This window comes from Martes martes (genome assembly GCF_963455335.1).
Source record: "Martes martes genome assembly, chromosome: 8".
NCBI classification, from domain to species: domain Eukaryota; kingdom Metazoa; phylum Chordata; class Mammalia; order Carnivora; family Mustelidae; genus Martes; species Martes martes.
This window is the reverse complement of record NC_137895.1, coordinates 9,142,508-9,194,929: the sequence shown is the minus strand read 5'-3', so window position 1 is coordinate 9,194,929 and position 52,422 is coordinate 9,142,508. Positions and strand designations below refer to the sequence as shown.

General features: G+C 58.7%; 1 protein-coding gene across 1 annotated transcript; it reads left to right on the top strand.

The window, feature by feature from the left end:
- Positions 1-21,616: 21,616 nt before the first annotated feature.
- Positions 21,617-50,040, top strand: MGAT3 (beta-1,4-mannosyl-glycoprotein 4-beta-N-acetylglucosaminyltransferase; the record flags this gene model as incomplete). The annotated part of the gene is made up of 3 exons (XM_080812451.1): positions 21,617-21,731; positions 47,467-47,557; positions 48,438-50,040. 3 exons carry the CDS (start codon positions 21,617-21,619, stop codon positions 50,038-50,040), a joined length of 1,809 nt encoding a protein of 602 aa, XP_080668577.1.
- Between the last annotated feature and the right edge of the window lie 2,382 nt (positions 50,041-52,422).

The following is a 52,422-nucleotide window of genomic DNA, read 5'->3' as shown; positions in this document are numbered from 1 at the left end:
GAGAAGAAGGAAACCCAGACCCGGGACAAGCAAGCTGCCCGGGATCACACAGAGGGGAGATTTGAACTCAGGACTTTTTCTCTCGGCACCACGATGCTTCCTCCTGACTTTCAAACCCCTTGCCGGGGTTGAACGGGGATGTCTCTGTGCCGGTTTAACCCGACGGAACGTGCTGACGCCCCCCAGCGCAGGAGGGAAGCTCTCACGCCGAGGACCCTCTGAGATCTGAGATGGTGCTGGGATTTTGTTACCTGGTCTGACTCATCCCTTGGGTCTGGGGCCAAGGGAGGTACCAAGCCTTTCCCAAGCCTTACCCCTCTGCTGCGGACCCAGCAGGAATCAGCCACGGCCTGTCCTGAGGAGCTCACACCCCGGGGGTATCCCTGACCAAGACTTGGGGGCTCCCGGCAGGTTGCCTGGAAGAAGTGGGCGTGCATCTTGAAGGAAGGACAGGAGTCGCCGGATAAGGACAGAGGAGAAGCAGCCTCTGATGACAATGAGAAAGGCCAGGAGAGAGCAGAGCCTGGGGGGTGGAGGGCCGATGCGTGGCAGGGCCATGGGGTTCAGGCCGAGGGGAGGCAGTGCACTTTAGTGAGGGAATGTCAGGCTGTTGACCTGGCAGGTGGGAGGGGCCTGGGAGGGGAGTCAGGCGGTGGAGATGGCCGAGGTGGGTTTCCAGTCCCTTCGGAGAGAACCAACCCCTCGGGTGGACCCCCAGCAGGACCCGGGAGCTGATGCGCACAGCAGAAGCTTCCATGACTTTGAGGAAGGAACGTGAAGATGACGGGCATTTCGGGCACCGGGACGGAGCGTTTTCAGACTGTGCAGTGGTTCCACCATGAGGTCCTCTGGCCCTGGCCCGCCAACTCCCACCCTGCACCCTCCTGGGCCAGATCAGGTCTCCCCACCCTCCTGGGACTGCGCCAGACCCCTTCGTGCATCTCTATGCCGATGCTTTCCCTGCTGCCCGGGAGGCCGTTTCCCCAGGGTGAGAACTATTCATTCTTCAGGACCCGACTAGGATCAGCTCCCTCTCCAGGCATGTCTTCCCTGGCTCACCCTCTGCCCGGCATCCCTGCCCTGGGGCCACGGTGAACCTGGGGCTGAGGTAGGGACCCACGGACTCTGGTCTCGGGGTCCCAGCCATCTGGGCAGGGCTGTTTGTGGCACTGAAGGGAGCTGGACCCAGCTGTCCCGAGGGAAGAAGCAGGACCCCACTCAGAGCAGCCAGGAGCTCAAGTAGGTGGGTGACCCCGGGCTGGGGCAAAGACACATTGTGACGTCAGTGGGTCTCTTCTCCTCCCCCAAAGTATTAGATATTGTACATTACAACTGCAGTGGTATCAAGACGAATGGATTATTATATAGCAAAACATTTTCTTAGAACCAAAAGTTAAGTTTTGGGGTGCCTGGGTGGCTCAGTCCCCGCCTCACCCCAGTCTCTATCTCCTTCCCTGTGTGTCCTTCCCTTTCTTCTCCAGCAACAAAGTGGGCTGGGCAGCGGCCGTGGGCACCGTGCGGGGGCTGTGGCGGGGAGACAGACGGAAGGCGACCAGAAGTGTCACAGCTGACACTCCTGCCTCAGAGGGGTTCACGGTCTCTGGGCACGGCCAGCCAGCCCTGAGCTCCGGCCAGAGTGAGTCCTGAGACCCGGGCTGAGGGGGGGACCCTCCTGGAACTGGCTTCCCAGAAGGTTCCCCACAGTGGGGGGGCTGGAATCTTGCTAAAGGACTCCGGCTTCTTGGGACTGGCAGGCTGGTCTTGGCCTGACAGCTTGGCTGAGGATGGCAGACTGAACGCACACACCAAATGTCCCCCCTCCCCAAGTCCCAGGAAGACTACAGAGAGGGCATCCTTTTCCTTTCGTTCTGAGGTAGAGACGCAAGGGTTGGGCAAGCTGGACGGAGACCGAACCGTGCAGCCCTGAAGCTGGGGGGTTAAGTGAGGGTAGAGGCGGCTGAGTTAGGGGCTCAGAAGAGCCGCGTCCCAAGCCAGCTGGGGCGGGGGCGTGCTGAGCCCCAGTGTGAGGAACCCCACACAGCCAGCAAGGGCTCAGCCCCAGCTGGCAGCGCCAGGTGGGGATCTTGGGTGGGGGCAAAATAAGGAGCAGGCAGACTCCTGAACCCCCTTTCAGGATGTGAGAGCTCGGTGGTCACCCACCCACCCCAGCCCCAGCAGAAAACTGGAGTTAGGTTTGCTGATGGAAAACCAGCTGTCCCTGGCCTGGGGATGGGGCATCGTGCTGAAAACAGGGAGCCAAGTGCCGGGGAATTCCGAGTGCTGGGGACCCTGTCCGCTGTCCCCTTGCCCTACTCCCAGCAACAGCCAGGCCTTTACCCACCAGGCAGAACACTGCGGGTCCTCTCCAGAGTCAGGTCCTCCCAAGGATAAAGTCCTAAAAATACTGACATTCTGGGGCACCTGGGTGGCTCAGTCGGTTGAGTATCTGACTCTTGATTTCGGCCGGGGTCATGATCTCAGGGTCCTGGGATTGAGCCCCACGTGGGGTCCCGCTCGCAGCAGGGCATCTGCTTATCCCTCGCCCTCTGCTCCTCCCCGCCCCTGCCCCTCTCAAATAAATGAATAAAATCTTAAAAAAATACTGACATGGGGGTCACCAAAAAGTGCGGCCCCCCCATTAAGCTCCCTTCAGTGGTGCTCAGGTGTCTATCCTAGCACACCCTGAGGACCCAGGTGACTCTGTAACAATGAGTGTCCAGAGCTCTGAGACATAAGTAAGAAGAATGTTAAAAAAAAAAACCACAAAAAGCAGCAGCCACGTGACCTGGAAATTCCAGCCCCAGGAAGCGAAAACATAACAACCACACAGAAAGCATACACACACGTGCATCACTCAAAGGACGGAGACGACCCCACTGTCCATCCGCGGGGTTGGCAAGCGGTGGGGTACCCACACAACAGGGTCGTCTCCAACCATAAGACCAATGAGGCTCTGACACCTGCCACGACCAGGATGAGCCTTGGGGACATTGTGCTCAGTGAGAGAAGGCAGACATCAAAGGTCACATATTGTATTATTCCTTTGAAATGAAATGTCTGGGATAGGCAAATCTATAGAGACAGGAAGCAGATCGGTGGGTGCCAGGGGGAGGGGGCATGTCGACTGATTGCTTAATGGGTGCATTTTTCTAGGGCGATGAGAATCTCGGAATCTAGAAGGAGGTGATGGGTGCACAGCACTGTGAAGGCGCGCAGTGCCCCTTGAAACTGTACATTCGGAAATAGGTTATTGTGTGTTATGTGAACTTCACCTCAATTAAAAATAAATAAGAGAACAGCCAAGTCTTCCGAGCTCTAGGCGCCTCCTCTAGGCTTGGAAAACACCTAGATTAACCTGCTAGGTTTAGCATCCCAACACAAAGACAATGAGAGCCTGAAACGCCGTGTAAAATTCTCCAGCAGTCCCATTTTAAAAAGGAAAAAGGAACAAGTGAATTTAATTTTAATGTATTGTTTCTTGAACCCGGTATAGATGAAACGGTATCATTTTGACATGTAATCAACATAAATACTACTAACAAGATCTCTCCTTCATATGAGGTCTTTGAAATACAGGTGTATTTCCCCGAGCACAGGACATCAGAACGCAGCCAGCCCCGTTCCGGGGCTCCTGGCTCGAGCTCGCCTCATTGGAAGGAACAGCTCTAGGGTGTCTCACACTGGAGTCTCAGGACAGAAGCTGCAGAGTATGAGGGTTTAAAATTCTGTGGGTGGGGGCGCCTGGGTGGCTCAGTGGGTTAAGGCCTCTGCCTTCGGCTCAGGTCGTGATCCCAGGGTCCTGGGATCGAGCCCCGCGTCGGGCTCTCTGCTCCATGGAGAGCCTGCTTTCTCCTCTCTCTGTGCCTGCCTCTCTGCCTACTTGGGATCTCTGTCTGTCAAATAAATAAATAAAAATCTTTAAATTAAAAAAATAAAAATAAAAATAAAAAAATAAATAAAATTCTGTGGGTGTCGGGGCACCTGGGTGGCTCGGTCGGTGAAGCATCTACTTTGGGCTCAGGTCATGATCCCGGGGTCCTGGGACCAAGTCCCGCATCGGGCTCCCTGCTCAATGGAGAATCTGCTTCTCCCTCTCCCCCTCTGCTGCTCTCCCTGCTTGTGTTCTCTTTCTCGCTCTGTCAAATAAATAAATAAAATCTTTAAAATATAAAGGAAAAATTCGTGGGCGTTGAATCTATGAATTTAAAAATAAAGAGGCTATAAGCCTACTGGGGGTCATCCGAACAATCGCATTAGAAATAAGTCCTCAATCAAACATAGAATTACAGTGTGATTCAGCAATTGCATATCTGGGTATAACAGGCGAAGTAAGAACAGGAACTCGAAGAGATACTCATACACTAATGCTCACAGCAGCATCATTCACGATGGCCAAAAGATACGAGCAACCACTCTCTGATGCCCCCGAGGAACGAATGAATAGAAAAGCCAAATGTGGTGTATACACACAATAGGGTATTATTCAGCCTTAAAAAGGAAGGAAATATTCAGGGGCACCGGGCCGGCTCCGTGGGTGGAGCGTGCGACTCTTGATCTTGGAGCTGTGGTGGACTTGAGCACCACGTTAGGAGTAGAGTTCACCAAAACGTAAAATAAAAATTAAAGGCAGGAAGCTAAATTAAAGGCAGGAAGCTCTGACGTTGCTCCAACACGCAAACCTGGAGGGCACTAGAGTAAGTGCAATAAGCCCATGGCAAAAGGACAAATAGTGTGTGGTTCCCTCCTAGGCAGAAGGTGGAGGACTCAAGTTCACGGAGACCGGAAGTAGAATGGTGGTCGCCCCCAGCGTTGGGGGCGGGGCCTGGGGAGGGACAGTTTCAGCAGGGGAAGAGGAACAAGTTCTGGAGGTGGCTAGGTGGCTAGCGGTGCGGGTTGCACAGTGCTGCCCGGTACTTGATGCCTCTCAGATATACCCACAGAAATGGTTAAAGTGGTAAATTTTATCTTGTGTATATTCTACCCCAGTGAAGACAAATACATCCTGCCACCCGCCCAGTGTGTTTGGGTTCCTGTTGCCCGGAGCGGTTGAGACTACAGTCACTGGTGGGGGGACCGCGCAGGTGGTGATGAAGCTGGGGCCCCGCAGGATGGGGACAGGGAGGTGACCAGAGGAGGCTCAGGGAGGAGGGAGGACCGCCTCCCTCTCTCCCACTTAAGAATCAGACTCGTCTATGCTGAGAGCCAGCAGGATCCTTCCCTGTTGTGAGTTTGAACTTGTGTTGCTTCTGCTGCTCGTCACATTCGGTTCTGTAACTCTCCTTCGGTTTTCACGTTGGAGGCCAGCGCGAGCAGGGGAGGCTTACTCCTGGCTCTGAGTCTGTGCATAATTAAGAAACACTGTAATAGGGACGCCTGGCTGGCTCCGTGGGTTAAGCCTCTGCCTTCTGCTCAGGTCATGGTCTCGAGGTCCTGGGATCGAGCCCTGCATCGGGCTCCCTGCTCAGTGGGGAGCCTGCTTCCCCCTTTCTCTCTGTCTGCCTCTCTGCCTACTTGTGATCTCGGTCAAATAAATAAATAAAATCTTTAAAAACAAAACAAAACACTGTAATAAAAGTGGCTGAAGACAACCCCAGGATCCATGAGAAATACTTTCTTTAAAAAAGCTCTCATGCATTGCCTAGTTTTGAGCAATGCTGTGACTTGGCTTCTAGGTTTGTGTCCCCCGGCCTTTTAAAAAAGATTTTATTTGTTTATTTGATAGAGAGAGCAAGAGAGGGAACACAAGCAGGGGGAATGGGTGAGGGAGAAGCAGGCTTCCCGCTGAGCAGGGAGCCCACTGTGGGGCTCGATCCCAGGACCCTGCGATCAGGACCCAAGCCAAAGGCAGACGCTTAACAACTAACGACGGAGCCACCCAGGGGCCCCTAGGGTTTTGTGGTTTTTTAAAAAATATTTTATTTATTCATTTGACAGTGAGAGAGAGAGATCACAAGTAGGCAGAGCAGCAGAGAGAGAGGGGGAAGCAGGCTCCCCGTTGAGCAGAGAGCCCGATGCGGGGCTCAATCCCAGGACCCCGAGATCACGACCTGAGCAGAAAGCAGAGGCTTAACCCCCTGAGCCACCCAGGTGCCCCGCCCCTAGGTTTTTGTCCCTTGAGACACAGTCATCTCTGCATCCCCAAGGGGCCAGCACCCGGGGCCAATCTCAGAACCATTTCCTGAGTGAGGAAGTAAGTGCATGCAAGCATGGAAGGAGGCGGAATTTGTGGGCAGGAGAATCAAGCAAGGATTCCAGGAGCAGGGGGAAGAGGGAATGCAGGTTGAGGAGTGGGAGATGGGGCAGGGTGGAAATAGCTTGGGGCTAAGCACCAGCCCTGGCCCAGAGGATATTGAGGGCGATGAGACAAGGCCCTGCCCAGCTTCGATGTCACACCTGGGACCCAGCTGAGTCCCGCGGTCCTGGTTGGTGGGCCAAGGGGACCGCCTTCCCCATCAAACACCCCACCAGGGAGTTGCCCCCCCTCCTGCCCCACACCCAGGACAGTATCACCTCCACTTCCAGCCCCACCCACCTGGCCCGGCCTCCATCCTCCTTGGAACTGACCTCCCGCTGCCCTAAGGCAGAGCCAGTCATTCACTTGTAAATATGCAGTAGGTGGGAGCCCGATTAGGTCGCCTAGGTGGAAACAAATTATGGCCCTGCCCAGGGAGAAACAGACAGCAAACAAGGAAGTAGTAAGTCTATTGCATGACATCAAGCAGTAACGGGTACGGAAAACAAAAGAAATCAGGGGAGGGGTCCTTCTGCCACCTTCTTGGGGCCCTCAGCTAAGTCCACAATCCAGGCCCCTCCGGGGACGGCCGCCTGGCTTCAGGAGGTCCTGGCTTTGGAGTCGCAGGGTCTCCTCCCGCAGGATGGGCTCGAGGTTACGAGGTTACGGGAGAGAACACTGCTGGGATCAGTGGGGCCCAGAATCCCCTGGGGCTGGCCCAGGGAAGAAGAAGTGACTGTCATCCCGGCTCCAGCGCCCAAGACCCAAATCTATCTCACAGGTGTTTTCTAACACAAAGGTAAGAGGCCTGGCCTGTGCCCACCTCCCTGTGGGCCAGGAGTACAGGTAACAGATGGTCCCTCTGTGGCATCAGGGTCTGCCATGGGACCCTCGTTGCCAGGGGCCTAGTGCCAGGAGGGCTGGAGGTGGAGGGGACGACTGCTCTGAGCTGGGTGCTGGAGGAAATGCGGCAGGAAAGCAGGAGATCGGTGGCGCCCAGGTGGCTCAGGGGGTTAAGCATCTGCCTTGGGCTCAGGTCATGTTCTTGGGGTCCTGGGATGGAGCCCCGCGTCAGCCTCCCTGCTCAGCGGGGAGCCTGCTTCTCCCTCTCCTTCTCCCTCTGCCCCGCCCTGCTGTTCGTGCACTTGCACACACACGCTCTCTCTCTCTCTCTCTCTCTCAAATAAATAAACAAAATCTGAAAGAAAGAAAGAAAGAAGGAAAGGAAGAAAGCAGGCGATCTGAAGGTTAGGGCTGTCTCCATATGTGCCAGCTCCGGGTCCTCCAGACCTCCCTGTGCCTCAGTTTCCACGTCTACGAAGTGGAGATCGTCCCTTCCAAAGTGGTGGGAGGAGCAGACCATGGTGGGGAGCCTGTCCTCCACGAGAATGAGCTGTTTTTTCAGTTGGTGATAATCTCCGTGGCAGAGGTGAAGTGGCCCCTGGAAAAACGGGATGTGGTTAGCTGGGGCCGTGTCATGTCCTCCCATAAGCTCCAGAGAAGCCGTTTCCTGTGAGCTGCCGTGAGTCTGATCCGGAAGCAGCTCTGGGGGCGGGGGCCACTGGGTGGGATTCCAGGCTCAGCTGTGTCTCTTGCTGTGTGGCGTGGCCGGGTCACTCCCCATCTCTGGGCCTCTGCTTCCTCTTTGGGGTCTGGTCATGATGATAGCTCAGGGCCCCCGAGCACCCCCTAGGAGGCCAGCCCGAGGGACCCCGTTGCTTTGAACCCCCACCCGCCCTGGGGTGAGTGACATAATCCGCTTAGGCAGCCCTGGCACCCATCCAGGCTCCTTCCTGTGCAGAGATGACCAACGAGATAAAGCGAGGCCAGCATGTGGGGACAAGGCTTCCAGGAGGCAGCAAGCAGCGAGCAGTGCGCGTGTCCAGGCCAACAGGAAGGAGGGGCGGGGGGTGGGGAGGGCGAAGCACACACAGGTGGATATGGACCCCCCACTGGGGACAGACCATCTGTGGACGGCAGCCGTGGTGGCCCCTGGGTGGTCTTTGGGGGATCTTGGTAACCCCCCAGGCTCCATCAGCCCCAAACAGGCCTGCTGGCTACAGAGGGCAGTTTAAGAAACATCCCTTCCTGGGGCACCGGGCTGGTCCGGTTGGTAGAGCACAGGACTCTTTTTTTTTTTTTTTTTTTTAGATTTTATTTATTTGGCAGAGATCACAAGTAGGCAGAGAGGCAGGCGGGGGGCGGGGTGGGGGGGGGGGAAGCAGGCTCCCTGCTGAGCAGAGAGCCCGATGTGGGGCTCGATCCCAGGACCCTGGGATCACGACCCGAGCCGAAGGCAGAGGCTTTAACCCACTGAGCCACCCAGGCGCCCGAGCACAGGACTCTTGATCTCGGGGTCATGTGTTCAAGCCCCGCGTGATAGATACGTAGAGCTTACGTAAAAGAAAAAGAAAACATCCCTTCCTTAAGATCACCCCACCCTGCACAAGCCCTTCCTTTGTAGAAATTTGGTCCCATGGTCCCCTGGAGGTGGACTGCATGCCTCACTTTCTGGCAGTTTCTCCAAGAGGAGGGCCAGAAATGGGCTGGTGGGAGAAGGCGCAGAGCCCAGCAAGGGGGTGAGAGCTGGGGGTTGGGGGGCACTCTGTTCTGGGCTGGAGGCTCCCACCACCCTGGGTTCTGTGGACCTGCAGAGCCTGTCCACACCTTGCCCCCATGAAGGTGACCCCAGTGGGTGACCTCAGCAGGGGAACAGGGGTTTGGTGGCCCTGGCAGAGGTCTGGCAGCACTTGCCCTGTGCCACCCCTCCAGTTAGCCTCTCAGCCTCGGCTGGTGGCCACGGCTCACTCATCTGTATCAGATTGTCCCAGAAGGGAAAGGACAAAGACCTCTGGGCCAACCTGTGTTCCGTTCTCCACACTCATTCCCTCTGCCTCCTCACCCCATTCCCTGCATGTCAGTCTTCCTGGTTTTTTTTTGGGGGGGGGACGGCGGGGGACCAAGTCCCAGAGAGGCGACGTTCCTTGCCCAGACCACCAGTGAAAGCACGACTTGAACTTGAGCCTGTCACATTGTGGTGATCCTAAGAGTTCAGAAACAAGAGTTCAGGACTTAAGTGTATCAGTTCACTGTTGCTGAGTAACAAACAACCCCCAAGCCCTGGCCCTCAGAGCAAACACCCGCATGGATTAGCTCATGACTCCGCAGTTTGGGAAGAGCTGGGCAGGGACCCCTTCTCTACTGCGTGCATTACTGTGTGGGGCGTCCGACCTGCCTCCCTCTGGGGTCTGGGTCTGTAGCAGGGGGAGCTCGGCAGCCAGGGGTGGGCAGGGCCTCTCTCCTCCCCTCGTGGTTTCTGGGGCTTCTTCCACGTGGCTTTTCTCCAGTGGGGTCCTCCTCTTTCCTTATGTGGCTCTGGCTTTGAAGCTGGAGGAAATGGACACAGCAAAGCCTTTGAAGGCCTAGGCCTGAACTCTGTCACTCCCAAGTCCTCCTCTTGGTCAGTGCACACCCCACACAGGCTACCCAGATGCCAGGGGAGGCAAGATCGCGGACTGCGTGGCCGAGTGACGGGGATCAGAGGAATCGTGGGCAGCCCTTCTTCCACCCAAGGGTCCTCCCCTTCGAGTGGGCCGCTGCTTGCTGTCAGACTCCTGTGTGATGGGCTTGGGAGAGTGGATGGTGACCCCTGGGACTGCAGAGGAGGGAGGGCCCGGGGAGCTCCAGGGCCTGGCTGCAGGAGGACGAGAAGGCGAGGCTGGCCCTGGCCGGGCCTAGGGGGCCAAAGGCCTCAGAGCCTCTCTTCAAACCTCTGGGTCTTTCCCTCCTTGGCCTCATCTGCTCAGCTGCCCAGTCCCCCCAGGGTAAGGTGGCTGAGCCCCCGTGGGGAATGAGGCCAGGCCTGCTCATCTTGTTGGTGACAACTGTCCACAGGCTCTGCCTGGGCTTTGCTGAGATGCTGAGCTGGCTGGGAACAATGCCGTGGCCCCCGCCCTGCCCTGCCCTGGGCCCCTGGGAGGGCGAGAAACTTCCTCCCAGCAGCCCCACCCCAGCCTCACGAGTTCTAAAAAAAAAACGTTGGCTCCAGATTGTGACATTCACTGGTCAGCGGGGAGGAGACCACTCACATCCTTTGCCCACTTCCGCCCTCGGACATCCTCAGAGACCTGGCAGCGGCCACCTAGCACGGGCTCTTGAGGTGGGTCCCCACCCTGCCGCTCGTTAGCTCTGTGAGCTTGGGAAAGTTCCTCGCCTCTCTGTACCTCACCTTGCTCATCTGAGAAAATGGGGAAAGAAAAAAGCAGGCAGGACCACTCTGCACGGGCCGTGCTCTAAGTGCTTTCATCCAGCTGCTCATACAACCCTCCTGACAACCGGGGGGCCAGGGTGTGCACCCCTCTCTTAAATCACTCAACAGCTAAGGAGTTGAAGGCACAGAGGGGTCAAGGGACTTGCCCGGGGTCACAGAGTGAATCACCATTCCAGAGCCCATGCTCTACCCACCCCCTTGCCTGCTGCCTACCTTCTAATTCCTTTTCCTAATCATTATGGTGAAATGCACATCACACGAACTTGACCCTGCCCAGGTCTGTGGCACGATGTGCCTTCGTCCTGCTGGGCTGCCTTTGCCACCCATCCCTCTCCAGAGCTCTTCGTCCTCCCCAAATGAAACTATACCCTTTATTTTTTCTTTTAAGATTTTGTTTATTTATTTATTTATTTATTTTATTTTATTTTATTTAAGATTTTATTTATTTATTTGTCAGAGAGAGTGAGCACAGGCAGACAGAGAGGCAGGCAGAGGCAGAGGGAGAAGCAGGCTCCCCGCTGAGCAAGGAGCCCGATGTGGGACTCGATCCCAGGACGCTGGGATCATGACCTGAGCCGAAGGCAGCCGTCTAACCAACTGAGCCACCCAGGCGTCCCTATTTATTTATTTTAGAGAGAGAAACAGCGAGGACATGAGGGGAGGGGCAGAGGGAGAGAGAGAAGCAGACTCCCTGCTGAGCACAGAGCCCCATGTGGGACTTGATCGCACATCTCGAGATCATGACTTGAGCCGAAATCAAAAGTTGGACACTTAATAGACCGAGCCACCCAGGCGCTCCTGAAATGACACCCTATTTAAACCGTAATTCCCAGGGCGCCTGGGTGGCTCAGTGGGTTAAAGCCTCTGCCTTCAGCTCAGGTCATGATCTCAGGGTCCTGGGATTGAGCCCCGCATCCCATCCAGCTCTCTGCTCAGCAGGGAGCCTGCTTCCTCCTCGCTCTCCGCCTGCCTCTCTGCCTACTTGTGATCTCTGTCTATCAAATAAACAAACAAAAAAAAATTTTTTTAATGTTTAAAAAACATTAATTTTTTAATTAATTCCCCATTTCCCGGCCATCGCTGCTCTTCCTGTCTCTGTGAACTTGATTCCTCTAGGTACCTTGTGTAAGAGGAGTCATGCAGCATTCGTCCTTTTGTGACTGGCTCCCTGCCCTTTGTATCGTGTCTTCCAAGTTCGCCCGTATGGCCCCGCGCACCAGCATTTCCTCCCTCGTGAAGGCTGAGTAATATTCCGATGTACATACAGACCGGTCATCTGTCACTGGACCTTCCCCCTTTGGCTATTGTGAATAAAGATGCTGTGAACATGCGTGCATCTGTATTTGTTCAATACCGCTTTCGGTTTCAGGGTGTATGTACCCAGGAGTGGAATTGCTGAATCGTATGAGAAGTCTGCATCTTACTTCTTGAGGAACTGCTGTACTGTTTCTCACAGCAGCTGCACTATTGTACTTTCCCTCTGGCAAGGCACAAGGGATCCTGATTGTTTCTTATACCCCAGGGGAATTTCAAGTCCCAGGGAGTGCCAGCAGCCTTGGTGGGTGTCTGGCAGGCCTGGAGGTGGCCCCATAGCTCCTGGGGGCGGGGCATGCAGGTCAGGGCACGGGTGCTGGGAATCCTGGTGGGCACCAAGACAGCCTGGCCCCTGGCATTCCCCCCCATGGACACTGAGCCCTGGCCTCGGACCCTGGGCTCTGGCCTTCCCCACCCCCGCTCTGCCAGGACAGGCCACCCTGGGGCAGGAGGGATGAAAGGGGCCAGTGTGAGGCACATGTCTTCACTGGCAGGCTTAAGGCAAAGGGACAGTCAGACCCTTGGTCCCCATCCTGACCTGCTGCATGCCCTCCGCCGTCCCCCACCCGACAACTCCCCCCTTCCCTGGCCTGGGTTGACTTCTCCCCTGCCAGGCGTGGCATGCCTTGTGGGGACAAGTTCAGAGAACTGGCTTTGTGACCTGAGAGAGGTGCCCATCTACTTTGAGGAATTCCCAAGGCCAAGCCCCTCATTGTACAAGTGACTCAGTGAGTCAAGGGGTGTGGACTGTTCTAGAACCCTGGCCCCTGACTCCCACCCCAGCTGTCTCAACAGCCTGCCCATGCCACCAACAGCCCCCCAGAAGGTATAAAGCCAGCAGGCCCCACAAAGTCTGGATCACTGAAGATCCTGAGCTGAGGCCGGGTGGCTCTGCCCTCCAGAGAAGGTACCAGAAGCAGGGTGTCTCTTCTGCACAGACCCCAGCCCTGGCAGGACGTCTTCACATCATGGAGCCCCCTACCTCTATGGCCTCAGTCCTGGCTAGAGGCAGGGGTCAAACATCCTGAAGGATGGCAGTGCCGAGCCCAGGTAGGTGGCCTGGGCCTCAGGGCCTTGGGCCACATGCACTGCCGTGGTCGAAGGCCATGGGTGTGGGGTCTCGGGCAAGCAGCTAGCTTCTTATGGCCCCGGGCAGGCCCCAGCCGCTCTTTCATCCGTTTTCTCATTGGTGCAATGGACTAGGCTGGAACTCCATGGCCTTCAAAAACCCCTTCCACCTAGAAGGTTCCTGAAGGAAGTCCGGGAGCAGGGGCTGTGAGCAGCCGGTTTCGGAGCACCAACCACTTCTGAGGCGCAGCTGCAGTGGTGTGTGGTAACAATGGAGCTCACTATGTCCTAAGCGCTAGACAGTCTGAACTTCCTCATTCCTGACAATAATCCCACACGGTAGACACACTTTGCATTGCCCTGGTGCAAAAGGAGAAATGGAGACGCGGAGAGATGAAAATGACCCAAAGCAGCAACGACAGTGGAACTCAAGCCCCGCCGTCTTCCTCCCCGTTCCAAGCCACGGTCTCACGGACCCCAGCATGGCTGAGCTTCCCGTACACCAGATCTTCGGGAGGACCTGAGCCTCTCCAAGCAGCAAACAGCAGCGACCTGAATCCCGACCACAAAGCCGCTTGCGGAACCTGGAGGACGGGCCCTCAGGGGCCCGCGAGAAGCCTTCTGTGTCTGTGCTAGTCAGGCCGCCTCGAGGGGGCAGACGGGGGCAAAAGGGAGTGCGGCTGGTGTGGAAAGTTCTGGAACATCTGTCACAGGCGGAGTCGCTAAAGAACCTGGGAGAAGCGGCTCTCCCCAAATTTCTGCAGGCCCTGGGGCTGCCGATGAAGAGACTGGCTTGCTCTGCCCCGTTCCCCGTAGTGGGAGGCAGGATCTCTGGCAGCCGAAGGTGTCCCACGATGATCTGGGGCGGCGGCGGCGGTGGAAGGAGTGCTCCACCCCAGGCGTGAGCGCATCTGGCTGGGCGCAGCAGGAGATGCCCTTGGGGCCCCGCCCAGGTCACGGCTGGGTGGGGGGTGTGAGGCTCAATCAGCCCCATCAGAGCAAGTCCAACAGCCCCAGGCCTTACCAGTCGGCTGCGTTTGGCGGCTGAACCGCTCTTCTCCAGCAGTCCCGCCCATCAGCCCGGCTCGTCGGCGCAGCGTGGCCCCTGACCGAGGCTCCCAGCAGCACCCTGTTACTCCGATTCCAGGACAAGAGAAGCTGCTGACCCCCAGAACCCCTCGTGCGGGCAAGGACTTGGCAGGGGCCGGAACCTCACTGAAGGGCCCCCAGAGCCCACGCAGCAGGAGGGTGGACAGGCCGGGACTCAGCCTCGCTCCGCTCCTGTCCCACCTCCGTAGACGGCGTTCCAAGGCCCCTTCGCCAAGGCAGGTGCTGACTGTGTGAAGCGGGGGCGCTGGGAGGCAGGACGGGGGTTCTGGGGGCGCCGTGCTTTGCCCTGCCTTCCCTGCCGTGGCTCCATGGAATGTCCTGTGAGTCTGTGGGGAGCACCCGGCGGGTGTAGAGGCGTGTTCTGCGTGTGCGCACGGTGTCCGTGGGTCTGTGTACCAGGCTCCACGTGCATGTGTGAGACACAAGGGGAGGGAGTCTCCCAGTGGGTGCTCTCGCCAGCAGGAGGGGACCTGCTCCACGCGTGTGTCGGGTGTGTGCACACGCCTATGGGTGCGTGTGCGTCTACTTCTCTCCCCTGGTGTGACCACTGGTGCAACCCAGCCCCCGAGCCTCCCTCCAGTGGGCCACCCTTGTGGGCTGGCCGGAGGCGGCAGTGGGTATCACTGCCAATCCCTCCCTCAGCACCTGTGGTGTCCTTGGAGCTTATGGGGGTCCTGAGGCTGAATTACTCCCTCCACACACACACACCCCCATCGGCCTGTCCTTACTTCCTAGGTATGACTAGTTACTTCCCCATCCATCCTTAGTCTGCATGCCCTTTCCCTTCTTTTGCTCTCAGATTGCTCTCTTTGGCTCTCTCAGATTTGTTTCCAAATCTGCCCCAACCTCTGGGGTCCGGCTGAGGCTGCCTCCACCCTCCCAGCCCCGAGGTGGACGGTGGCCACCTCCCTGCTGTCTTTCTGGCTCCTCCACTGGTCTGGATTCCCCTGGGGGCCAAGGGGGAGTCTGGTTCCTCTCCGCTCGACCGCAGCCTGGAACCCAGGGCTTGGCACACAGGAGGCTCCCAGTCAATGAGTGGCTGTAGCCCGCCCCACCATGATCCTGTGTGCCACTCTCTCCGGGGTTAGCTGTCGGGAGGGAGAAGACAGGGAGGACATCTGGCGCCTGATGCCACAACGCCAGCTCTAGGGTCCAGGTCCTGGCTCTGCCTCTCAGCCATCAGGCGGGCTCTGTCTGGTTCCTCACATGGGGATCCAGCGTGTGGGGCTGGTGGGGGCTGCCCGGGGGAGGATGAGGTCTTGCCGACGGAGCAGGCTCCCAAGTTTCTAGGAGTATGTCAAGGCCCAGCTGGGTGTGCGACTCAGGGGACCTAGGACAGCTGGCGGCCTGGGTCACATCCATTTGCCACCACGCAGTGGTCCCAGTCCTGCTAGGACTGTTTCAGTCTCAAGGTCCCTCCTGCTTGGAGGGCCGGTGCTGCTCCCTCTGAGTTCCCGCCATCCCTCACGCCTCCCGTAGTAGGCACCACGCACGAGGGCCAGGGAAGGAGGCGGTCTGAGGCTTACGCAACAGTCTTTACTGGCCGCCTAGTATGTGCTGGGCTGACAGCAGCGGGGGCAGGACGGACAGAATCCTGTCCTGGTTGGGGTTATACTGGGGAGATGAGCAAAAGAGCAAGAAGCAGGGGACGTTACCGGGTAGGCTAGACGGTCAGAAGCGCTATGGAGAAAGCAGACAAAGGGATCAGGGAGCTGTACCCTAAGGGGTGCTCAGGGGGCGGGGGGGCCTGCATTTGCACTGAGACTGGAAAAAGGAGGAGCCGCATGGGTACCTGAGGGGGAAGAGAGGTCGGGATGGAGGAAACAGCCGGCGCCTGGCAGGTGATGAGCACGGGGCCAGTGTGGAAGCACGGGGCCAGGGAGGCACCAGCCTAGACCAGGCAGGGACTTGAGACCCGCCCCCCCCCCCCCCCCCCGAAGAGCTCTGACCTCACTTGGGCTGAGATGGGAGCCACAGCGTGATCTGAGCCAAGGAGGGAGGTGATCTGACTCGGGCCTTCCAGAGTCACCAACGGCGCTGTGGGAGGGGGCAGAGACAGGAACAGCGTGGGGAAGCTACTGCGGAGACAGAGGCGGGAGCGGTGGAGGGCTGACCGGAGTCCCCACTGAGCGAGGAACACCAAGGAATTGTGGGGGAGCCTGGCAGTTCTTTACCCGGGTCCCGAACCCTTTGAGAATCCAGTAACAAGCACAGACCCTCCCCCAGAGACCCATGCATGTGTGTGTGCATGTGCACGCGCGCACACACACGTTCACACAAGCCAGTGCACGGTCACATCCAAGTGTGCCTAGACTAACACCCATGTTTCTGTGTGTGCATGCGTACGCCCACATGCCCACGCACACACATGCCATGCGACGGGGAATGTCAGGAGATTCCTGGTCCCCTAATCCGTCCCTTCTACTTAACACGTGTGGAAATTGAGGCTTGTAGAGAGACTTGTCCAAGGTCAGCCAGGCAGCGGGACCCGAACCAGACAAACCTGGAGCCATTGGCGACCCCTGCCTTAGAGTCCTCTGTCTCCCAGCACTGAGCAGGGTGTCAGGGCAAACCCCATCTCATCCTCGTGTCATATGAGAGGCCGGGCCGGGAGGCTGGGATCCTGAGCACTTCCTGTCTGGTATCCTGACCTCCCTGTGGGGCCTTTCTGGAAGCACTTTGGCACAGGATGAAATTGGGTTTGCCCTGGAGGCTGGGATGGGTGGAATGAGCACTTAGAGATGGGCTGGCAGGCTGGGAAGGGCACTGCGGGTAGAGTCCAGGAGCAGCAAAGGCCGTGACACGGGAGCTCTCCCAGGGAGGCATGAGCAAGCCCTCTGGGAACCAGAAGTCACAGTGGTCTCTGGGGGAAGGGCACACCTGGGTTGGGTCTTGAAGAGTGAGTAGACGATTTGCCAGAAAGACGAAGACGTGCCGGGGTGCGGGGCTGAGAGGGGCTGAGAGGTGGTAGAAACAGCGTTTCTGAGGGCTGCCTCCGCCGTGCTTCTGGGAAAGGCTCATTCCTGAATGAATGGAGGGAGTGCAGGTGGGGGAGGGCAGGACAAGGCTGCCTGGTCTGGTGACTTCATCCGGCAGGGGAGAGAGAAGGAAGGGGACCCCGTTTATTGACTAGCCCTGCTGGGGCCCATCTGCGCCCAGGCCATCTTCGAGCCCATTCTGCAGATGAAGACGCCAAAGGCTTGGAGCCACTTCACAACGCCTGTGGCACCGCCGTGCTCCCCGCCTGCCAGGAGCCTTGGCGGGGCTGGGGTCAGGGACTCCTCACCTCGGGGACCCAGGGCCAGGAGGGAGATGACCCAGGGAGGGAGGAATGTGGCTCCCAAGAGCCGGGCAGCTGCTGCAGGAAGGGATAACAGACCTAGCGATTGTTCGCAGAGCCAAATCGGCTCCAGGTGAAAGAGGGCTGCGGGAGCTGTAAGGTGACACCGCCGTGGGCTGGCTAATCTTGTATCTGGGCTGGGCTGCTTTCAGCTTCCCAGTTTGCATAGCTTCCTGGTCAGGCCCTAGAGGAGGGGGTGGGGAAGGAAGGCCACCTACCAAGCCCCCTCACCCCCGCCCTCCCCAACATCCTCTCTGATGGCTTAGAAATAGGACAAGAAATGAATCAGGAGGGAGAGGCTGGAAAGGTCCAGATTTCACTGATGCCCGTGTGATGTTGGGCGGTGATTATTCCCATTTTACAGAGGAGGAAACCGAGGCTCAGGGCCTTGAAAGGACCGGGACACCCAGGGGAGCTGGGGTAGTCAGTCACACCAGTGTTCAATGAGGGAGAAGAAACCGAGGCTTGTCTCCCCTCCTGGCCAGCTCGCTCAGACGTGGGCTCCCTGTGTTGGGAGGGTAGAGAGGTGGGGCCTGGCGCGCTGGCTCTGCCTGCGGCCGCTGTGTCCAATTACACAAGTCACTAGTTATCTCTGGGGGGCTGGGAGGGCAGCCTGGCCCCACACAGCCCCCACCACTCTTTGAGACTGCCAGAGTGCATCGGGCAGGCCAGGTGGAGGCTGACTTTGGTATGGCCCCACCAAGGCTGACTCCCTTGCGACCTCACCACCAGAAGCTTGGAATCTAGAAAGGTCAGGAGAACAAAGACGGAGCAGTGGGGGGGAGGATGGAACAGTGGGTCAGAACAAACAATCACTGACTTTTTTAATGGTAGGTAATATGCACACTGATGGCATTAATCATTTTTTTTTTCCTGGCAGATATTTATTGGGCGTCTCCCCTAGACCCTGTTAAGGGTGCTCAGGCAACCGTGGCTTTGCAGTCACTGTGCCAGCTAAGACAGTCTGGCTGGCAGGCCCTGGAGGGGGGAACCTTATGGACAAGGACCCATTTCAGGCACTTGAGGACGGAGGCTTCCTTATCCCCATTTCATAGATGCCTAAACTGAGAGGCGAGCCACTTGCGTGAAGACCCAGACCCAAGCCAGATCTCTCCAGTTCCTGAACCCTGTCCCCCACCCCCAGCTCCCGAACAGTGGGACCCTCCTCATGGATCCTTACCTTGCAGGACCTGGAGGCTCAAGGACAGGAGAAAACATTGGTTTCACACCTTATTTTTAAAAACCAAAAGGGGGACGAGCTATAACTGTAATGGATTGGTTTTTAGGTCACAACAAAATGGCTTCACATCAAATGAACTGATTCCCCCCACCCCCCCCAAAAAAATATCATGAAGGAAAGTGGGTGGCCAGGGCCGGGGCTGGGAGCTTCCTTCCCACTGGGCGTCTTTCAATAATTTTCAAATTTGTGCTGTGTGCAGCTATTATCTGTCCACCCAAATCAGTTAAAAAATTTCAAGGGATGAAAAGGCGTATTTGTGGCTCAGGCCTTGGTCTGGACCTTCTTGGCTCCTAGCTTTGGGAGCCAGAGCTTGTCCCAGGGAGAAAGAGTACACACTCGGTGAGAGATGAATGCTATTGGCTGCTCCCTGTGAGCACCCCAGCGTGGAGAATGAATGAGATAGTCCCGCAAACCGGGGTTTGAGTCCAGGCTCTGGAGCCTCCCAGTCTCGTTACCTTGGGCACTCTTGGATGGGAGCTGTGAATGTGGAAGGATATGATACTTCATTCCCAGTGTGGCACTAATGGGCCAGCTTTGAGGTTTCCAAGATGCCCAGAGCAAGCCAGACCTGAAACAGTGCCTCTCTCATGGGCCAAGGGATGCCCAAGTTGCTGTAGGAGAGGCCAGGGGAAGAGCTGATTCCCCTGGGGAAGTCAGGGGCAAGGAAAGTGTCTCCGTCTCTGAGACGGCCCTTTCCAGATGACAGGAGTACCCAGGCAGAGGCACAGGGAGAGGTAGGGAAGTCAGGGGCAAGGAAAGTGTCTCCGTCTCTGAGACGGCCCTTTCCAGATGACAGGAGTACCCAGGCAGAGGCACAGGGAGAGGTAGGAGAGACGGAGGTGAGCCTGTGTGAGCTATAGTGAAGATTCCCCTGGGAACCTTTTCTGTAGTGGTTAGAGAACGGCAAAGAGTCAGCTGCAGGAGCAGGTAAGGAAGAGGATGCTGACATTTTGGGGTAGAATAGGTGGGATTTGCAGGGAATGACAGGATACCTGAAGCAAGTGAGTCATAAGGATGTTACAGAGCGTTCAGGGATATGCTTAGAGTGATGCCAGCTGGGAATGATTTTTACATTTTCAGATGATTAGGTAAAAAAACAAAACGAAAGAAGAATAAGGTTCCACACACAGGAAAATTACATAAAATTCACACTTTAGTGTCCATAAATAAAGTTTTATCGGAACACAGCCATGCTCATTCCTTCGCATATTGTCTGTGGCTGATTTTATACTACAGTGGCAGAATTGAGTAGTTGAGACGTAAACCCTACAGGCAGCAAAGCCTAAAATACTGACTAGCTGGCCCTTACGCAAAATAATTTGCCACTCTTGGCTTAGAGGGAGTCTCCATGGACGGGGAGCGGTGCAGATGAGGCTGGAGAAGAGACAGAGCCAAGCCAACAGGGCCTCCTGCCTGCATAGTCACTGAGCTTAAGCTGAAGGCAAGTGGGAGCTACTGAGGAGTCGGGGGGAGAGTGACCAGCTCAGATCAACGTTGGAGAAGGGTCACTGACTGCTTTTCAAAGATAGATGAAGGTGGGCAGGGGACATCTGGAGCCCGAAGCCCAGCCGGAGGCAGCTCCAAAGGCCTAGCAAAGGCCAGTGGGACACTTCCCCTCCCCCGTTGAGGGCATTTGCGGGGACCTAGCCTTGAGGTGTCTCTGCCCTTCCCACGCACCGTCGCCTATAGTTCAGAGCCGTGCTTGCTGTATACCCAGGGTACCCCGCGCACGGCGCGGAAGTGACTGCCTCACCCAGGAGCCCCGGAGCGGAAGGAACTGCCAGAAGGGCGGGAAGCACGTGAAGGCCACCTCGGAGCCCGAAGCAGGACCATGAGGAGCCAGGGTATAAAGTGGTGGGCGCTCGGAGAGCCGCTGGTGGCCCGATGGCAGGAGAGGAGGCTCAAGAGGTAGGCAGGGCGCGGACCTTGGGGCCTTGAGTGCCTGCTTAATTGTGTGGGGGAGGGGAGGCCTAAGCCCAGGAGCCCCAGGAGTCGAGTCACGGAGCCGGGCCTGGTGGCTCTGGCATACACGTACAGGGACCAGTCCAGGAGGGGGTCGGAAGGATACAGGCAGACAAAGGTCCGTGGAACCCTGGTCGGTATACACTGGCCACCCAGGCAGACACACAGACCTGTGTAGACTCGGTCTAAGGCCTAACGCTGTGCAAGCACCACAACGGAAGACCAGGCCTCTGCACCCCATCCGAGATGGGTGTACACATAAGCAGAGCTCCCCGGAGTCACGCCCGCACACGGGCTCTAGAGGCCCCTCCGCACGGTCACAGATCTGTGCACACAGTCACGGTCCAGGTCCACGCAGGCACGGCCGCCGATGCACGCGCACACCGTAACGCAGATGTGCACGCCCAGGCACTCCCGGGAACTGTAGGTCACCCAGTCCCATATGCACACTGCAAAACACAGACGCACACATTCGCGCACGCACAGAACCGGACACGCAGACCCGTGCGCACACGAGACAGACACGCTCTCTGACCCGCCCCGCCTCCCATCGCACACACAACCGCCCAGGACGCACCGGGCCGTGGGCCGGCGCACGCACGGTCACAGGCAGGGGCGCGCGCACACACACACACACACACACACACACACACACACACACACACTTGATCGCACGCGCGGGAGGCGCGGAGTGGCGGCGGCGGGAGACTGCGGCCCGAGGCGCCCCGGCCCTGCGCGGCGCGGCGAGCGGAGCGCTGCCGGCGGCGGAGGGGAGGGGGCTCCGGTGGGGGCGGGGCGGGGGCCGGAGCCGCCGAGCCGGGCGGGAGCGGGCACCTCTGTGCGCCACGCTCGGGCCTCGCCTCCGCACCCCCTACCCGCGCGCCTCCCGGGGGGCCCTCCCCCGCGCCCGTCCGCTCGCCGGCCCCCAGCCGCGGCCCCGGGGTGCAGCCAGGCGGCCGCGCCGGGCCCGCGGGACGGGGTGGAGGTGGGGGCGGGGGGCGGGGATCGGGATCGGGGCCGGGCCGGGGCCGCGCCGCCCGCGATGCCGGGCGCCCGCCGCAGCCGCCGCCGGAGCCCGGGATGGGGCGAGAGGCTGCGGCGGACGCCAGCATCTCCCCGCCGGGGGCCCCGGGGGCCGCGGAGCCGCCGCCGCCGCTGCTGCCGCCGCTGCTGAGACCCAGCGGGCGATGGGTGAGTTGACCCTGGCGTCCCGGGGACCCGCGCCGCAGCCCCGCCATCCCCGCACTCCCGGCCCCCCGCCTCCATCTCCGCGCCGCCGCCTCCGCGCTCGCGGCACCCCCCCGTCACGGCTCCCACGGCCCCCTCCCTGAGCGTGACCCTAGGGGCGGGGGCGGGAGCAACCGGCCGGGGGACTGGGGGGGCCCCCGAGATAGGGGGCGGGATGCCGGGCAGGCTACTCGGCTCCGGCTCCGGCGCCCCCTCCCCCAACCCGGCTGCTCCGCGGAGCTTTCCCCGGCCCCGGAGGGCAAAGCCTCTTCTCTCTGATCCCCTCCCCCGGCCTGGGCGGGGGGCGTCCCCGAGGCGCGGGGCTCGAGCGGCGCTTTGTGCGCCGTGCCCCCCCGCCCCCAAACCTCCGGCGCCGCACGGGGCTGGGGGCGGGAGGCCTCAACGCCCGCCTCCCCCACCCCCGACCCCGGGCTGCGGCGGCGGAGGCCCAGCCGCGGTCCGGGAGCAGGGCGGGTGCGGGGGCTGGGACTGTGGCTGCTCGTGGCGACCAGGCGGAGTGGGGAGAGCACCCCCGGTTCTTTTGTCGGGGGGGGGGGCTCCCGCTCTTTGCACGGCACTGCCCAGGGCGGGGGAGGGAACCTGGCTGGGGGAGGGCGCTATAAATATCTGCAAATAGTGAGTTCTGGAACCGGGGGTGGGGAGGGGAGCGCGTTTGGGTGTAAGTGGGAATGGCGGTGCCTGAGCCCGGGTGCCATGAGAAGCAGAGAAGCAGAGATGGGTCTCGGCCAGCCCTGGTGGCCTGAGGTCAGGTGACTCTCCCAGCTCTGGAAGACTCTCTAGAAGGGATGCGGGCAGGGATACTACCCTAGAGAGACCCCTCCATGGCCCCCCAGCACTGGCACTGCCGCCATCCCGATGGTACTCGTCCTCGCTCCTGGGACCCCGTCCAGAGCTGCGGATGGGGAGTTGTGGGATCCCGGTGCCCCATCTCCCAGAGCAGTTACTAAAGATCCGGGCAGGGGGGTCTCCGAGGGCTAAGGAGAGAGGCACAGGGTCCTCTGAAAGTTTGAAAGAGGTGCTACGAGCCCCAGGAGGAGAGAGAACTTGCTGGAAGAGTTGGGGCTTGCTCAGGAGAGGAGGGAAGGGCACTTGAGGTGGAGGGAGTGGCAGAAGCAGGCTCTGAGCTGTGAGTGCCTGGTATGCGTGGAGAGTTGGAAGGGGCTGGAGGGGGCTTCGGGTCAGGCAGGGCCAGGAAGGAGACCCAGGTGGGGGTGAGACTTCGGGCCCTCCCCGGGAGCTGGCACTAGTTCCTGAAGATGGTGGGGACCGGCTGGGGCTGGGAGTGCTGCCATCTGGCTGGGCACCCCCTCCGGAGTCTCCCCAGTGCCCCTGTTGCCGTCAGGGCTGCCTGACCCACATCTGGAATCCCTCTTACTGTGGTGGCTGGGCCGCTACGAGCAAGTCCACTTTCTGAGGCTCAGTTTCCGTATCTGTCAAATGGGGAGAGTCCGCCACAGAGTCGCGGAGAGGTCTGGATGAGATGTTGGATTTAGAGTGCCCAGTACCTGAGAAATAGTCAGGAAATCTCTGTCTGCTATGTCAGGATGATTACCTGGGACACTGATGTCACCTGGTGGGCCAGGCTCCCTTCACTGGCTCACCTCGTCCCAGTGATATGAGGCTCATGTGGGGCTGGAGGTGACCGGGGAAAGCCAAGGGCTGGGGGAGTTACATGTCCAGGTCCTCACATTATTCTGGGAGAAGAGAGGAGCAGTGGTTGGGGTGGGGTGGTCTGCATTGACAGCCTATTTGTCCCCACGGACACCTTAGCCATGGCATCCAGCAGACCCTGCTGTGTTCCCCAAGGCCAAAGCCTCTTTGTTCTCTGTGTGCTGCAACCCTTCTGCTAGCTGGCTTTAGCCCTGCACAGGGACCAGGGCTCCCTTCTAGAAGGTTCTCCAGACATTGAGACCAGCAAACACAATGACCTCCTGTGAGGGGCACTGTCGTGGGCAGCCAGGTGGAGACCTTAGCCCCAGGAGAATGGACTCTAGTTGAGCAGCAAATATTCTTGGGCGTCCATGATCTTGCCTAGCCCCGTGCTGGCTGCTTAGGGGCAGGGGGAGGGTGACAGTAACTGCACCGTGGGACGGTCAGGTGCAGCAGTTAAAAGCATGGATTTCAGATCTAGTGGTCCAGGTTCAAATCTCAAATCTGTCACTTCTTACTGGGCAACTGGGGACTAGTGAACTTGGCCTCTCTGGGCCTCAGTTTCCTTGCCTCTAAAATGGGAATGAGGCGTAGTATCGCTATTTGAACTGCTTGATTCTGTTTCTGGTGAGCATTCACGCCCCCTCTTTCAGAATAATTCTCCTGGTTCACCCCTGCCTCCTTGGAGATGACGCAGCCTGCCTCACTAGATTAGGGGTCTACATTGCTGTTGTCTTTCTTTGCTGTCTGTGAGTCCATGTAGGCAGAGGCCTGCCTTTCCATGTCCATTGCTGGGGCCAGGGGACAGTGGTGTGCTGGCAGCGAGTCTCTGGGAGAAGAAGGTCCTTGATGAACACTGATGGCAGGTTTCTGTGGTGTCAGCCTTCCAGCAAGGCCTCTTTGAAGCTGTACCAGCAGCTTACTCATGTCACAGTGGGTGCTGGTACATGTCAGCTTCAGCACCCAGGCATTCAGTGGGTGCTTAATAAATGGCACTTGAATGAGGAGACTGTTGGTCAGGTAGACTTGGGGAGCTGCTGGGCCATAATATAGCTGGGAGGAGGGGAGGATGTTGGATAGGATGAGGGCAGGAGCAGAGATCCCTCTGAGCCAGATAAGTTCAAATAAGTTCAAATACGGGAGATGCAGGGCCGGGGGAAGGAGGGCTGGCGCCTCCCTTCCTGGGAGCCTCCACTCCTCTGACCCTGTCTCACTCCCTCTCTAGCCTTCCCTTGACCTTGGCCTGGTTTGGGCTGTCTGCACAGAATGACCCATCTAGATCCCAAGTTTCAGCCTGGCCGAGCTCTGAGATGTGGTCCAGATAGGCCGCAAATGTCCAGTTCTATTCTCTTGCTTATGCTGTTCCCTCTGCCTGAATGTCTGTCCCCCCCCACCTCTTCCAGTGTCCCCTGAAACACTGCCACCCTTCAAAAGCCTCCTCCGTGGTGTCAGCCCTCCCCAGATCAGTCCCTTCTTCCCCTTCTGCCGTCACACCCGACCTTACAGCCCCTCTTAGGCACGCTGCCTGCCCATCAGAATACCAATACCTCTCATTTATTGCATCTTTACCACAGCCCATGACAGGGGTACCGTGATCATCCCCTTTGCCGATGGGGAAACTGAGGCACAGTGTCTTGTTAGGGATGATCCATCCTCTCCATCCGAGCTGAGCATCCATTGTGCAGGGAAGCTCCTTGCTGCGGGCTCGTGGAGAACCACATCTGTCTTGTTCATGTGTGCGCTACTGCGTGTTGGGCTAGGTTGTGAATTCCGCGTCGTATAGGAGCTCGAATGAATGAGTGATTAAGTGAATAAATGATTGGCAGCCCCAGGGAGTGCTCCTGTTCTTCTCCCCATCCTTCCCCCCTTCTTCGTCCCCATTAGAGGAGACCAGCCCTCAGGAGGGCGGCCTCAGACCACAGAGGGATGGTCCCAGGGACCTCCTTATCCACACCTCGTGGAAGGGGAAGTGAGGCCCTGGGTGGGGCCGGAAGTAGGCGCGGTGGAAGGCTGGTGGACCATCCTGCTGTGGTCTAGAACAGGGCCACATGGGGGCCCCATGGCCCTGCCGGGAATCCAGGAAGTGAACAGGGTTCCAAAATACTTTTTCTTACACCGCCTCAAGTGGAAAGTACCCTGTGGGCTCACTTTATTTTCATCTTTTCTATACAGATCAAGTTGGAACAATGGGAATCATTCACGGACCTCATCACTCCGTTGTTTTACGAATTTAGAACTTATTTGGCTCAAGACTGTGGTTCCCACTGAAGTAGGAATCCCCAGGGAGGGCCAGGGTGAGGGCCAGGACAGGAGGCCAGAGCCCTGCTGCCCCCGGGGCTCCCTCCGGGTCTGCCTTCCAGCTGCCCTCTCCGGGCAGTCTGGGAACTTCCCAGAAGGAGCAGCACAGATGGGGGTCTGAGCAAGGGAGGGCCGCCAGAGGCAGGCTCCAGGATTCTGGTTGACAGAGACCCGTGATGGATGACTTCCCAGGCTGTTCTACCCCACCTTGACCTCTGAGTCATGATCGTTTGCTGCTATTTCTCGAGCACTTACTATGTGCTGGGCATGGGGCCAAGCCCTTTGCATTATCCCAGCGACGCCTCCTAACTTCCCTCGAAGTAGGTACTATTATTATCCCCATTTGGCAGTTTGAGGGTGCCTGGGGCCCGGGGCTCAGGGCCAGGCCAGGGCAGGGATCGTATCCAGCCTGTAGGACCCCAGCCCCTGATGGGGCTCCGAGTCTAGGCCCCTCAGTCACTCCTCTGAGAATGGCTTCTGCAGTGACTTCTAGCCTAGACCCCCTTGCCCTCAACCTGGATCCTTGGACCGTGCCCACCCCCCGCCCCCGGCCTGTGTTCTCCACCTCTGCTCCCTTCTACCCTGACCCAACTCTGTACCCACCACACTGACCCCCCCACACCCTTTTTTCCAGACACCTACTGCTGCTGTTTCCTTCTGGAAACAGGTCCCAGCTGGCTATGGACCCCACGTAGCTTGCTTAACACCCTGGACAAATCACTCATGGCCCCACTCTGGCTACCCTGGGCCTGGCACACAGCCTGGGTGAATCATGGTGGGTGAGTGATGGTGGCCAGCGGAGGGGGAACGGGGAGGGCTGCCGATGGCTGGGCAGGAGCTGGGCTTCCAGGCTGGGTTACACAGGCAACTGTGTAGCTGGGGGCTGGCCCCTTGCCTGACATGGAAAAGGCATTTGGTACATATTTCTTAAGTATTTGTTGAATGGTGATGGTGAGAGAGGCGGGTGCGGGCCCCTTCCAGAAGCCATGCAGATTGGTGGGTTTGGGAGAAAGACTTGGGGGGCACCTTCCCAACCATCTCCGTGGGCTGTGATGGTGAGTGGTTGGGGCTCATTGACGGCTCGAACGGGAGTGAGATGCTGGTGCTTTCTTGGGCGATTTCGTTGCAGTTACCACAGGAGCCCTGGGTGGTGGGACTCAAGTAATCCCCATTGCATTCTAGGGAAACTGAGGCCTAGACAGGGCGGGCAGCTTGCTGGGCTCACGGCCGGGAGGTGGTTCTGCCGTCCGGAGCCTTGCCCCTTGGCCAGAAGAAGCAGTGACTGTGCTGCTCTCTGTAGTGTCCAAAGCACCCAGCACGTCATCCCAGTTGGTTCCAGCAGGAGTTGGAGGCTTAGCTAGGTTTTCAACTGTGCCCCTATCCGGGAGTCAGAGAACCTGCCCCCGAGGGGCCTTCTGTGTCTCTAAGGGGTAGTGGTGGGAAGAGAGCCCTCCTCCGGGCCAGCGGCAGAGAGGAACAAAGAGGCGAGTTGGGGGCTCTGGCACAGAGTTAGGTGCTCAGGAGCCTTTTTGGTCAGAGGAGGCGGAGCCAAGCCTTTGGTTCCATCTGGTCCTTGGAACAGCCCAGGATGGGCTTTGGGCTTTAGTCTTTGAGCCGAGACCCACAGAGCGTGGTTGACTGGCTCAAGGTCACACCTGCCACACCCAAGGTGAAGAGCAGAATGTTGAGGCTCCACCAGGGCTGGGAGGTCTGGGAGCAGGGCAGGCGGAGTCCGGCTGTGCAGGAGGAACTGGCCCCAAAGGGCCAGAGGGCAAACCCCTCGCAGGGGTGCCCAGGGCAGCCACTGGGGCCCTGGCATGTCACTGCTGTCAGAAATGTTCGGAGCCACACCTGGGTATGGGCAGTGGCCCTGTACCTGCCGTTGGGGGGCAGGTAATGGAATCTGTAGTGCCTCTGCCTCCAGGCACTGGCCCACGCGCCGAGACTGGAAATCCAGGTGCTGGCTTTCATGGCCTTTGCAGACGCTGTCCCTCTGGAAGGGCCCTCCCCCCCTCTCCTGGCAGATGCTGGCTCATCCTTGAGACTGGAAGCCCTGCTTGACCACCACCTCAAGGCCGATGCTGATCCTCCCTGCCAGGATTTCCCTCTGTCTGCTCCACAGGATGCGGAGAACCCCGAGGGCTGGGCAGGTCTGCCAAGGGCCTGGTTCCAGTGCAGGGCCTTGTCGGAGACTCCGGTGGAGTAGACAGAGAAAGAAGGTGCAGCCCAGCCTCAGGGGACTGTCAATTCAGCCCAGACAGGGGACCAGGCTGGGGAACCTTGAGGCCATGTAGCCAGCCAAACACGCCCATTTCACAGAGGGAACATTGGAGGCCCTGAGGTGCTTGGGACTGACCTGGAGTACCACGGAGAGCGGCAGAGTCGCTTTGTGGCTTGTAGGAGGAGAGCCCGGGGCTGTGTAGCCGCACCCCTCCCCCTCTCCTTTCCCAAGCTGGAGCGTCTCTCTACAGGTTCCAGGTCAGGTCTTGGAGGGCGACTGCTGCTGGGAAGAAACCCAGGAGAGCACAGTCCCCGGGGCTCAGGTCTGCACTCGGTCCTCCCATGTGGAGGGCAAAGCTCCTTAGAGGAAATGCTTGGTGTCTAAAAGCTGGCAGGAAATCCACATGGATGGTTCATTCCAGCAAAAAGATGTGCAGGAAAAAAAAATCTGGGAGAACTTAGGCCAAGGGGATAGCTCAGGGGATGGTGGGACGGTGGCTGATAGGGTCCTGTTGCTTTCGCTGTGATTTTCCAATTCTCTAGGACGTGTGCGACAGCTTTATCATCAGAAAGAAACGCAGCTATAATCTAAAAGAGAGCGGTCTAAGAAAAGGTGCCCTGAGAACAGCCCAGTTCCCCATTTGTTTGACCGTGGGGTCACTACACGTGGGTGGCTTCCAGGGGGACCAGTGGGAGCTGCCTGGCCCACTCCTCCCCCAGGTGCTGCCATCTGCCTCTCCCAGCCAGAGATGGCCCCAGGGCTGTTTGCGTCACCTCTGTCCCAGGTGCCCAGTGGGGATGTTGACCACTGTTGACCGGCGTCCTTACTGCCTCCTGCCCGGAAGCGCCTTTCCTGGGGTCCTCCTGCAACACAGTCAAGTTCTGCCTGGTGGAAATGGTATTTGTCCTCACAGCCGAGCCCTGATCCTGGGTGAGAATGTGGTTTCGGTCTCCCCCAGGCCCCCCTGCTCCTGTGTTCGGTTCAGAGCTCTCACTCTTTCGTTCGGCTGCTGTCCAGCAAGTGCCCGGGCTCAGGCTAGGTTCCGGGGGCACGGATCTGTAGACTTCAGGGCGTGACTGCGTGTGTGTGTGCATGGGTTTTGTGCACATCCCTGCCCCTACCCACAGTAAGAGCAGCTCCGTTGTGTGTGACCTCTCATCCGGCCCGTCCTGCTAATTCATTTCAGCAATGAATTAGACCCACTAAGGAGGTTCCAGGCCCCGACCCCAAAGAAATGTGACCCAAGGTCTCTTTCCTTGGGAAGGGCCGTCTTGGGGTTCATTGCAGTGCGGACTGGTGAGGGCCCAGGCCAGCACTAGTGGTGGTCAGAAGCGTCGTCCTGGAGAGACGGGAAGGCACAATGGGGAAGGGCATTCCCGCCCGGCTGCGGGTGTGCACTCCGATCCCCCACAGCCCTGGGATCCTGGGCCTGGGAACACTGCTGGCCCTCCTTGCTGCTCTTACGGCTCTAAAGCAGGCCTAAGGGGCAACAGAGCTGGAGCACGGGCTCCGGGGCTGTGAGTCCTCCTGCGGGGCGGCTGCGAGGGAATACAGGGCCCTGGAAAGGAAGCACATTGACTAGAAGATACAAGACAGAGCCTGCTGGCAGGCAGGAGGACCTGGGCTGCAGAACTTTCTGAAGGAGAACCTGGGGACCAGACCCCAGAACATAGCATCGAGAAAGTAGCACCTCTCGATTCAGCCCAGAGAAGCCGGGTCACGGAACTCAGACAGAGCAACAGACCTAGAATGCGGCCCTACCCACGGATGGCAGCCGGCAGCTGGAGGATCCAGTCCCCCAGTGGTCGGTGGGGAAACTGAGGTGGTCCAGGGATCGGGAAGTTCTGGAGCCTGGGTGAGCGTCGGTGCACATGCTCGTGGTCTCTGCTGAGCCGGGTCCTCCCCACTGCTTGCTGCTGCCTGACCTCGGGCAAGTCCTGTCTCTTCTCCAAGCCTCAGTTTTCCCATCTGTGAGATGGCTGTGTGATAGTGAGATGAGATAGAACACCTCACTTGGGAAGGGGGTGCTGTTCTTGGTGTGCAGGCTCTCCTGGGCGGTTCGTGGCGTGGTGTGGCTGTGGCCAGGACCCTGGCCACCCGCCTCCTAAAACGACCTGTCCCCTGTGGTGATGGTCTGCTCAGGGCCTTTGCTCCTTCTGCTTCCCCTTACTCAGCGAGACGTTTGGGAACTCGCTGCCTTTCTTGGGATGGTCTCTGGATCTAGCAGGTGGGAAGGACTGAGTGATTAAAGGAGCAAGAACAGATTGGTGGCTCCGTATTAAGGAGCAGAGGCCTGGTGCCTGCAGCCCTGCATGGTGTCCCCTACCATTTTTGGGGGGCCTCCTGAGTGTCCCTGGTGGAGATGGTCAGGGCCTGACCCAAGGGAGCTACGGCCCCTCCTAGGCAGGGGTGGGCTGAGATTAACTGGGGAGGAAAAAGAGAAAAGGCTTATTGTTCCAGTTTCACGGGGGCTCCCCAGGTGTCCATAACGGCAGAGCGAACCAGCTGTGCGCCTGCTCCGGGCCCGCCACTACCGCAGGAGGGGGCTTGGGCTGCTCGGGTTCCCGAGCGCTGGAGCTGTGGGCCCTGGGCCAGGAGCAGCCGCGTCACCTCCCCTGATCCCTGCAAGGACCCTGCAGGCGGGTGTGACCAGCCTCCCCTTTCATGCCTCTGCGCCAGTGGGGTCCCAGAGCTGTGGGGGGCAGAGCTGGGATTCCAACCCGTTCTTCAGTCTGCGGCAGCTCGTCGAGCCCCTGCTGCATGCGAGGCAGGGCCCTAGGCGCTGAGCACCCCAGGGTGAACCGCAGTCACTTCGTTTTTCACCTTCTTCCTTCCTGTGTTTCCTCCGGCCTGTCAGCCATGGTGTTGCTCTGGGGTCCTTTCCCGTGTCCCCCCTTTTCTGCCACTGCCCTCCCGTGGCAGGGGACCCTGTCCCATTCATGTAGGTGAGCCACATCCGGGTATGCCCTGCCCAGGCTGATCTGAACTTTTCCAAGCCCCAGCCCAGGGCTCAGAGCCCAGCAGCACTGACTGCAGGTGCGGTGTGTGGGTTTGGGGGGAGGGTCATGTATTCATCCAGCAAGCCAAGGTCAGCACCTCCTTTGCATCAGGCGGAGAGCTGGGGCCCCAGGGGAGCAGGGCCGTCCCGCCTAGTGTGGGGTGAGGAGCCCTGGGGGGCAGGCCAGGGGCCCTTGGGGGAAGTGCAGCTCCATAGAGCCCACCTGCAGACAGAGTGAAAGATTACCCAGGAACTCGGAGCCTCCTACAGGATCTGGACTTTATCCCGAGGGCAGGAGTTCCAAGCTGGGAGGGGGCAGCATTGAATGTGGCTTTTGCTTGGTTCATGGGGACCAGGCCGGGGGCCCCCTGGGAAGGCCGCTGCTCTCGTGCAGGTGAGTTCTGGCGGTGGTGCAGCCAGCGTGGGACAGTGGTACCAGGGGACAGGTGGGATGGAGAATGTTGGGGCATGGAATAGACGTGCCTGGTGATGGACGTGTGGAGTCTGCAAGGGGGAGGATGGAGGATGGCTCCTGGGCTCCTGGGTTGGGCAGCTGGGTGGACGGTCCCATCGTGTCGAGGCCCAGGAGGAATGTTGGGAATGCCGTAAGTCGTCCAGGCATCCCTGGGTGCCATGCTCGGGTCACAGGTGATCAGCTCAGGTTGTTGGGACAACTGTTTGAGTGAGTTCTTTGTGCCTGGTTTTGCAGCCAGGGGTCCCAGGCAGGATGGGAGCCGTCTAAGCCCAGGCTGCTGCCCGCCGCCCTCAGCCCGGCCCCGATTCCACGGGGTCTCCTTCTCTCTGTCCTTTAACCCCACGGCACCCTAGCTTCGCATCCCTCACCTGTGCCCTGTACCCAGGGGGAGGGCCCCCTGGGAGCACCTCCACTCCTGCCTGGGTACACGGACTGACCTCTGCGCGGGCACCCCTCCCCCGCTATGCAGGGGCTTCCTCCCCCCACCCCCTAAGGTGCATCTCATGGAACAGAGCCTGTCCAGGCCTGAATCTGTGGCCCTCCCGGCCCGTGCAGAGAAGGCCCCATGAAGACAGGCGAGGCATGGGGTGCATCCTCCCCTCCCTTCCCCCACCCACGGCCCTCGGGGCTGGAGACGGAGCTGAAGCTGGGCACTGAAGTGGCCCTTTGTACATTGTCCCCCTGGAGGCTGGGGGAGCCTGGTGGGCGGGGCTGGCACTGCCCTCACTGATCTCAGCAGGGCTGAGGAACGAGGTGGGGCGTGAAGAGGGGGGTGCTTTCTCTGCCTGGGAGCAGGACGGAGCACCCCGCTAGGTCTGGGTACGCACTGGCCTGGCCTGCTGCCCCAGGTCTCCCAAACTAGATGATACTTGTCGCTCAGAGTCTGTCATCACTTGCCTTGAGAGTTCGGTCGTCACGCACAGCGGTTTCTGGAGCGCCTGCTCTGGGCCAGGCTTTGTCCTGGCGGGTGGGGAGCCGCGGAGACGGGTGACCAGTGACTGAGGCTCAGCGTGACCCTGCTGTCCTGTGCTGACGTTCTGAGCGCTGCGGTGTGGGTGGGGGAGACAGACCACTAACACGTAAACAAGGAGACAGCTAGCTTCCGCCGTGGTTGTGGGGGAGCAGATGACCCAGGGAGGGTACAGCTGCTCTAGCCCGCAGGGCAGGAAGGCCCCTCTGAGCAGGCAGCCGCATTCCAGACAGACAAGACAGGCAGGGGCAGGACCCTGAAGATGAAAGGTGGGGACTGTGGCCAGAGCCCAGTGGACGAGGGGGGTGAGGGCAGCAAAGATCCAAGGACCAGAGTGGCAGGGCCTTTGGGCCCAGAGAGGAGTTTGGGTTTCATTCTGAGCCAGACTGGGGGGTGGATTGGGGTGCGCGTAGGGTCTTGTGGGAGGCTGTTGAGCTGGGGGTGGGGGGTTGGGGGTCATGTGGCCTGATGGGGACTTTGTAGTGACAGAATTTGCGGGGCCTAATGCCAAAGGAAAAGGTAGTGCCCCTTGTTCAAAAAGGAAGAATGTCAAGACGGAAAGAGAAAAGAAAGCAGGAAGGAGGCCAGTGAGGAGGAGGAGGAGGTGGCGGGCTGTCGGGTCCTGGGAGCGATTTGGAAGGAGGTGCGGACAGGCCCTGCGCTGCCCCCACCAGGCCTTCTGGAGCAGCCGGGGAAGAACTTTAGCTCAGGACTGGTCTACGTCCAGCCTTCTTGGATGCGACCCTGTTTAGTCCTCATGGGGTGAGGGGCTGGGACGGTCCCGCAGTGCAGATGGCGACTCTGAAGCCCAGGGATAGGAAGTGACCCAGAAAGCACTCAGGCCAGCCTCGCGGGCCTTGCTTTCCTCAAGGTGCGCTCCATTCCACAGCTGTGACAGCCGCCGCTGGGCGGAGCCACTCTGCGCCCCGCCCCCTGGGCGTGTCTCCTCTCACTTCCTGCTCTGCTCCCGGTGGGAGTGGGACCGATGGCTTATTTGGGTTTGGAAGTACAGGAATCTCTGGCCAGGGGGGGTGGTAAGTGAGTGATAAGCCTGCATGGGGTCTGGGTCAGTTAATTTTGTGGAAGGACTGGTGGCATTTTTATGAGTTAGAAGAAGCTAGGTTTTTCTCTTTCCTCTTCATTGGCTGCGCTGTTAAGATTAATAATCTGCCCGATTGATTGTCACGGGCTCCTGCTGCCCCTCCTGCTTCCTCGGCCCCACCTGGCTGGACCCTGCCCTCCTCTTTCTGCTTCCTTCACCCAGCCCTGTCCCCCTCCCAGCCATAGACCCCAGTGTGCACCCCCGCAGAGATGACGGGGGGGGGGGGAATCCCCCTATGCCCTTAGGAAATCCTTTGATCCCTGCTCCCTTGGGCCTCAGCAGCCCTACTGGGTGGGGTCCATCCCACCTGACCCATGCAGACATTCAGGCATTTGCGCCTTCACTGCACTGACGTTCACTGTCCTATACCAGGAATAGGACGCAGGGGCTCACAGCCTGTAGGGCAGGCTGACTGGCCACTGGGACGTTTCCGTCCAGGCTGGGGTGGAGGGCAGCTCCCCAGGGGAGGCAAGGGCTAAGCTGAATGTGAGAGAGGAGTCCCCCAGGGACCCCACATTCATCCCCCAACCCAGCAGTACGGATGCTGGAAGCTCTGCCCCCCATCCTCCTTCTCTGCCAGGGTCTGATTTACGTCTTCACCCTCTAAAGAAGATGCCCGGAGAGGGTAATCCCCACCACAAGGAATGAATGTGTTTGTTGCTTGTGGCGGACTGGGACATGGAGCGAGGCAGTACAGGAGCTGCTTGGGGGGTGGTCTCCTCTGGTCCCCCAGTTTCTCATCTGTGGCCAGCCACCCAGAATGCAGCCTCTTCTCCCACCACTGCAGAAAACCCTTCCCCCCCCAACGTCTCCCCCTTCCAGGGCTGTTGAGTATGGAGCCCACTTGCAGTGAACAGCGCAGGGTCTCTGAGGGGCAGTCAGGATTCAGGCTCCTCTCGCCAAGCCCCCAGTTTGTGTGAGACACCGGGTCCCTTTCCGTCCCACCTTTTTCCGCCGGTACCGCGCTCCTCCGTTTCCCATCCGCAACCCACCGAAAATGCCCCGTGGTCCCTTTGGGAGTCTGGGAACAGTTCAGGGTGACCTCCCACCCAGTGAGGGAAGAGGTGAGGCTCCAAGAGGAGAAGGGCACATGGTTTACCAAGCGCCAGGCACTGACAGGCCCCTAAGGCGGAAACTGCGCGTACGCGCACACCCCCATCCCCAGCACCTGCCACCGGCCCCTCACCTGGAAAGCCACGCGCGCGCACACCCACATTCCCGGCACCAGGCCCTGGGGAGCAGCTTCTGCAGGATGGGGCTGCCCTCGCCGTGCTCCCGGTTTCTACCAGGGACAAATGAGGAGGCCAAGGAGACCGCAGCCCCTGGGAGGTGAGGTGACTCAGCCAGGAGCGGGTGGGGCCCAGGAATCCAGCAGGTGAAAGGCCAGAGCTGGTGCCAGGCCAGGCCGCCTGTGTAGCCACGTGACTGCCACCGGTTGTCAGCCTGGGGGCGCATGAGACAGACACAGGGCTGCTGCAGCTGGGAGGGGACACTGTGGGGTGCCACTGCAGGGACCCAGGGCAGGTACTAGGTCAGGTGAGGGGAAGGGGGGTCTGCGGAGGTCCAGGCATTGGAGGAGGCAGGGTGGAGGGGGAGGGAGCAGGAGGCCCTAGGATGGGGTCAGACACCACTTACAAGATGATCCAGGCGGGCCACTCAGATCCCCTGAACTCTTTCCTTATCTGTAACAATGAAAGGGGCCAATGTGGGGCTGGAATTAGAGAAGGGGGCTGAGGCAGTTAGCACCCTGCCAGGGGGCTGCTGTGAGTCCGGCCTCTGGCATGCCCTCCTCATTCCCCCATGTGGACAGGCTGACCAGGGGCAGCTGTGGGTGGGGCGTTTGGCATCTCCAGGCCATGCAGCTGGGCCCACCTGGCTGGAGGCCACGGTCAGGCTGACAGCAAGTATGCAGAACGCCCTGGGCGGCGGGTGCAGTTTGCGTGGGACCTGCCTTGCTCGACTCAGAATTCGGGGTCAGCGGGGCCGGGGAAGAGATAACGCGCCCACGGAGGGCAACACAGGCACTAGCCAGGTTCCCCGACGGACTGCCCGCCCACTGGAGCCTCCCGAAGTCCAGGCCTCACCAGAGGGGGTTCCTGACTTTTTAGAGCACCAGACCCTGAACCTTCAGGGTTCTGAGATCCCACCACTGGCCCCCATCTAGGGTGATCTGTGCCCACTGGCGTCGTGGGAGAAGGGGCTCTGGGGTTCCTGCGGCCTTTCAGGAACCTGGGGCTTTGTGAAACGTGGTTTCGCCTCACCTCCCTGTCGTCTGGCCTCACAGAGAGCTGCCCTGGGTGGGGATGGGGGGTAGCTTACACCATTACTGGTGGAGGGGAGCCTCAGGTAGGGGATCTGGGCCATGCAGCCCTCCTGGGCACAGGGCTCTGGTGACAGGTCACCTGCTGGAACCAGGGAGGTGGTGACCCACAAATGGCAAGGCGGCGGGCTCCTGGGGCCAGGGTGACGGTGGGCGGGGCCCTTGCCCTGGGCAAGGCTGAAGGCAGCACCCCAGAGCTTGCCCCCTGAAGGAGGACCCCTAGGAGCGGTGAGTGTGTGTCAGTGCCAGGCAGGCCCTTCAGCTCCCTCAGGCTGTCTCCACCACCCGATGGCTGGGAGGGAGAATGGAGTAAGGCACATGCAGCCTCCGGCAGCCGGGCCATTCAGCAAGTGCCAGTGCCGTGAAGAAGGTGATGATGGAGGAGCCGCCTTCTGGGAGGAATGTTCCAGACCCACGGTTCCCCAGACTGGTCCAGCCTTGCCTGTCCGGTTAGAGTGTTGAGCTGCGTCCGGATTACTGCCTCGGGAGGGCAGCCACTGAGATGGGGGTCCAGGCTTCTGCCCAAGCAGCCCCTGAGGTGTGGGGTGTCCTTGCCAGTCCCGCGAGGCTCCGCAGTCCCTTCACAGACTCAGACGCTCTCCCCCTCCTACCACCCTCCCACTTGGCTGTCCCTACACTGGGGGTTTCCTCCTCTGGGAGGTGGCTCCTTCTCGGGTCTCAGCAGAAATGTCCTCTCTTCGGGAGACCCTGACACGTGGCGTCCTCTGTTGACCCATTTTCTCCTTTGTCCTCTGTCCTTCCCCTGGACTGAGCTCTCGGGGAGGACCCTTCTACGCCTCTTGTTCCTTGCTGCACCCCTGGCTCCAAACCAGGACTGATCCTGCTCTCTCCCTCTGCCCCAGGCAGAGCTGAAGCACCAGCCCCCTATGAACCTCACATCCCCCTCCCCCCAAACCCAGGCCCAGCCCCCAGCAGGGCAGCTCTGCCTCTTGATTCTTCCTCCAGCAAATCCGTGACTCTACAGGGCCCTGCTGACAGGGACACAGCCAGACCCTGGGCCTGAAATTCCACCTTAGTGCTCATCCCTTTGGCTTGTCGCAGACATTCACAGAATGTCTGAGCCCAGCCTCATGCTGGGTGCCGGGAACACAGGGTCAGCCTGACTCGGAGAATCGCAGTGTGGGAATGGAATGATGGGGCCGGGGACAAGGCCAGTCGCTGCCGAGGTTTACTGTGACAGGGCAGAAGCAGGGGCTGGAGGAGATGCGATCTCTGGCTCAGTGGCTGCTGTCGCGCTTGGGTGGCCGCCACCCACTCCTCCCACCTGTGCCCCAGTGGCTCGGAACCCCTGCTGGGACGCATCCACATTCCCTCTCTGGACCACTGCAGGGACACAGGCCAGAGCTGTGGCCCGCCCCTGGCAGGCCCCCCACCCCCAGGCCCCGCTGTGTGTGTGAGGCCATCAGAGCCTTGGCGGCCCTTCTGAAATGCACATCCACCTCCGCCCCGCTGGGTTTTTAGACCTTTTTTCAGTATAGAAATTTTTCCGCAAACAAAATCTTAGGAGAAACTCTACTGTATGAAATCGAAAAGCTGAGAGTGCCTCTTTTTGATTGTTTTTGGGGGGCTGTCCCAGGCTTCGCGATCTCTCCCCGTCATCATCTGGTCCCAGGAGCATCCTGGGGATTCCCCAGAACTTGGTTTGGGGACACCTGTTCTCAGTGCGCACAGTGCCCTTTCCGTGGTGCGTTGGTCTGTCTGCATCTTCCCCTCCCCAGAGCCACCGACCAGCGCCCCCGCAGATGCCCCCGCTTCTTCCGCAGATGCCTCAGTGTCTCTCCTGTGGCAGACATTCGTCCTGCCCCTCAGCAGATCCTGTTCGATTCCAGCCGGGTGGTCGGGTCGTTGCTCTCCCAGGGCAGCGTGCCAGACCCTTTAAACACATGAGATCCTCGCTGCAGCTCTGGGACCTGAACACCTGCCTCCACCTTGCTTCCTCTCCCTGCCTCTGCACGGGGAGGCCCAGGTGCCTGCCCCCTCAGGTCGTGTCCAACACCCCCCAGCACCGCCATCCCCACCCCCCCATCCCCGGCTTGGGCTCAGCTCCTCTGTGGCTCTGCTCCTCCCCTTCCTCCTTCCCAGACTCTCCCCATGTCCCACCTCCAGCCCACCTCTAGCCCCTGAGGCTGGGTCCCTCCAGCCACTCCCTCCCTCTGTTACCCAGTGTTTAAGGAGCCTCTGTACCACAGCTCACCGCCGCTCCCCACCCGGGCCCTAGGTCCTAGGCTGGATGCCCCAGGCCGCCACGTCATCTCCCACACCACTGCTGTCTGCATGAGCACCGTCCCCTCTGCACCCACTGTCTCCTCCCGAGCCCAGCCCCACCTTTCCTGCAGCTCCCTCCTCCCCAGTCCTGTCCAAACCCTTGTGTTCCAGTTCAGTAGCAGCTAGCACATGTGGCTATTAAACTAAAATTCAAATTAAGTTAAATTATAAATTAGTTGCTTCATCTCCCAGTCAATTTTAAGGGCTCAGTAACCGCGTGGGGCTCGTGGCTGGTGTGCTGGACAGCGCGGCCTGGCTCTTTCCGCCGTCACAGAGCGTGCTTCTGGGGGGGCTCTGGAAGCTGCTCCTGGCCACCCTGGGGCACGGGTTGATTGCGTTGTCGCACTCTGGGGCTCAAGCCAGTGGCACCTCCTCCCCCACCCCCCCGGGAGTGGAGTCCGCATGGGTGTGCACAGGTGAGCAGAGGAATGCTCTGAGCTTCGGTTTCTTCATCTGTAAAGTGAGGATAGTAAGTCCCCCGTTCAAGGATGGCTGGGAGGGTCAAGTGTATGTAAAACATACGCTGCCAGCTGGTGCATAGCTAAGCGTGTGGTGAGCGGTGGCCGTGACATTAACATGAATAAGGCAAGGTAGGGGCCCATCTCAGGAGGCAGGGGTCACAATGGCAGTGAGCCTCAGTGCTGGACAGTGGGAGCCGCTGCAGGCTTCAGGGCACACCCGCTCCACTGGCTGATGTCTGAGCAGGGCTAATCTGTTTAGCCTCCAGCACTGTCCACTAGGACATTCTGAGCTGGTGGCAATGTTCTATGTCTTCACTACCTGTGGGCCTCTGGGGACCAGACACTGATGTCCTCAGTGGGCCCATGACCAGTGGGGAAAGAGGAGGAGGCCCCAGCGAGCCGAGGGCAGGTCCCAGCCTTGGGAACCAACTTTCTCAGGCACATGCTAACCGCTCTGTGGGCAAGTTCTCAGGCGACTGGCAGGCGGCTGGCAGCTGGCGACTGGCAGGCGGCTGGCGTCAGGCAGAATGGGGAGAGGTTTGGAGGAAGGAGAGAGGGCCAGGGCACATGAGTTGGTTGGGGCAGGGGCGGGGTTTGCCATGGAAAGAGCTCCAGAGCGTGGGCATTGGGCTGAAGCTTTAGCCAGCCCCCTGCCCTGCAGCTAAGCCAGCAGAAAGAGTAGGGCCCAGATCCTAGTGCCCAAGGGAATGGCGTGGCACTCCATGTGGCTGGTCCAAGAGCTGCCTCCCAATGTAGCTGTACCTCTCCTTTGGGCCTTGGTGTCCTTATCTGTGGATGGGAGCAGCAGCAGCTCCCATCTGCCCCACGGTGAACAGGGTTTGCCAGGATTTCGCCGTTCCTGGGCAGCTGGGGTTCTTGGCCAGGGCTGGCCCTTCGGGCCGACTTCTCTCTGGGAAGTGCTGGGGAGTAGAAGTCCTGGGGACTGGGGGTCAGGGTACAGCAGATCTCCCTCAGCGAAGCTGTTCGTGTTTAGCCTGGGGCAGAACCCCTAAATTCGCAGCCCTGCTGGGCCCCACGTCTACCGGTCACCAGGTGCAGGGTGCTTGGGGAATCTCGGTTCGCATCTGCTTCATTACCACAAGCCCTGTGTGGCTGAGTGAGTAGCTTAACCTCGAAGCGTCCATGTCCTCATTTACAAAATGGAGACTCACATACCTTCCTCTGGGGAGGCCCCAGGAATGGGCCCCTGATTTCTCCAGCTGGTGCAGGGGTAGCACCTGGCACACTGCGTGTTCTTGGGGAATGTCTGCCAGGAGCCCGGACGATACGCTGGCAGTAGGGTGACCCCCGCATATGGCTTGATCCTTATGGAGCTCTGCCTGGTGGACGGCAGCCGAGGGAAATGATGAGAGCTAAAGAAATAAACACAGCATCGTTGTTTATCTTGCATCTTGCCGGAACTCGGGAATTTCTCGGACTCCGTAGCTGCCGCCTCTGCCCATCTCTCCGTGTGGGATCGTGGAACCTCACATGAGGAGGACTCGCAGCTAGCCTCGGAGTCTTCTGATTCCTCAGGGGCTGACTTGTTCTGCCTGACCCCAAGAGGGGAGCCGGAAGCAGTAGCGGAAGCTCCAGGGAGGCTGATGTAGGTCAACAGAAGGAAGAATTTCTACCAGCCCAGCGTGCTTGGAATGGGTAGCCCTAAGACTTGGTCAGCAGAGGCCAGATGGGCACTTGGCAGGGACACCGGCCTGGGGTGAGGATTTGGACAATGCTCTTACTCTGTGGCCTTTCAGACCCCAGGAGAGGAGTCTGGACCCTCTGTGGGGCTCCAGATTCCCTGGGCTCTAAAAGCCAGATGAGTCACTGAGAATGCCCCATAAGGTGATGGGGGCCAGTCAGTAGTAAGCAGCCTTCCAATTGGCTCAGTCCTTTAACAAAGCTGGCCAGGAGCAAGGCCTGGCATGTTCAGTCATGTCTTCTGCATTTGGTTGCCTGGCAGGAAGGGCAAATGGAAAAAACAGGCATTTTTAGAGTATCTGCCAAGTGCTGGGCTCCATTCAGGATGCTTTGAAACCATGGCTCATCCATCTCTCCCACAGGACTGCAAGGGAGAGAGGGTATCTTCCTTTTGCATCTAAGACTGAGGCTCAGAGAGGCTAAGTAATTTGCCTGAGGGCACACAGTAAATTACAGGTCTGAGGTTCCAACCAAATCTTCCTGATTTCCAGTGACAGTGAAGGCCAGTGTTCATTGAGCACCTGCTATGTGCGTACTAGTAGTAGTAACTAGTACTAGTTACTACTAGTACTAGTACTAGTAACTAGTACTACTACTAGTACTACTAGTAGTAGTAACTACTAGTCCTTTGTGTGGATTAATTCATTTGTTATATCTCCATTTTACAGAGAAGGAACTGAGGCTGAGAAAGGTAGGATAACTTGCCAAGGTCAGAGGCGGTGTTCAGAACTGATACTGCAGCTACTGTGCCTTCCCTGTGTGATGGGCAGAGTCTTTGGGTCACATAGGGTAATGGGGTAGAGAATGGGGTAGAGAGGAGCACAGGGAGGCAGACTTCAGCTCAAAATCAAGATCCCCTTTCAAGCAGATGAACTAGTTGGTGGAGAGAGAGGTGGAGGAGGGTGCATTCAGAGGTGCCCCCAGGCTGGGGTTTGTAGATGGACCATTTCCTGCCCAAGAGTAGAGATAAGGTGAGCTGTGCACCTCCAAGATTTCCCCCATGGCATTTCCAGAGCATCCTGAGCACCTGCTAGGTCTCAGACCCCTTTGCTGCTGGACACAGACCACAGCTGATCCCTTCTCCCAGTGGAGGAGTTGAGTGCCCCATGGCTGTTCAGGAACTGAGGACGCCAGGGATCAGGTGGCATGAGGCAGGCTGGGAAGGGGGCCAGAGCATGGTGGGCAGGGGAAGTGGCCATTAGGACATGAGCCACTGAACCATGGAGGAGGCTGGCAGGGGGCAGTGAGAGGCTGGTGGAGGGCATTCCCGGGGCTGAGCTAGGACCCTGGTCAGCGCAGGATAGCTCAGGACCACGGAGAGCTCCATAGGAGCTTGCCGTCACTCTGATGACAGCTGTCAGGGTGTGTCAGACTACTGCCAGCCTGGCCAGGCCCACAGTCATAGCCTGTGATCTCCAGGGAGCACCTGTCCTCTCTGGCCAAGAGCCCCACCCCTGGACTCAGCCTGAGCCCTGACCCTGAGATCATGGATGGGGTGTGGGGTTCGGGCTCATCTGCTTTCCTCCCTCACCCAATCAGCCTTCTAAGTAGATCCCAAAGGAAGACTGCACAAGCAGGAGAAGGAAGAAGTAGGAAGAGGGAGGGAAGGAGGGGCACCTTCCAGGGCGTGGTGACAGCCACAAGTCAGCACAAGAAGAGGAGGCCCAGGGTGGGCTGCTCCTGCCACCATCCTGGGTCAGGTTCAGCTGTAGCCTCCCGCATCCCTGATTATCTGCTACCAGGAAGCACCAAGCCCATCCCTCCCAAACTTCATGTAGGAGACCCAGGCCCCTGGGATGGTTATAACTCATGGAGTACGTGTGAGGGGTTGGGGAGGCTCCTAGAGGCTCTGAAAGTTCTCCCTCCTTTCCCCGGCACCTCCAGAAGCAGGGTGCCCTGTCCCAGCCCCTCCACCGTCAGGCTCAGGTTCTGCCTAGGCCTCACTTGGTGAGCCCCCACCATGCTCCTTGCTCCTCTGAGACAGGACAGCACCCACCAAGGCCCTGGCTTTGCCAGGAGCTCCCCTCCAAGCCTTTACTCCTTCCATACCCCCACCCGAAGGTTCTTTGGCAGGCTGGGATCTAGCAGTGAGAGTAAGAAGAGTTAAGATTTATTTTGTAGTCACCTATGCACCAGGCACTTTACGTGGATTTTATTAAACCCTCATTTTATAGATGAAGAAAAGGAGGAAAGTTGTGAACTTGCCCGAGGTTACACAGGTAGGAGATGGCAGAGCCAGGATTTGCGGTCTCGTTCCAGAGTCTGTGTGTGCAGCAGTGATGGTGAGCACACGGAGGAGGCCCACGGCAAAGCGGGGTGCTTTTGTGGAGCACCTGCTGTGTACAGCTCCCTACAGCGGGGAGCTGGTAGTCCAGCTGGGAAGACAGAGGTCAGGGGACGTGAGCTCAGCATGGCGAAGTGTTGGGAACAGGGCAGGACTACGGATTGGTCTCTCTGATTTGGTGTCTTATGTGAAGCAGGCAGGACAGGAATGATTATATCCATTTTATAGACAGGGAAGTCGAAGTTCAGAGAGGCCAAGTATCTTGAGATCCGGGTTGACAGTGGCGATATAAACCCAGAGGCTGATGGCGGCGGGCTTCAGGAAGAGTGTTGGCAGAGCTCAGTGTGGTTCTTCCAGGTCCTCATCCAGGGCAGAAGCCTCTTGGTTTCAAGAGAGGCCGGCCCTGACACAAAGCAGGCACTGGAGAAATAGTGAATTTTACTGAAATGAGTAAGGGCCCAAGTATGGCCTCTGAGCTGCCCAAGGTCATCTTCAGCAGCAGGAGGGACCTGGACGGGGGTTTTGACCTCAGGGAGCTGCCTGCCTACTGGGCCTTGGAGAGGGCAGTGGGCGAGCCCATTAGAGACCCCAAGTCCTTCCTCAGCTAGACTTGCTTCTCCAGGCAGGTCCTGGCCACCACACCGGACTTGGGGTCCTGAGTTTGGGCGGTGGGGGGGCAGCTAGCTAATGCATGCTAGCAAGCAGGAGTGGCAGGGGAGAATGGTGAGTTGGAGAATGCGCCCCCCCCCCCGCCCAAGCCAGCTCCTCCTCCCAGAGCCCACAGGGGGATGCCCGATCCAAAGCATTGCTCACCCCACCTCCATCCATCCTGGGATGCTTCTAGACCAAGCATACTGTGGAAAGGACATGAGATTTGGATCCAGAGACCAAAGTCAACAGCCAGGCTCTGCCATTAGTGGTGATATGACTGGCCACGCCCCTCACTCAGCCTCAGTGTTCACGTCTGCTGGGAGGGATGCCGCCTGAGGATGAGAGCGAGGACCTGCAGACATAGCCTGACTCCAAGCCCAGCTCCCCTGTTCACCATTTCCGTGAAGGCTGCTGAGTCGGAGGCTTCTCCGTCCTTCTAGGTCCTGACTCCTTGCTCACACTTCACGTCCAGGTCTTCAGCGAATCCAACAGAACCTGATCACTTTCCGCACCCCCCCACCCCGCACCATGGTTCAAGCCTCCCCCCCCCCACCCGGCACACCTGGACGGTGCTGGGGCCTCCTCACTGCGCTCCCCGTTCCGCCCTGCAGGCAACCGAGTACTCGCAACAGAGCAGCCCAAGTGAGTGTGTGCGGACCAAAGTCGGGTCATGTTCCTCCGCTGCCCAGAATCCTCCTGAAAGCCACATTTCCTGCCGTGGCCCCAGCCTCTGCGTGATCTGGGCCCACCCTGCCTGTCTCCCTCCTGAGCACTGGCTGTCCCTTCTGCCCAGAACCTTCCTTCCCCTGCCCCCTGGTCTTCATCACGTCTCTGTCTTCTCAGGGAGGCCTGCGCTGAGCACCATGTTTGCCACTGACCCCCAGGCTACCTCCTAGCCCTTCCCCAGCTCTTTTTCTGGAGCACGACTCTTTCTCATGTGCGGTATTACTAGACTCCTTTATTTCTAGTTGATCGCAGCTCTGGTCCCACTCACTGCCGTGTATGCTGCTCGGAGGTGGGGGTCCTCGTCTGCCTTGTCTCCTGGGCTCCCCGGGCCTAGCACGGTGCCTGGCATACAGCGGGCTCTTGATAAGTAATTGCTGTGTGAGTGGATGATACGGGTCAGCTGACACCCTCTGGGGGGTACTGTGTGGGTTAGGTGTGACCGTAGCTGTTCCATCTACTGGTTTGTCTTCACTGGTCGCCGGTAGACTCTACTGGTTTGTCTTCACTGGTCGCCGGTAGACTCTTTGTGGGCATTGGCTTGAGCGTGGCAGATGGAAGGGGCCCAGGGCAGGTTTGCCACTGGATGAAAGCCCACTGGGGACCCTACAGCGTCTGACCCTTACTACTTATATGACACTGGGCAAGTTATGTCACCTTTCTGACCTCGGTGTCCCCAGCTGTGAGGTGGGGATGACAGCGGTACCCGCTTCGTGTTGAGGATTCAGTGAGGTCTAGTGTGGAATGTGTTCGGGACAGTCATTGGCGTGTAAGCATCAGTGACCGTCAGCTTTGTTGTTACACCTGATGGGTTCTCGAGGAAGCTTTATAATGGAGGTAGAAAGTCTGCCAGCTGGGGCCTAATTGGGCTCCATGGATTTATTTAGCCACAGCTGGGCCACCTGGAGGGATACATCTCAGCTGTAAGGGGGGGAGGGAGGAGCAGACATAGGACAGAACTGTCTAGATGGTCTTTCGGAAAAGCCTTGTCATCTTTCTGAGTCTCCGTTTTCCCTATCTGTAAAATGGGTGGTTACGTAGCCTCCGGTGGAGGGGGGTGGTGGGAGTTGCATGAGACCTCAGGAACCAGTGCCTCAGTTGTTCAGTTTCCTACTCAGATGCTGTTCAGTCCAAAAAAAAAATGTATTTCAAGCACTTATTGAAGTATATGAAGATAAGATAAGGGATCAGGCCCAGAGGAGTAAAGGTGAAGCTGAAAGTGAAGGTGTCCCAGAACATCTGGTCTGTGAGGCAGTGACTGGCTCCTGGCCAACCACCAGGTGCTTCGGCGTCTTTTAAACAGCCTGAGCCAGTGAGGGAGCCACACACTCTTCCTTGATTCTCTGCAGCAAGCCAGGCTGGGGCCTTATCCAAAGCCCCAGTGAAAGGGAGATCCCAGGCACTGGTGAGTCTGTCCTCCGAAGGGCACATCCGGCCAGGTGTAACCAGATCCTGAAAGCCAGCCTGGCCGGGAAGCCAAGGGACAGCTGGGTCAGGGTGACCCCCGCGGGGCTGTGGGGGCCCTTCCCGCACAGGGCCACTGCTGCGGGGGCAGTGAGTGAGAGCGGCAGCCTGGCCCCACCCTCCAAGGTCAGGGCCCGTTCAGCCCCACAGATTGGGGTGTGCTCTGTAGAGGCAGGTTCCAAGTGGGAAGAAAGGGCCTGCCAGAAGGATCAGGGTTGTCTCTACTAGGTCGTCGGGGCCCTCTGGGGTCAGTCTGGAGGCTTCTGCTGTGCAGTGTTGCCTGAGGCCTGGTCTCTGCCACAGCAGGAAGTCGTGTCTACCCGTCTTTATCCGGCTTCTTGCCCTTCCACTCTCCCCGCTGACCTGTCTTGCCTGGTCTCACTTTGCCAGAGGAGGGCTGGGATCCCTTGTAGGGAGAGGAGGCCGGAAGACCTACTTGCAAATGTGGCCGAGGAGAGCCCCTCCCTCCTGCCTTCCCAAAAGCCAGTGGAGACTAGTGGTGCCCTCCACCCCGCCTGCCCTGGGACAGCTGACATTAGACCCCACTCTGGATTGTGCTGCCTGACTGCTGGCAGTCAGCTGGAGGGCCGGGCATTCACGCTGGAGGAGGTAGGTCCCTTTGGACCTGATAGCCCAAGTACCCTGGCCCCCCGGGCTTGGCGGCCACTCCACTGTTCCTCACCACCTTACTCAGGACTCCTCACTGACATGAGGCTGGGAAGGGGATGGAACACAGGAGTCCACCCAGGTTCCTGCCCCAGTTTTGTAACATCAAGTGGGTCCCTGAAGCCCTGTAGGTCCTGGTTTCTTCCTCTGTAAAATTAAAAGATCAGAACAGGTGGTTCTTAAAATTTGTTCTAGATCAAACATTTCATGATTCTGTGCGTTAGGACCATATAGTTTAAAGAAAATGATGTTGGAATCTTCTAGCCTTGAAAATAATGGAAGTTTATTGAGCACCTCCTGCCCACTGGGAACGCTGTACCCATTTCACAGGTGTAGACGCTGAGGTTTAGAATGGTGAGGAGCCTTGGGGCACCTGGATGGTTCAGTGGGTTAAGCCTCTGCCTTTGGCTCAGGTCGTGATCTCAGGGTCCTGGGATCGAGCCCCATATTGGGCTCTCTGCTCAGCAGGGAGTCTGCTTCCCCCCTCTCTGCCTGCCTCTCTGTCTACTTGTGATCTCTCTCTCTCTCTGTCAAAAAAGAATGGCGAGGAGCCTTGCTGAGGGTCACAGAAGTTTGAAGCCCAGTGTGCATGTTTCCACTCTCCCCTGCTGTCCTGAGTTAGGAAATGGAGAGGAGAGTATGGTAGCAAGGCACCCAAACGACCCAAAGAGAAGTAAAGAGAAGCCACAGAAAGGAACATTTGAAGGGAAAAAATGTTCTGTGTGGAAGGACAATGCCTCACTCATGGGGATCTATGGAAGGGAAGATGAAAACACCAGATGCCAAAGGCCAGCGCCTGTCCTAGTCCCTCCCGAGACTCGACAGATCATCCATCCAAGTCAGTGGTCCTACCTGGTCCAGTGGGTGTAGACTCCCAGGCTGCTGGCCCACCTGCCTGGGCTCTAGGACAAAACGAACTGGACGATTACAGTCAGAAGGGCGTCCTTGCTCCCCACGTTTATTCATGAGATAAACAGCACATCTGAATGAAGTATAGACTTTAGTTAATAGTAACGTGGCCACTTCGGTTTTCGAGTTCTGCAAGTGTACTATCGTGGTGTAAGATATTAACCGTGGGGGAGGCGAGGAGTGTAGAAGAACCCTCTGTACCATCTCTGCCACTTTCCCGATAAGCTACGAATATTCTACAATAGAAAGTTTACTTAAACTGTAAAAAAACAATATACAAAGCTCTCCATTCCACAGCCATAAGCTAATTGATAAATCGAACTGCGTAAGTGAATAGAAAGAATGGTTGTACTCGTGAGACACTCATGAATAGAGAGTGATTCATTCAAAAGAACCGTGGATTATGGTGTGGGATTTAAAAGGAAATGGTGGATTTATTACTACTGATACGAAAATCTCTTTAATCTGTCATTGATTGAGGAAAACAACTTGATTGTACTTAGTGTCCAATATGATAATATTTATGAAAAATAGGAAATCAAGAACAGAAATCTTGCATATGAAACCAGCAACACACCTCAAAGAGATTAAACTGTATATGCCTAGAGATCAGTCTAGAAAAGGGATAACGAAGGGGAACTTTTACTTATTCTTTTAAATGTGTCCGAATTAAATGTGTTTCCTTGAGGCCTATGAACTTTTTCAGTGAAAAGGAATTAAAAAGATTTGTTAAGGGCGCCTGGGTGGCTCAGTCAGTTGGGCATCTACCTTTGGCTCGGGTCAGGATCCCGGGGTCCTGGGGTCGAGCCCTGCATTGGTCTCCCTGCGCAGCGGGGAGTCTGGTTCTCCCTCTGCCCCTCCCCTGCTCATGAGCTCTCGTTCTTAAAAAAAAAAAAAAAAAAAAAAGATGAGTCAACATTTGCACAAAAGAAAGAAAGAAAAGGAGAGAAAAAAGAAGAGAGGAAAGCACCCTGGGCAGGGCAGGGAGGGGAACCCCACAGGGCCCCTGAGCCCACTCTGCTCCTTCCTTGGGGCGGGTTCTGGGCTGCAGAGTTGGGCTTTTCCCAGGCTGCATTGTTCCTAGTGCAAAGTCTGGCCATGAAGCTGGTCTGCTCAGGGTAGGCAGGCCAGGTGGGGAGGATCAGGCTGCAGGGGGCCGGCCGGGTGGGTGTGATGACCTGGTACTGAGGGGAAGGGCTGTGGGAACAGGGAGGCGGTCCTGAGCCAGGAGGGGAATTTCCTTGATGCCTCACCACCGCAGGGTACTTGGTACAGCAAGTTGGACTCACAGGCTGGCCTCCTGGGGACCAGGAAGTGACTTCCTGAAGGGGCACCAGGCACCAACCGGGACATTCACAGACACGACGGCAGCAAAGACCCCCTCCGGTTCCCTCCCTTAGGAGAGGGGCCTCAGGCTCTCCTCACCCAGGTCTGTAGACCCCTGACCCGTCTGCTCTGTCCCTCTTCCCTGCAGGATGAAGATGAGACGCTACAAGCTCTTTCTCATGTTCTGTATGGCCGGCCTGTGCCTCATCTCCTTCCTGCACTTCTTTAAGACCCTGTCCTATGTCACCTTCCCCCGAGAACTGGCCTCCCTCAGCCCGAACCTCGTGTCCAGCTTCTTCTGGAACAATGCCCCCGTCACGCCCCAGGCCAGCCCGGAGCCGGGCAGCCCGGACCTGCTGCGAACGCCGCTCTACTCCCACTCGCCCCTGCTCCAGCCGCTGTCACCAAGCAAGGCCAGCGAGGAGCTGCACCGGATGGACTTCGTGCTGCCCGAGGACACCACCGAGTACTTCGTCCGCACCAAGGCGGGAGGCGTCTGCTTCAAACCAGGCACCAAGATGCTGGAGAAGCCCTCCTCGGGGCGGCCCGAGGAGAAGGCCGAGGGGGCCGACGGCTCCTCCGCCCGGGGCCCGGCCCGGCACCTGCTGAGCGCCCGCGAGCGCCCGGGGGCCCGCGGCCCGCGGCGCAAGTGGGTGGAGTGCGTGTGCCTCCCGGGCTGGCACGGGCCGAGCTGCGGCGTGCCCACCGTGGTGCAGTACTCCAACCTGCCCACCAAGGAGCGCCTGGTGCCCCGCGAGGTGCCGCGGCGGGTCATCAACGCCATCAACATCAACCACGAGTTCGACCTGCTGGACGTGCGCTTCCACGAGCTGGGCGACGTGGTGGACGCCTTCGTGGTGTGCGAGTCCAACTTCACGGCGTACGGGGAGCCGCGGCCGCTCAAGTTCCGCGAGATGCTCACCAACGGCACGTTCGAGTACATCCGGCACAAGGTGCTCTACGTCTTCCTGGACCACTTCCCGCTGGGCGGGCGGCAGGACGGCTGGATCGCCGACGACTACCTGCGCACGTTCCTGACGCAGGACGGCGTGTCGCGCCTGCGCAACCTGCGGCCCGACGACGTCTTCATCATCGACGACGCCGACGAGATCCCCGCGCGCGACGGCGTGCTCTTCCTCAAGCTGTACGACGGCTGGACGGAGCCGTTCGCCTTCCACATGCGCAAGTCGCTGTACGGCTTCTTCTGGAAGCAGCCGGGCACCCTGGAGGTGGTGTCGGGCTGCACGGTGGACATGCTGCAGACGGTGTACGGGCTGGACGGCATCCGCCTGCGCCGCCGCCAGTACTACACCATGCCCAACTTCCGGCAGTACGAGAACCGCACGGGCCACATCCTGGTGCAGTGGTCGCTCGGCAGCCCCCTGCACTTCGCCGGCTGGCACTGCTCCTGGTGCTTCACGCCCGAGGGCATCTACTTCAAGCTCGTGTCCGCCCAGAACGGCGACTTCCCCCGCTGGGGCGACTACGAGGACAAGCGGGACCTCAATTACATCCGGGGCCTGATCCGCACCGGGGGCTGGTTCGACGGCACGCAGCAGGAATACCCGCCGGCCGACCCCAGCGAACACATGTACGCCCCGAAGTACCTGCTCAGCAACTACGCCCAGTTCCGCTACCTGCTGGACAACCCCTACCAGGAGCCCAGGAGCACGGCGGAAGGTGGGCAGCGGCACAGGGCTCCCGAGGGAAGGCCCCCCGCCAGGGGCAGATCGGATGTGGTTGAAGGCTAAGGCTGCGTGATCTCAGAGGGCCGGGGGCAGGGTGGGGGCTGGCGGCTGCCCCTCCTCATATTTTCCTGCCTCCGTCTGCCGTCTGGCTGGTTCTTGAGAAGACCGGGAGTGGATGGGTGAAGGAATCTTCCCTACTCAGGCCCTCGTGAATCAGGGGGTTGGGCCTGTGAGCTCACAAAACGTCCTTCCCCATCAGGAGAGGGGAGTCCAGCCCTTCCCGCTCCCAAGAGCCCTGTGGCCGGGAGGTGCTGGTGGAGCGTGCATGGTGGTTGCTGGGTAGTGAGGGAGGGTGGGCAGGGTGGGGAAGGGAACCTGCAGGAGCTCCCCAGGGCCAGCAGGTGGGAGCTGCAGCCCCTGCCAGGAAGAAACCTACCATTTGGCCTCCTGGGGCTTTGGACCTGCAGCGGAAAAGTGGACGTGCCAGGAGGGCCTGGGGCTCTGTAAATAGATGCTTTTGGCTCCAGGAGGAAAAGGGGACACCAGGGCGGGAGGAGAGGAAAAACAGCAGCCAGCTGGGAAGAACTGCAGTGTTCTCGGGAGAGCTGAGCCAGAAGGAGCGGAGAAATCTGCCCCATAGTGTCGTGTCCCCCCCACCCCCCCGCCCGGTGCTGGACAGCACCTGTGGGGTAGGCGGCGGTCTGCAGAAGTCCAAGGAGTCTTCCTTTTGGTTCCAAATCTGGCCTTGACATTCCTTCTTTCTTTTTATGTTGCTGTCTTGTGGCAAGGCGAAGAGTTCAGTTCTCAGGGTGGGATGGGAGCCAGAGGCTGGACCATCAGCTAGCCCAGTAGGTTGGGCCTGCAAGGGGGCACGGGGAAGGAGGTGGTTCCCCATCACCCCTTCCCACTGAAACCCACTGAATCCCCACCATCTCTGGTAGAGTCACCCTTGCACCCCTCCTTGGGGCTGGCTAGAGTCAGGAAGGCCCATAGGGCTGCCCTGGGCCCAGGAGGGACATGAAGGCCAGCTGTATGTCATCTCATTCCTCTTTGCCTCTTGAGGGCAGGGGATGTATTGGTTAGATTCTAAGCTGCTCTAATTAAGAGACCCCCAGAATACAGTAATTTAAGCAAGACAAGCTTGTTTCTAGCTTAACTGTCTAGAGAGCGATGGTCCACATCCAGTAAGGCAGCTCTGCTTTCCTTCATATGCACCTTCCACTTCTGGATAGAATGGTTGCTTCAGTTCCCACCATCACATGTGCATTCCGGCGCAGGGGAAGCAGAGAACAGCAAGAGAAGCACATGCCCTTTCCCGTTAAGGGCATGAGCCGGAAATGACTCGGTCACTTCCGATCGCATCTCACTGGCCAGGTCTTAGTGACATGGCCACAAGTAGCTGCAAGGGAAGCTGGGAAAAGTAGTCTTCAGCCACATGCCCAGCCTCAACTTAAGAGTTCTCTTAGTAAAGGAAGGAGGAGAGAATGGAGACAGGAGACAAGGAGCGTCTCTGGCACAGAGGGAGGGGGATGGGGAGAGAGTGTAGGAATGACTGACGCAGTCCTAGGATCCTACTCTTTCATTCAGAGCTCCTAAGAGCACCTGCTCCTGCCCCCACTCACTGCAGCCCAGGGTTGGGGGGCAGTTAGAGCCTGTGGTTGTAGGAGTGGTGATACTCCCCACTCCCGAGGCACCCGTAGATGTTCACCCAGCGATGCCAGGATGCAGAGCCTGCCTGTGGAACGGTACATGTTTGTGCGTGTGTGTGTGTGTATTTATGGGCATGTGTGCATGCTTGGTGTGTACTTGTACGTGTCTGTATTGGGGTGTCCCTGTAAATATAGGCTTCTGTATGGATGTAGGGGCGGGGCCCAGGCCTCCCCTTCCCCAGGACCCGGAGCCTGTGGCCACACCTCCTTGCAGCTCCTCCAAAGTGACTTGGGCAGAAAGCCCCTGGGGAGCCGAGAAAGCAAGGCTGAAGGGGGTGTGGGGGTCGGTCTGTCTGTCTGTCTGTCTTTCAGTCCAAGGAATGAGAATCCTCCTGACCTGAGGGCTGAACAGCTGAGAGCTCACTACCTCCCCAGCCCATCTTGGTCCCAGCCATATCCTCCCATCCCGTCCCACCCGGCCTCCAGCCTGGACTTGCTCTGGATGTCTTATTGGGGTTTCCTGAGAAACCAAGAGAGAGGGGTGTCTCCTTCGACACAGCTCTGTCCAAGGAAATGTCTGGCGTGGGCGTGGTCTTACAGGGAGCAGGCCACTGAGCATCCTCTGGTGGGGGGACATGAAGCAGGTGGAAGGTGCTCTGTGGCCTCCACTCTCCCTCCGCAAGGGGGTCCATGGTGTGCCCCGAGGGAACCCCTCCCTTGGGGTCATAGCAGCCCCCCTCCCAGTCCCTCTTGGAGCTGAACAAAGTGGCAGAAGTGGCAGAAGCGGTCAGAATGT